Below are 67,939 nucleotides of genomic sequence, written 5' to 3'. Positions count from 1 at the left end.
AACAAAGCCATTTCACAGGCCTTCAGAGCTGGCCACCAGTACATGGTTTGGCAGGTGACCTTCTTTGCCTGCTTGCTAATTTAATCCGGGATTGCTGGTGGAAGTACATCTGCCATGGCAAGGTCTGTGCATTTGTCCTTTGTTTCTTTGGTTAACCTCAGAGACTTTTGTAATACAGTTTTTGGGTCATATCATTTGCACATAAACTCTGGAGTCAAAATGAGGAAAAACTCAACCTCTTGAAATTTAAAAACAATACCAACATAAATTGGTTGAACGTAGCTTTCTACATGAGAAACCCACCCCAAAATATGGTTAAAAAGTTGAGCAAGTGATAGGGAGCAGGGAAGCGTCCCAGTTGGCAATAGGACTTATGATTAGAATGTTACACTTTGGTCAGGATGCTTTAGGTTTTAAATAATAGAATGCATAAGTAGAAGTGGCCTGAACAATAAGGGCATAGCTGATCTCACATGACTGGAAGTCCAGCATGAGATGTCTGGATGATTTGGCAGCTCAACAACATCAGGGCTCTATTTCATCCTCTCTGTGATTCTCTTGGCTTTGCCCTCATGATCACAAGGTGGCTGCTGTAGCACCAAGTGTTACGTACCATTGTGACAATAAACAAAGATGACAAAAAGGGGGAATCTGCTCTAAATGTCCCCCAGCCAATGTCCTTATCCCCTTATGTCTCTGACTAGAGAAGGTCATATACCTATCCTAAGCCAATCACTGTCAAAGAGACCTGGGTCCCTAGCATGGGTCAGGCCAGTCGTATTTGGCTCCCAAGGGCTGGCTCCACCTTCCCTGAAAATATTGCCACTCTGAACAAAATGGTAAGGAACAAAGGAGAAATTGAGTAGACAACAAGCAAAGTCTACCTTAGTAACTAAAGAAGGTCATCCTCTGATCAGCTGCGTTACGAGCTCCCTGAGAAGTGTGTCTGCACTGAGTCTAGCAAAGTTAAGCCAAAAAGCAAGATTCAAGAAATGCCATCTTTATGTGCAGGGAGAGGTAGATTCCAAAGAGACAGCAAGAAAAGAAGCAAACTCTGAGCTTTCCTTTGCCACATCAGGTACAAACCCTAATTGTGAAGTTTCAAAATAAGACATGTGGCTTTGCTTTCACAGAATTTTGCCCAAGTAAAAAGAGCAGCTCCTTTTTGGTGAGAACCAAAAGCTATCTTTGTAACAACGACACAGACACAATGACTCTGCCATCTGCCAAGAGCCATACAGCCAGGTGCCTGGCGCTGTAGGGCAAATGTGGGGCCATGGTTCTGGGGCCCCCTCCTGGGCCCCCTCACTAATTTCATGAGGAACTGGCAAGTACGTTTTGTTTTTGTTTGTTTTTGAAGATGAAAATAATATTTATTTATTTATTTATTTATTTATTTATTTATTTAATATAATTTATTGTCAAATTGGTTTCCATACAACACCCAGTGCTCATCCCAACAGGTGCCTCCTCAATGCTCATGACCCACTTTCCCCTCTCCCTCACCCCCCATCAACCCTCAGTGTGTTCTCAGTATTTAAGAGTCTCTTATGGTTTGCCTCCTTCCCCCTCTGTAATTTTTTTCCCCCTTCGCCTCCCCCCTGGTCTTCTGTTAAGTTTCTCAAGATCCACATATGAGTGAAAACATATGGTATCTGTCTTTCTCTGCCTGACTTATTTCACTTAGCATAACACTCTCCAGTTCCATCCATGTTGCTACAAATGGCCAGATTTCATTCTTTCTCATTGCCAAGTAGTATTCCATTGTATATATAAACCACATCTTCTCTATCCATTCGTCAGTTGGTGGACATTTAGGCTCTTTCCATAATTTGGCTATTGTTGAGAGTGCTGCTATAAACATTGGGGTACAAGTGCCCCTATGCATCAGCACTCCTGTATCCCTTGGGTAAATTCCTAGCAGTGCTATTCCTGGGCCATAGGGTAGATCTATTTTAATTTTTTGAGGAACCTCCACACTGTTTTCCAGAGTGGCTGCACCAGTTTGCATTCCCACCAACAGTGCAAAAGGGTTCCCGTTTCTCCACATCCTCGCCAGCATTTATACTCTCCTGATTTGTTCATTTTAGCCACTCTGACCGGTGTGAGGTGGTATCTCAGTGTGGTTTTGATTTGTATTTCCCTGATGAGGAGTGACATTGAGCTTCTTTTAAGTGCCTGTTGGCCATCTGGATGTCTTCTTTAGAAAAGTGTCTATTCGTGTCTTCTGCCCATTTCTTCACTGGATTATTTGTTTTTTGGGTGTGGAGTTTGGTGAGTTCTTTATAGATTTTGGATACTAGCCCTTTATCCAATATGTCATTTGCAAATATCTTTTCCCATTCCGTTGGTTGCCTTTTAGTTTTGTTGATTGTTTCCTTTGCAGTGCAGAAGCTTTTTATCTTGATGAGGTTCCAATAGTTCATTTTTGCTTTTAATTCCCAGCAAGTACATTTTGTTTGAAAGGAGCCAGCTACCAGTTTTGCCTTGCATAAAGGAAGGTCCAATTTTGTTCAATCTTGTTTTTTCAAGAACTTAAAATTTTAAATTTTTGTGTGAAATTGTCTCATTTTATAAAACTAGCAAAAAGAATCTTTTTTAGTATTTTAAATCTGATGGACCAAAGACAACATCTGTGGGTCATATTTTGAATTGCAGGTAAGTGGGTATAAAGGACATTATTAGGGCAATGGAAACGTTTTAAAATGTATTGAAGATAATGTTTATGCAATTTAACTTGGTAAATTTACTAAAGATCATTCAATTGTACAGTTGAAATAGATGAATTATGTGAAATATGCCTCAATAAAGAATACAAAAAATTTTTGACCTGTAGGCTGTAGGCCTGCTGTGTATGGACTAGAATATTATTCCTAAGGTCTTTCCAGCCCTGCTTTTGGTGTTTAAAGTCACCAACCCTGCTGATAGCTGAGAATTGACAATATCAGTTTGTGAGAGAGGGAGTAAATCCTAGTAGTTACTATGTGGGCCATGGAGTCATTTGAGTTCAATTCTACCTTCCCCAATTACTAGCCACATGACCTGAGGCAAGTTAACTCTCTAAGCTAGTTACCTTCTTGAGACTCAGTTTTTTCATTTCTACAATGGAATGGTAATAATAATACCTATATTCTGGTTTCTGTTCAGATCATATAACTCGCCTTAATAATAATACCTAGAAGATTAAATGAATATCATGTAAAAACATCTGGTACAATAGAAGCCTTCAAGTAAGAATACATTTATTATTAGGTATTCTTGTCACAAAGCATATCTACCCATCTTGAGCCTGGACTGTGGGCCTCTCCTTTTCCTTCCTGGGAGATGGGCTATATACTGCTGTTGAGTGCGGTGCACTGAAAATACCATTGCTAATGCTCCATAATGCCTGGGGAAGGAGGGCTGTCTCTACATGTTGGAGGTTCACAGTGCTCACAAATTTTTAACCCACATTTTCAGCATGAAGAGTTTAGATTCAGGACTTCCCAGGGCTTCCAGGAGCTGTGTGTGAGAGAGAGCAGGAGAGCAGGGATACTAAAGTAGTACCCATGGAGAAACTCAGGTTTAGGTTCCTTTTCCTCAGGAACTCAAGGAAGGTTGATTCTCATCTTTCTTTTCCTGTAGTTAAAGCCAGATTCATGCTGAATCAATTCTTATGAACTGCTAGTATCCTTTGGAAGTCACACACCAGAGACATAGAGGTTGAATGATGGGGTGCCTGGGTGGCTCAGTCGGTTAAGTGTCTGACTTCTTCTCAGGTCATCATCTCATGGTTCATGGGTTTGAGCCCCGTGTTGGGCTCTGTGCTGACAGCTCAGAGCCTGGAGCCGGCTTCAGATTCTGTGTCTCCCTCTTTCTCTGCCCCTACACTGCTTGCCCTCTTTCTCTCAAACAAATAAACAAACAAAAAGAAGTTGAATGAGGATGCCGTGACCCTCCACCCTCCGCATGCAGTTAGTTTCTCTGTCAGTGTCCAGCCGTGTGGACTGTGTGTCAAACCCGGCACCGACTTGGGGCACGCTGGAACTCTGGGATTCCAGGAGCTGTAAGGAAGCTTGCACTGGCCATCTCCATTTGTTTGATTTTACCCTGCCTATCTCCACTCTACCCCAACAAATGTTGCTTCTGAAAGGGGCACTTTCTCAATGAAAGTGAATTCTAATCTACTTGCTTCAGACAGTTTTTAGAGATATTCCCAACTTATCATCTGAAAGGAAGGCATTTTGGCCATTACTAGGCCCTGGTCACTGCCCTGTGGACTCCTGTGCATAGAGGAGCAAGGGTCCACCAAGCAGAGCTCCTCCCACACCAAGAAACCCAGGAGGGGGCCATTCCCCATGCTACACACAGGTGAACTGGGGGTGAAAACAGAGGGGACTTTTGGAAGGACAGCGTGGGGTTCAGGATAAGCGAGGAGACCCCGCTTGCACTCCCAGGCCAATCTGGACCCCTGGGACCAGAAACGAGAGGGGAGAGAAACACAAGTCAAGCTAGGCAGTTCTAGCCCTCAGTTCCTTGTGTTCTCTGTCCTCTCTGCCTGGCTCTGATTGCTTGTCTTTGTCTAATTCTACAGGCTCCTCCTACTGCCCACATCCTGTCAACTGATGCCCTGTTTGGTCAATAAGTAGCCATGGGCTTCCTAAACAAATAAGGGCATAATTACCAGCAACTCAGAGGACTGAGGGACTTGGGGTGCAGTGGGAATGGGGCACAGGTGTGAGCTTATTCAGCCTGTCCTAATGAAACTCACTGTCAGGTCTGTGTGCATAGGTGGGGTGGGGACCCCCTTTCTCATATGCTTTCACAGGGGCAAAGCCACCCAGAGAAAGCTTTCAGCTCATATTTGGTGTTAGGTGGAGGGGGGTGGGGGAGACAATGGTGAGCAGAGCAAGACCCATGCTTGGCTTGTGATTTTAGAAACTTGAAACTGCAGATCTTGAGTCATCCATGTGATCAAGGCTTTCTAACTGGCTTTTACTGGGTTGTTTTTTGTTTTTTGTTTTTTTTTTTTTGAGGGAGGGGAGGGGAAGAGAAGGAGAGAAAGAATCCCAAGCAGTCTCCCCCACAGTCAGCTTGGAGCCTGACACAGGGCTTGATCTCATGACTACAAGACCATGACCTGAGCAAAACCAAGAGTCGATGCTTAACTTGACAGAGCCACCCAGGGACCCCAAGGCTCTTACTGTTCTGAGCAGCAAAATCTGTAGCATGAACAATGGCTCAGACTAATGAATGCTTCAGTCTGAGTAATTGAGCTGTTCTCGCTCCGCTGCCCCATCGATCCTCCTTGTTCTGAAGCACTGCGTGATTGAGAACTCATATATTGCCGGGTGGTGTTCCTGTTGTATCATAGGAGTTCCTCCGGCCGCCCCAGCAAGAATTACAAGCTTTTTCAAGACTGGGATCCAGCATGTGTGATACTACTTTAACCTCCACCACTCAATAAATCCTCCTTGATTATATCAGACAATACCTGCATTGCAGTGGGGGCCTTGGCTTTCAGCTTTTGTGGCTTTACCTTCACAATTCTTGGCACAGAGAGGCACTCAATTAATAGTTCCTAGATGCAGAGTGATTTTTTTTTTTCATTAACAAGGGACAAGAACGACCTTTCTGATATTTTGCAGGGGGTGCTTACATCAAAACTTGTTCTGCTGATTCTAACACAGCCCTGCCTTCTCTTCATGGTTCCTTCAATTAGTAAGCTGGATTGATATTAGGGACACCTGGGTGGCTCAATCGGTTGAGCATCCCACCTTTCCTCAGGTCATGATCTCACAGTTTATGAATTCCAGCCCCACATTGGGCTCGCTGCTGTCAGCCTGTCAGAGCAGAGCCCGCTTCGGATCCTCTGTCCTCCTCTCTCTGCTTGGGCTCTCCCAAAAATAAATAAATATTTTTTTAAAAAAAAAAAGGAAGAAAAAAGATGGGTTGATGTTATTTATTTCTTAGTAGTGTTCTGGGATGAACTGTGTCCCTCCAAAATTCATACGTTGATGAAAACAGGGTCCTTTAAAGAAGTTAAAATGAGGCTATAAGAGTGGGCCCTAATCCAGTCTGACTGGTGTCCTTCTAAGAAGAGGAAATTTGGCCACACAGAGGGACACCAGGTGTGCACACACACAGAGGAAAGGCCATGTGAGGACACAGTGAGAAGGTGGCCACCTGCAAGCCAAGGAGAGAGGCCTCAGAAGGAACCCAATTGGCTGACACTTTGATCTTGGACTTGTAGCCCCCAGAATTGTGAGTAAATAAATTTCTGTTGTTTAAGGCACACAGTCTGTGGTATTTTGTTATTTTGTCATGGCAATTATAACAAAGCAATACAGATAGAGATGTTGAGACCAACCCCCCCACCCCAGAAGGGAAGTATCTTCTGTCACAGATGAAGGACTCAAGCTTTCTGGAAACCCCCCAAGTTACGTATCACACTTGGGGGAGTTCCCGCAGGGATACTACAGTCCAGCTGTGTGTCTCAGTGCAGCTGTGTCTAGGCTTATTCTTTCTGATGCTCCCTACAAACCAAACAAATAGGGTCCCTGTCTCCATCACCAATTCTTTTCCTGATCCTGGCCTGTCCAAGCTCTTCCCCCACTCTCACATTCTGCCCCACATCATGCAAGCACCCCTGTGACATGGGTCACCTTACATTGTAAGGAAGTAAGGGGCTCAAGCTGCCCGCAGTTGAGGTGACTCCTAAAAACATTCTTCCAGGGCTTGGTTCTCTTTGCACAGGTGACTGCACTAGGCAGTCCATCCACGGCTGTGCAGTTTAAGCTGTTGCCACCAGCAGTGTAGGGGGAGGGACAGAGACAGGCTGAGCTAGGCACCAGAAGAAGCTGCATGTAGGGCTGGGCATATGGAAATGTGAGTCTGAACAATTGGGAAAGACAGGCTAGACATAAATGGGCAGAAGACCAAAAGGCAACTAATGAGTGGAGTCCCAGTCAGGCCATTTGGACAATTGCCTGTTTGTTGAAGACATCCAACAAGAGATCCATCCGTGGGCCTCAGCGGTGGTGGGTAGGCAGACTCTCCTTGCATGTTAGCCCCCAGAGTTCTTTCTTGTGTGCCTGTCAGACTACTCCGTCCCTTTCTCCTGCAGGCACCTAGAAAAGGCACTTTCTCACCTGAGTTCCTACCTCCCAGGTCTGCTGTGGAGCATCATTTGCCAACTTTTGCCCAACCACACAGGACGGGAGCTAAGTGCACAAACTCCTTTCAGATTGTAAAAAAACATTTTGTAGTTAATAATTGCAAGCACTTCTTGGTTTACTTAGGCATGCCTTATTTATATTCTGGAATAGTGTTTTCTGGTATGTTTTTAACTGATATAAAACAGCACTTTTGAGAATATTACAGACTACATGGTGCCCACGGTTGCCCACCCACAGTGTGTTGTCGGGGCAGCCCCTGCTGGTATTGAGTCAGAGTTGACCCTCTGTGAAAGGGCGTCCTGCCACTTCCTGTTTGTCCCTGCCAAGTTTTCCTAACCTGTTTGTGCTTATCTAACACAGCAAACTTTCTGTTGTTAAGCCCTTGAGAATTAGTGGACACTTGGAGATGTGTTATGATGAATCTGGGAACCTCCCCACCTTCTGAAATGCCTCTAATCTCTCTCTCTATGAACTCTGCCACTCATCCCAGTCATTTACAGGAAGATGGCATTGTACAGGCTAGGACACATGATGGTTCTCAGACTTGAGCGAACATCAGAATCACCTGGAGCACTTGTTAAAGCACAGAAACCTGGGCACCACCCCCAGGGGTTCTGGTCAGTAGATCCAGGAAAACTCTGAGGTTTTGCATTTCCAGCTAGTTTATAAGTGATGATGATGATTGTAGCCCAGGACCCAAACTTCAAAAACCCTAGGCTAGAATAATGGACTATGATATCTCTTTGTTTGTAACTAAGTATTTGATTTTTCCATGCTTTCTGGAACACTCTCTTGAGACTGTAAGGAAAGTCTGGATTAGAGTCCTGAACAGGAATTGACAAAATAGAACCAATGGTGAATCTTTGGACCTAGTTTGCCCTAAAATGTAGATGGGACTGAGCCTTTCATAAGGCTCTTTTTTTTTTTTTTTTTTTTTTTGGTAAAAATACCTGTAAAGATACATTTATTTATTTATTTATTTTGAGAGAGAGAGCATAAGTGGGAGAGGGGCAGAGAGAGGGAGAGACAGAATCCCAAGCAGGCTCCAAGCTGTCATTACTGAGCCCAATGTGGGGCTTGATCTCTCGAACCATGAGATCATGACCTGAACCAAAATCAAGAGTCAGACTCTTAACCAACTGAGCCACCCAGGCACCCTTCTCAAGCCTCTTCTTGACTCATGCTCTAAATTTCATTCAAGGAGGAAAAATTACAAAGAAGGAAGAGATTTTCTGAGCACCAATGAAAAAACATTATTTAAAAAAAATATTGAATAGACAATTTTTTATTGTTGTTGCTAATGCAACAAATTACCACAAACATAGCAACCTAAGAGAGCACACATTATTTTCTCACAATTTCTGTGGGTCAGAAGTCCAGGTGGGCTCAGCAGAGTCCTCTGTTTATTTTTTTTTTTTTAATTTTTTTTTTCAACGTTTATTTATTTTTGGGACAGAGAGAGACAGAGCATGAATGGGGGAAGGGCAGAGAGAGAGGGAGACACAGAAATCGGAAACAGGCTCCGGGCTCTGAGCCATCAGCCCAGAGCCTGACGCGGGCCTCGAACTCACGGACCGCGAGATCATGACCTGGCTGAAGTCGGACGCTTAACCGACTGCGCCACCCAGGCGTCCCCAGAGTCCTCTGTTTAAAGTCTCCCAAGCCCCCAATCAAGGTGCTGGTGGGGCTGTGTTCCTCACTGGAGACTCAGGGGAATAGTTGGCTTCTAAACTTGTCCACACTAGGGCACCTGGCTGGGTCAGTGAAGCGAAGAGCTTACTTTAAAAAATAAATAACATTTTAAAAATTTAAAAATAAATTAATAGGGGTGCCTGCCTGGGTGGCTCAGTCGGTTAAGCGTCAACTCTTGATCTTGGCTTGGGCCATGATCTTTGGCTCATGAGTTCCAGGCTCACTTTGGGCTCTGCTCTGTGTGGAGCCTGCTTGGGATTCTGCCTCTTCCTTTCTCTGCCCCTCCCCTGTGCATACGTGTGCTCTCTCTCTGAAAATAAATAAATAAACTTAAAAAATAAATTAAAAATAAATACATAAATAAACAAACTCATTCACATTGTAATTTGGAGTCAGTTCCTTGAGGTTGCAGGACTGAAGTCCCTGTTTGCTTGCTGGCTATCAGCCAGAGGACAGTTTCTGAGGGGTGACTGCTTTCTTTCCCAGGCTTTCCATGTAGCCCCCTGAGTCTTTCCCAAACTTCCAATCTCTCTGCCTCCTGCTGCTGAATCTCTCTGACTTCAACCAGAGAAAGCTCTCCACTTGTGAGGGCTTAAGTGATCAGATTGGGCCCACCCAGATAATCTCCCCATTTTAACATCCGTGACCTAAATGACCTAAAATGTAGCATATTCACGTGGCCTGAGGATTAGGCATCTTTAGGAAGTTGTTCTGCCTACCACAAATAAGTGACATGGTTGAAAAAATCAGAATAACATAAACTGTTTACAGAAAAAAAATCTCACTCCCACATCCTGTTCTACTCCCTGATTCGTCACCCAAACTACCAGCTGGCCACACTGATCAGTTTCTTGTGTATTCTTCCAGAGTTGCTTTTTGCAAACACAGTAATGATTATATATTATTCTTTCTTCTCCTTGCTTATATTGAAGGTGGCACATTGTACACGCTTCACACTTTGGCACTGTGCTTTTTTTTTTTTTTAACTTAAATGTAGTTTGGAGATATTTTTCTTGTAGTGCATAGTGAAAAAAGTTCTTCATCTTTTATTTATTTACTTACTTATTTATTTATTTATTTATTTATTTATTTATTTATTTATTGAGAGAGAGAGAGTGTGCTCAAGCAGAGGAGGGGCAGAGGGAAAGGGAGGAGAATCTTTTTTTTTTTTAAAGTTTCTTTATTTGTTTTGAGAGAGAGAGATTATAAGTGGGGGAGGGGCAAACAGAGAGGGAGAGAGAGACTCCCAAGGAGGCTCCACACTGTCAGCACAAAGTGCTACTTGGGGCTTAATCTCATGAACTGTCACATCATGACCTGAGCTGAAATCAAGAGTCAGATGCTTAACTGACTAAGTCACCCAGGTGACCCTTCATCTATCATTATAAAATATAATTCTCCATAAGTGGATACTATAATTTACTTAACCCGTCTCTTACTGATGGACTGTTGGTCTGTTTCCAAAATTCTGTTACAGTCAATAGCTGTCAGTGACTCCATATACATAAATGTCATTCTTGCATGGGACCACTGATTTCTTTTTATTTTATTTTTAAAGTTTATTATTATTATTTTTTAAGATTTTATTTTTAAGTACTTGCTACACCCCACATGGGGCTTGAGCCACAATCCTGAGATCAGGAGTCATGTGCTCTAACTACCAAGCCAGCCAGGTGCCCCTCTCTCCCTCTTTTTTTTTTTAGTGTTCAAACATTTCTAAGGCTAGTGACAAGTTGGTTTGGTCACAGTCTCATAGGTACCCAGCTTGTCCGCAGGCAGTAGCCCAGGAAATGGAAGCTTTTGCTTAAATTTGTGAATCTGAATCCTTGCTGGACCTGGAGACAGTCTCAGCTCCTCCAAAAGCATTTCCAGCATTTCTGTAGGGCCTCTGACCATACTGTCCCTCCACGGGCCTGCCATGCTGCACACTGCCAAGGGGCGCCTTTAATCTCAAATTGACATTGATCTGAATGACATCCCCTGAGGTTGTGCCTCCAGAAAGTATACGGTGCCACCCTATCCCCAACTCACTCTGCAAACCTGTCTAGAAGGAAATTCTGGAGCACCTGGCTGGCTCAGTCAGTGGAGCATGTGACTCTTGATCTCGGGGTCGTGAGTTCGAGCCCCACATTGGATGTAAAGATTACTTAAAAATAAAGTCATTGAAAAAAAGAAAAAAGAAGGAAATTCCATTTCAGGTTCTCAGTTATTACTCCCTTCTGACCTGGATGGTGTTCAAGCTCTGACTCAAAACAGTCACTTCTTTTGAGCCTTTGGGAGTTCTCTGGCTTCCCTGGCAACTTCTGCTTCTTTCATGAGTTTTGTCTAGTTGTTTGGATTCATCTTCACCTGAAACAGTAAACCCAGTTCACAGCAGGGCTTGGGCACTCAAGGCACATACTATCTCTCTCCTACCTGCTCAATCCCCCATCGCCCTGAGCACAAGTCTGCTTCCTCCCATTAGGTCTTGTGGGGGCCTCAACTTCCAGCTTCAGTAAGAGATGGAAGTGACTGAAGTATCCGGAAGAGCTCCTCAGGGGGCCTGCTCTGCTCACCCCTTCACACTCACTCTGGTGACTCACCAGGCCAGGATGAATCCCCCACAACACTCTGCAAGTCACTGTCACCGCTATTACACTGCCAATCAATCCCAGGGGGAGGTTACTGCCCGTTCAGTATCTGACAGTCATCCATGCAGGAAAGGAGGGCTGCTCCCTAAGCCATGTTCAGGTACTGTGGAAAAGCAGACCAAGAAACAAACGCAGGACCTGGACCCTGGGAAGACCAGAAAAGGATAAGCAGTGAGATGGATGCAAATCTGTTTTGAATCCATTGGAATGGATTTCCTTGTAATGGCTCAGTGCACCAGAAGGGGCAGGGCTTCTAGATGGAGGTGAATATACACTGTTTCCTCTCTGCATCACACCATTTTCTTTACTTACTTTCCTTTGCTGCCACTCAGCCTCCATCCTTCTTTCAGTCCCTTAAACTTTCTACCTCAGGACCTTTGCTCTTCTCTAGGCCTGGAACACTTCTTCCTCTGGCTAACTTCTATCCATCCTTCAGATTTATCTGAGATGTCCTTTCCTGTGAGGAACTGTTTTGTACCCCCTGCTCTGGGTTGGGTCTCCCTTCTATGCAATTCTTATCCTTTCATACCCTAAATGTAATTATTATCACGTGTAGAATTAGCTGATCATTTCTTCATGTTCTGTCTCTCTCAATTGCAATCTATTGCCTCCCATATGGCTGACCTCAGCAAATATTTGGTGAATGGATGAGAAGGAAAACAGAAGCAAATAATTAATCATTCCTTCATCAGTGATCACTTAATGAATGCCAGGCACTGGGAATATCAAAATAAAATTCAACATAGTCCCACATTCAAGTAATCCACAGCTGAGCACGCTCCTGGAAAGAAGAGTTAGAGTTGAGCAGGAGGGGAGGGGGGAGAGGGGGGTGCTGCAGGAGAGGAAGTGTGGGCCACTAAGGCAGGGCGCTCTCCATTTGCTCTGAGTTCCTGCCTCTGGTTTCTGAGATAGCACCTTCCTGGCCTATTTTTTGCCCCAGATGACTACTCAGATTTCTGGTGGAAGTGAAAGTCTTGTCACCCTTAGTTACTGACCCCAGGAATCTGGTCCTCTTTCTACATGCTGGCTTGCCCCCAGAATTTCTTATCTAGTCTCCCAGGTTATTGCATCCCCTTTTTCTTCTCCGCCCTGGTGGGGGTTTTTATTATGCACTGGAGCCCACCCAGGTGGCCCCTTCCCTCCAGCCTGAGTCAGCTCATCACCCTGACAAAAACTGCATTTAAACATACATTATTGCATTTGCATATAAAAGGTAATCCTTTTGGCCTCTGGGCAGTTTGTTTCTTATATTACACCTTTAAAAATATTTAAGGCCCTTGTATTTGCATTTTAACACAGACTCCCCAGGTTCCAGGTTTGGAGGTGGAGTCACCCCAAATCTCTCCATTTGCGTTGGGGGTAAAGAAATGTTGCCTAGGTGGTTGCTCTGACACACTTCTAGAATAATTCATGATGCAAATTGATATTCTTGGTTAGTTGGGGGTGGTGAGGGGAGGCACACAGGCACACACACCCTCCCACACCCTGATCTTGAGCCCACAGGGACTGACCCTATCCTAGACATCAGCACGTCTGAAAAGTAGGTCATACTTGTGGAGGTATTCTTAGCCCTATTTGGGGAATGTTCTGAAGACAGAGGTGTGGCCCTGTTGTCCATGCTGACCCACCTCCTCCACCTGAACTGGTATCTGGGGTAATTTACCCTTAGCTTGGAACTTCTGGTGTATCACTGTCCACAGATTATTTCCTCCAGTGATGGGAGCACCTGAGTGGCTCAGCTGGTTAAGTGTCTGACTTCAGCTCAGGTCATGATCTCACAGTTTGTGAGTTCGAGCCCCATGTTGGGCTCTGTGCTGATGGCTCAGAGCCTGGAGCCTGCTTCAGATTCTGTCTCTCTCTCTCTCTCTCTCTCTCTCTCTCTCTCTCTCTGCCCCTCCCCCGCTCATGTTCTGTCTCTCTCTCTCTCTCTCTCAAAAATAAATAAATATATATATTTAATATTATTTCCTTCTAGTGGACCTCAGTTTCTCTCCATAAAACAGAGCTGCAAGCACATTTTCATCAGCATCTGGAGAGGGGAGTAAAGAGAGGGTGTGGCCTCAGGAGACAGATGCCCACACCTCATAGCTGGTTCCCTGGGCTCAGCCTGTGCCTGTGTGTCTCCTTAGGGGAAGCTGCAGACATGGAGACAGCTGGCGACACTGCTTTTAGCTCTGGGAGCAAAGGAACGAGGCATTGCCTTCTGAGCTGCAGTGCCTCATTGGAAGCACTGTTTTGAAAGAGTCTCCATGGTTGGTGATAAGAGCACAGGAGTTCATCTCAGTGAGGAGTGGAGAGGACCTGATTCTGTTTGAGGGAGGAGGATGGAGTGATGGGGGCAGAGGAGAGCAAGTATTTTTCTCCTGTTCTCTCTACTTTTCCTTTCTCTTCTCTCCAGTTCATCAACTATCAGGCACCGTTTAAATGCGCCTCAAAATAAACCTTCATACTTGGAACTCTTTTCAGCTTGCCTTTGCTGACCCCCATCCTGGGTAAAATGTCACTGAGGAGTGGAAGAGTCTGGATGGGCCCTGTGTAGCAGGAGGAGGAAAGCACAAGTTCCTGTCATTTCCTCCTCTGGTGTCTCCCTCCTCCTTCCTCTGGATGTTGCTCAAGGTCATGTCAAATCTCACCTCCTTTATGAGGCTGTCACCAACTCCCCTCCCTGACCCCCAAAGAATTTGGGTCTTTTGTGTGTGTAGATAATGCCATATATTGCAATTTAACTTTTCCATATGGACCCGTCTCCTAAAATGCAGTGGTTTTTAGATCTGGCTGCACATGAGAATCACTAGGGAAGCTTTTAAAAAAATTCCAGTACCCAAGACCCAAGCCCAGGAACTATGATTTAATTGGTCTGGGGTGGGGCTTAGATGTGTGTGGCTTACAAAAGTTTCCCAGGTAATTCTAAAGTGTAGTCAAGGTTGAGAATGGAGAGCTGGGACCAACATTCTTATGTCTGCATGAATGGAAGAATTGACCATAGGATCCTATGGAAAGCAAGTGGCCTGAGAGCCAATACTGGCTCCTGGGTAGTCATGGGAAGGAAGGGCAAATAGAAGTGTCCAGTAAGAAGGTGGTGAGGGCTTGTGCAGTGGGCACTGTCAACTCATTCTCCAGAGGTGTGATGTACACATGGCCTCCTGGCCCCTCTTGGTGAAGGAGACTGAGGTACATATGGAGTCCTTGCTCCAGAACCCCTCTTCCCTCTAGTGATCTTGTATGCTTTATTTTTCACATACTTTCTGTTTTCCTCCCCTAGAGGGCCTTAAGCACAGGGCAGGTGCAGTGGTCCTGGCTCAGTCCCTTACTATGTGACCTGGATGGAGTTTATTGACTTCCCTGGACTTCAGGTTCCTCACCTGCCCACTGGGGATAAACGGCTTATCTCCTGAGGTTACCATGAGCATTACATGGAACAATCCCTGTCCTGGGCTGAGCCCATGGTACAGGCTCAGTGGAGAGCTATTTTTACCTGGTCCCACCTCTTGGTAGCTGCAGAACTGACGAGACACGCTGGCTGTTGAAGCCTTGGGGCCCCAGTGGCCACACCTTGTACAATAGAAACAACAGTATGTCCTTCAGATTTGGGAGGTAAAGGGCAGAGCAAAAAAGAGGCTGTCAGGAAGCATGGATTCCTCTGCTCCCTATTCCTCTTTACTTCAGTTTCTTTCTCTCTGCGCCTCTGTCTCTATCTCCTTGCACAGACAGGTGCCTCCTGGGATCCCCCTGAATAGTCATATTGGGAGGCTCTGGATGGAGCCTTGGGGACTAAAGAAGAGGTGGAGAAATGTAGAACAGGGATAAGGAAGTGTACTTTGGGGGAAAAAGACCTGCTTAAATCAGAGTAACAGAGGCTGTCAGTGAACAGCTGAAAGACCCTGTTCCTGATGTTCCCTCAGTGACAAGAACTGAAGCCTGAAAGAGGTAAGGGAAACTAGGTGGCTTCTTTCATTTACTTATCCACTGAACAAACATCTATGGAGTAGTTGTAAGATGCCGAGCACAGTGCTTGATGAGTGAGTCTCTGCCATCAGAGAAGGTGCATCTTCAAGGTAGAAACACACAGGTACCTGGAACATTTCAATGTGGTGTTAGTGTTGAGGGCTGAGCATGCAAGGAACACCTGACCAGCATCTGACTTGATTTTTGTCCTGGGAGAAGGAGCCAAGACTTCTGAGAGTAAAAACAGTACAGCTAAGATTGGAAAATAGGAGTTGGCCAAGCAAAGGGGAATGAAAAATCTTCCCATGTGACTATGTGCTGGGGCCTGAAGGCAACAGGAGCCTGGCTTGTTCGAGGGAATGGCGAGGAATTCGGTATGACTAGCAGGAGATTGTGGGGTGAGCAATGAAGCTAGTGAAGTATTCTGGGAAACCTTTGGAGCATTTTTAGAAGAACGACATGCTGATTTGCTTTACTAATGTCTCTCCTTCAGAGAGGAGAAAATCGTTTGTGCTTTGCAGGCTAGATAAGCAGAACGGAATTCTTGGAGGAGGCAATACTCAGCAAGTGAGGAGCGCCTGGCTGGCTCAGTCGTGCGCCTCTCGATCTTGGGTCACGAGTTCAAGCCCATGTTGGGTGTAGAGCTTACTTAAAAAAAAAATACTCAGTTGGGTAGATATCTGGATTTCTGAGGTAGCTGGCCCTTTCCTACCATGCTCAAGAATCACACAGCAACCACCAGGCCAGGAGGTGCAGGTGGTCCTGCTGTTACCCTGTCCACAGATGGTGTTACCCCAAGAAAGTTAAGGTCCTCACATGTATAGCAGAGAAAATGCTGGCCAAAATGTGCACAGTCACACTAGAGGCCAATTCTTGTCTTTGGATTCAGAACCCACTTTCAAGGTGGCAAGACACATTTATAGGTGTGATTGAATCTCTGAACTTGCCAGAGCAAAGGACCAGAATACAGGCTCATCAGGTATGACAGGTGTAATAAAGAAAAAACTGCCACTCCGCTCTCCCCCCAAAATAGGAAAAGAAAAATAAGAATGGAACAATGAAAATTGTGGAGAGGGCAAAGGTAAATGTTGGTGCTTGCAAAGAGTGTGTTTTGGAGACTAGCAACAAAACAATGGAAGATAAGTTTACTCCAAGACAAGGTCTGGTTCCTAGAGATACTTCAGTGTTTCACCAAAGATGGATAAAATGAAAAACAAACAAACAAGAACATCCAGCCCTTATCGATATGCCATTGGCATTTATCATCACCTCCCAGGCTGTCAGGTGTGATTGTGCAAGATGAGAACTGCACAATTCTAGGGGGCACCATTTACATCACTGACATAGACTTATCTGTTTATTATAATTTTCTGCAGATGGCACAGACACAGGCCATGTAGGTGAATGTCTGTGCTGACTCACCATCCTTTGCAAGACACTGATCTTATTTACCTCTTCTCCATTACACCAGGTTGAGAAAACTCAAATGTCTACTACCTGCAGCAAACACTCAGAATTTTCTTTTCCTCTATACTTTCTTTCACTCATTCATTTGTACATTCCTACCTGCCATTTGCTTGCCTGCAGCAGATGTTTGTGGGTATCTACTCTGGGCTGGACACTGTGTACTCCTTAAGGACACCACAGTAAACAACCGTTCAGAAAGCCCTCAAGCAATTTCCAATATGAAGAAGTATATTAAATAAACAATCATGGAAATACATAAATGCAAAATTATAAATTAGACACATACTGCAGAAGAAGAAGATAAGGGTATTATGAAGAGTGTAACAGAGGAACTGTATTTAGATTGCAGGGTGTTCACTGAAGATTTCCCTGAGGAAAAGCATTTACACTGAGGCCTGAACAATGAACAGGAGTTGGCCTGATAGAGCAGGGGAGAGGTCATTCCAGGCAAAGGGAATCACACTTGAAAACTCTTAGAAGTACAAGCGTTCACTACACGTGAAACGCTACAAGAAGGTTGGCCAGTGGACAAAATGGAGCAAGTGGGGAGAGACAGTGGAGAGATAGTCCCAGGACCAGATAAAACATGGCCAAGTAGGTTGAGAAAAGGAGTTTGGATTTTACTCTTAGTGTAGTGGATTTTTAGCAGGAAGGGCCATGGGGGACATGCTGAGATTTTGTGCTTTTAGATCGGGACAATAAATAGAAAGGGACAAAAGTGGAAGCTATTAATGTAGAGCAGATGAGAGATGTTGGGGCCTCATGTTGGGTTTGCAATGGCAGAGGAATATGTGGATGACAAGACCTATGCAGGGGGCCAGGCAGCGTCTGGTGAAGGTTGGTGTGGGAGACACGGATTGCATCAGCCATTCCTGGTCTTCTACAGGGGGAGTCAGGTTTCTGACAGAGGCAATTGAGTGGATGAAGGTGCCACTTAATGAAGAAGGGAAAATTGGAAGAGGATCAGGTGCTGTGAGGAAAGGAGGTAAAAAAGTCAGTATGAGCAAAGTTGAGTTTTAGACATTAGAGTTTCCTCAGTTACTGTGTGACAATATTAAGAGAGACATGAGCTGAAGGGCTTCTCTCTATAGGTTCCCTTTCTCTGTTTGCATCCCAACAAAAGGGACAATAAAAACAAATATTTAGGGGCGCCTGGGTGGCTCAGTCTGTTAAGCATCCAGCTCTTGATTTTAGCTCAGGTCATCATCTCAGTTTGTGAGATTGAGCTCAGCGTCAGGCTCTGTACAGGCAGGCTTGGAGTTCTCTCTCTCTCTTCCTCTCTCTGCTGCTTCCTTGCTCACGCTGTCTCTGTCACTTTCAAAATAAAGAAATAAAATTAAAAAATTAAAAAAACCCAGAAATCTTTATTGAGAATCTACTGTGTGCCAGCACTCTGCAAGTCATTGGGAATTTGGCAAGGAACAAGGGAACATGGAAGGAAGATGAGTAAGTCCTGGGGATCTAATGCACAGCATGATGACTATAGTTAACAACACTGTAGCATATACTTGAAAGTTGCTAAGAGGTAAATCTTGGGTGTTGTCACCACACACACACACACAATGGTAATTATGTGAAGTGATGGATGTGTTTACTAAACTTATTATAGTGATTATTTCACAATACATATATATATCAAATCATCATGTTGTACAACTTAAACAAATATCATATGTCAGTTATAGCTCAACAGAGCTGGAAAAAAGAAGTACATTTAGAAAAAGATAACACAGAAGGCAGTAGAACAGAATGGTGTTTTATGCCCTTGCCTGACATAAAAAACTGATTCTGGGCTGTACTTCTGAATGTGTAAAATGGGCAGATTCTCCACCTCACAGAGTTGTCCCGAGGACCACATGAGACAATGCTGGTAATGCATTTGAGCATAGTGTATGGGACACAGTAAGCACTAAATAAATATTAACGATTTTTGAACATGTATTTACTAAGTGTTGCAATCTGATGAAGCAGGTAGACCCTGAGCAAATGATTTCAAGGGTGATGAATTGTTGGATCCCTCAGTCTTACTTTTCAGAGTTTGCTTTTTAGAAACATGAAATGGCTCATCTGTAGGAATTCTCCAGTCTTTGGTTAGTGACCATCTGTTGAGCTCTGCTGGGGTGTAACGTTTGTGGTTTGTGTATGATACCACTCATCTCTCTACTCTGCAAGGTCACTTCACTGGCAGACCCGGCAGCCTGAAAAACAGGAAGAAGGCAGTCTGACTGGGGCCATGCCGTGCACTCAGGCCCATTGTTTAAGAGTCAGAGGGTTCCACAGGACTGACCCCTACCCTACAGCCCCCTCACCCGCCATGCTGTTCTCCCGGAGGCTCTCCAAGCCTTTCAGCTGAAACGTGTAGCACCTCCCTCCATATCCCTAATAACTTTTTATACTGCTATTCTCGATTTATTTTGTTTTAGGCATTAGCTGCAGGCTTCCTGCTGTTGAAGATGTAGGTATCTCTCAGCTCTTCCCCCTACTTCTACCACCACACCCACGTTTTCCTATCTCTCCATCATCCCTATGTATTTATATGATTTTGTTAATTCTATATTCGGTGCTGTATTAATAATCATGTGTGGACACTGCTAAGCTATGTAGTTCATCATGATAACTTTTCCTTTTCAGCACAATCTGTATTTCATGGAATTCATAATTGTCTTTTGCTTGCTTATTTAGTTTCTATATCTTTCCCCCTTATTCATCCTCAAATTCTCTTTTCGGAAACCCTTAATGCAACCAAACATATTAGATATCCTACCAATTTCATCCTGACAAAATGCTTCCCCAGAGGCTCTTTTCCCAGCTCCAGCTGCTGGAGGACTGACTGGCTGCCCCCAGGGATACAGCACTGCTCTGGGCTCCGGGCTCTGTCCCTTTCTTGTGTTAGCTGCTCTGTTTCCTGGATCCCCTGAATTCCTTTCTTCTGGTTCACCCTCTTGTTATAGATGGTTTGGAGTTTTTCACTTTGTCCCCAAAGTCCCCACAACTTCACTGTGATGGCCTTGGTGGGGCTCATTTTCATCTGTTTGGTGGGCTTCCCAAGGACCCTTTCTGTCTAGACTCACAGGTCTTTCTGTTCTAAGATGTTTTCTTGAATGGTTTCTTTGGTTTTTCTCCACTCTGCTTTCTCTTTCTGCAATGTGCAGTTTTCATACATTTGATTTTTTTCTTAAAAAAAAAATCTTTTCCCTTCAATCTTCCTTTTGTTTTACCTTCTGGAAGATGTTAACTTTATCATTCAACTTTTCTCTAGTTTTTCACTTTTACTCTCCTTCATTTTTGCCAAGTTATTTTTTAAAATTTATTTGGAGAGAGAGAGGGGGAGAGAGCACCAGAGAGGGAGGGGCAGAGAGAGAGGGCAACAGAGGATCCCAAACAGGCTCTATGCTGACAGCAAGAGAGCCTGATGTGGGGCTCAAACTACAAACTGTGAGATCATGACCTAAGCCAAAGTCAGACACTTAACTGACTGAGCCACCTGGGCACCCCTGCTAAGTTATTTTTCACCCTTTGACTATCCCTTCTTTATAGCATCCTGTTCTTGTTTCATGGGTACAATACCTTCTTTTACCTTTCTGACACTAATAATGTTAGATGGAGTTTTCTTTGCTTTCCCCGTTCTCTTTCTTCCATGATACTTTTTGCTCTGTCATAAAATAGATTCCTCAAATGTAGTGGCTCCTGGATGTCTGCTTCTATTTAAGAATGGGGTAATGCTACAAGCCCTGTGTACATGGGGAGGGGTGATCTGGTAAATCCCTGTCAGTATCTTTAGGGCTATTCTTGGGGGCTGGTGAAAGCCCCAGGGAAGGCTTTTCCCTTTTCTTGGTTGAAGGCTTTTCCCTTTTCTTGGTATGAAGTTGGTTGCTGATGTCTGAGAGACTAGTAGGGAAGAAAATCTTGTTTAGTGTGCAATATTTCAATATTATCTTCATTTTTAGCATGATACACCATCCTTTTTTTCCTTTTTTTTTAATGTTTATTTATTTTTGAGAGAGAGAGAGAGAGAGAGACAGTGCACGAGTGGGGGATGGGTAGAGAGAGAGGGAGATACAGAATCCAAAGCATGCTACAGGCTCTGAGCTGTCAGCACAGAGCCCAATGCGGGGCTCAAACTCACAGACGGTGAGATCATAACCTGAGCTAAAGTCAGCCGCTTAAACAACTGAGCCACCCAGGAGCCCTGTACATCATGCTTAACTAGGCCAGAAACTGTTTTACTCTTCCCCAAAACAAATCTGCAGTGCTCTGCTGAAGAGTACAGGAAGAATGTCTCTGGCTCTAGGGGTCTGGTTTTGTCCTTGTGTTTAAGTGTTCTAGTTTGGGGGCCTGGCTGGCTCAGTCAGTGGAACGCATAACTCTTGATCTTGGGGTCATGTGTTTGAACCCCATGTTGGGTGTACACATTGCTTAAAAAAAAAAAAAAAAGCTCTAGTTTGCAAGGCTTTTTTCCTAGGCATTCCTTTAAAAGGTTTCTAGGGGCCCCTGGGTGTCTCAGTTTGTTGGGCATCCAACTTTGGCTCAGTTCATGGTCTCACGGCTCATGAGTTCAAGCCCCATGTCAGGCTCTATGCTGACAGACAACTCAGAGCCTGGAACCTGCTTCAGATTCTGTGTCTTCCTCTCTCTCGGCCCCTTCCCTGCTCACACTCTGCACTCTGTCTCTCTCTCTCTCTCAAAAATTAATAAACATTAAAAAATAAAGGTTTCCAGTCAGTCCTCTGTTCCTCCTGTTCCCAATCTGCCTTCACCCTACTTCCAGAAGTACCCAAGGTTGTTTCTTAGATGTACTCACTTCTGGTTTAAGATTCTACCTTTTTCTATTTAAAAAAAATTTTTTTTTTAATGTTTATTTATTTTTGAGAGAGACAGGACATGAGCAGGGGAGGGGCAGAGAGAGAGAGGGAGACACAGAATCTGAAGCAGGCTCCAGACTCTGAGCTGTCAGCACAGAGCCCCACAAGAGGCTTGAACCCATGAACTGTGACATTATGACCTGAGCTGAAGTTGGTGCTTAACCAACTGAGTCACCCAGGCACCCATAAGATTCTACTTTTTTACATCTTCTAAGTTATTTGCACTTGTTTATCTACCTCCCAGCTTCCAAAAGTATTTTGTTATTTTCTCCATTCCTGTTTTTTTCATATTTATGGGAATATGCTTTTTAAAAAAAAATCTCTTTGGGGCACCTGTGTGGCTCAGTCAGTTAAGCAACCAACTCTTGATTTGGGTCATGATCTTAAGGTTTGTGAGATGGAACCCCATGTTGGGCTCTGCACTGACAGTGTGGAGCCTGCTTGGGATTCTCTCTCTCCCTCTCTCTCTGTGCCCCTTCGCCACACTCTCTCTCAAAATAAATAGGTAATATTTTAAATAAATATACAAACAAATAAATAATAAATCTCTTCACTGTCATTTTAGTGAGGCTTTAGAGGGGAATTAAGGTTAATTTACATGTTTGATCTCCCATCTGTAACTGAAAATCAGTCCATGCATTTATGAATATACTCTGACTCATAAGAAAGTTGGAGAAGGTCTCACTTAGGACCCACGTTCCTTGCAAGTTTAGTTATCTGGGTCTCAGTCCACAGTCAACAAGGAGTAACACATTACAGGGAAGATCGCTAGATAAGAGACCCACCAGAAGTAAATATTAACTGCATGGGGAGGAACAGAAAAATCATATAAAAAGTATATACTAGCCCTGCCATTTAGGACAGGATCAAACAGTGTCACAGTATTACTAAATATAGTGATAGTATGCAATACAAAGTATAATAATAAATGTTCATAATGATGATCTTGACTTATCAATGAAAGGTCAAATTATGTTCATCATGCTCTAAGAAGCCAGAAAAAAAAACAGTTTAAAAAGATTTGTATAGGGAACATTACTTATATTGTATCGTTGCATAGTTACTTTGTAGTTTTAGAAATATTTTCATGTGCATTAATTTAACACACACCCTCACTTACTTGGTAAAAAAAACTTAGCAGGAGGAATATTGTTATTCTCCCCTTATTGCAGATAAAGGCATTAAGCTCATAGATGATAGATGTTAAGAATTTTTTTCAAAATCAATCAGCAATTCCTTGAAAGAGCTAATTTTTTTGCTTTGGCCATTAAAAGCACAAGCTCCAGGGCGCTTGGGTGGCTCAGCTGGTTGCTTGGGTGTCCAATTCTTGGTTTTGGCTCGGGTCATGGTCTCATGGTTCATGGATTTGAGCCCAAATCGGGGTAGACTCTGATAGTACAGAGCCTACTTGGGATTCTCTGTCTCCTTCTCTCTCTCAAAAATAAATGAATAAACATCATAAATAAATAAATAAATAAATAAATAAATAAATAAATAAAAGCGCAAGCTCCCAGTATCTGGAAAAATCATCTTATGCCCGATAATACCTGTTCCTGTGTCCCACGTTTGCTAATTGGGCTCTCCTACCCGGATCTGCCCTTCTGTCTCAAGGGCCACTTTCCCACAGCAGTGGCTCCCTGCCACCTTGAAGACCTGTTTCCTTGCCAGCAGGTAAGGCAGTAGGTGGAAACTGCCTGAGTGCAAGTCCACACTCCACTCATTACCAGCTGTGTGACTTTGGGCAAGTGACCTACCTCTCTCCAAATACTTCAGTGTACTGTCTTGTCGAGGGGGCTAGCAATAGTCCCTACCTTATAAGACAACTAAAGGATTAAAATAGGCAATATATATAATTGTCAAGAAGTTTTAGCTGATATTATTTCCTTTTTTTTTTTTTTTTTTAACTCTGGGGGTCAGAAAACCTTATTTATCTTGTATAAAAGTGGCATATCCAGGGGTGTCTGGGTGGCTCAGTTGGTAAGCTTCTGACTTTGGCTCAGGTCATGTCTCAAGGTTTGTGAGTTGGAGCCCTGCATTGGCCTCTGTGCTGACAGTGCTTGCAGAGCCCACTTTGGATCCTCTGCCCCCCATCTCTTTCTGCCCCTCCCCTGCTCAAGGTCTCTTTCTCTCTTTCTCTCTCTCTCTCTCAAACATAAATTTAAAAAAAAAAGTGGTGGATCCAGCACTTCACACCTTCAACCATAAGTAAATCTCCTATGCTTTGCCATATGTTACACGTCTCAATGGCATGTGATTCATGGTATTGACGGGAGAGGGAAATGTTTTAATGAAAATAGTTCTCAAATATTTATGTAGTCAAACACCATCTTCAATTCTGAAATCCTCTCCTGTCTCCAGTTTAGGGTCATAACCCACCTGTCCTTTCAGACTTCATTTCATTTAGGTTAAGCTTTGTAGTCACTAAAAGATGCTTTGGTTCCCTTTTTCTGCCCTGAAGATTTTCAGATTCTGAACACAAAGCCAGTTCTGTTTCTGATGGTTGTCTTCAATAAAACGTAAAAAGCAGAGCCCTGTTCCATATTTTATGGTCTCCTCATGTGGCAGAATATTCTTCCAGCATGTTCTCACCATTGTACACTGGGGCTTGCTGTCATCAGATGCCACACCTGCTCTGCTAAACAGTGCTTACAGCCACACCCCCAGGGCCCCAGAAGGCAGAGAGGTGTGGAGATCCTGCTGGTCAGTCTCCCGGGTCTGACCCTGCTTGGGTTTGTTGTTTCTGATCCTGTGTCCGGGTATGCACTCGCCCCTCTCCTCCCTGTTTCTGTCTCAAGATCTGGTTCCCCACTCCCCTGGCCCAACCAGCTTCAGCCTGATGCAATAACTCCAGCCTCAAGACTCACAGCCCTCCCTCCCCTGGCTTACTGCACTTCCTGGCCCAGTTGTGAGCTGGAGTCTCCAGAGCCTTTGGGATGTGAACATTAGCTCTTACTCTTAACCAAAGTTTTTGGAAAGAAAAGTTTTATCTTTTTAATTTTTTTTTTTTTTTTTTGAGAGAGAGAGAGATAGCACAAGTGGGGGAAGGACAGAAAGTGGGGGGGGGGGGACAGAGAATCTGAAGCAGGCTCTGTGCTGACACCTGAGAGCCCAACACAGGGCTCGAACCCATGAACTACAAGATCATGACTTGAGCTGAAGTTGGATGCTTAACGGATTGAGTTGCCCAGATGCACCAAGAAAAGCTTTGTCTTTAATTCTGATCTGGTATCCTAAAAAATATTCCAGTGATTTATGTTCACAATTTGGCAATTTGCCCTCTTACCCTTGTACTTTAGTCAATTTTGTCTGTCTTTACTACCTGTTTGTTTCTTTTGATTTCACTGACTTTTGAACAAGTTAATGTTGAACTTGTGATGAGGGAATTCTTAGTTCCTCTGTGTTTTCACTTGCGAATTTCTTGCTGTTTATGAAACAGATGACCTTTTTACTGTTTGGAGAAGATGATGTCAGGGGCCCCTGAAGTTCCAGTTGTTCAGGAGATGCAGAAGTGGAAGTGCTGGAGGATTTGTGGGTATCTTTGGAGGCAGACGGCCCGAGACAGGGCTGGGAAGGAGAGGGGCACATGGCAGGCAAGTGCTGTAGAAGTCACTGGTACAGTCTCACATGTCTTATTTACCTTGACCTGGATGATCTATCACGATAGTTATTTCCCATAATAGTAATGGCTACTGTTTCTTGAGAACTTACTATGCTCCAGGCACTTTGCACACATTCTTCATTTAATTCTCACAGTGCACCCACGTAGTCATTGCTTTTATGACTTCCACTTTCAGATCAGGAAACTGAAGCATAGAGAGTCTTTTTTTTTTTTTTTTTTTTTTTTTTTTTGAGAGAGACAAAGAGACAGAGAGCGTACCAGCAGGAAGGGCAGACGGAGAATGACGGAGACAGAGGATCTGAAGAAGGTTCTGTGTTGAGTGCAGAGAGCCCTACGTGGGGCTCAAACTCACAAACCCAAGATCATGACCTGAGCCCAAGTTGGTTGCTCAGTGAGCCACCCAGGCACCCCTGAAGTACAGAGAGCTTAAATAACAAGGCCAAGGCCATACAGCTACGAATGGCCAGGCTCAGTTCTCTCAGCTCTCCCTCAGGAGCCATTATCCCTCTTGCCTCTGGCCTCTCCTCCTTACGCCCTAGCTCCTGCCTCACCCCTCCTTATTTCCTCAACTGCTGTGCTTCCAGATCCCTGATTTTCCCCCTAAAACGTACCTTCTATTACATCTACTTTTTTACCTGCTGTTTAGTGGGTTGCCCCACAATTGACAGTCACATTTTAAGGAGGGGTATACTGCCCAAAGTTTATGAGCAGATTTTGGAGTACCTCTTTGTGGCGCTTGTTGTCTAAGCTATGTTCTGGACCCTACAATGACATCTCATGCACAAACACCCATATATCTTCCCCCAAAACATACATAAGCCCACACGTGCATATAAACTCACATAAACACATAGACACATACAAAGATGCATACAACTGCCCCCCCAAACATATACATAATCCCCACATGCATAAACCCACATGCACACACATGCACACACACAAAGATGTACACAAAAACCTGCCACAAAATGCACCTGAACACATATAAACACACACATAAATCACCCCACAAGTGCATAAATGCTCACACACGCACACAAACGTAAACCCATACATGCAGGCCTACTTGTTGCCTCAGCTCTGCCAGACTATCTTCCTTGCCTCTCTTTGGAGACCCGAGCAACATGAGGCTGAGAGGAAGTGAAACCTGCCCCAACAGGAAGTGAAAAGAGGATGGTGAGCTTTTCTGGTGCTTCTGACACAGCTGTCGGGGGACTCAGCAAACAGTCTGCAGTTTCTGGAGCTGCTCTGAGGTAACTGGGATCCTCTGGGGTGGGGGTCTAGCTCATGAGGTTCCAGTAGGTAGCTGGGAAGCTGGGCACTCGGGCTTTGTTTCCCTGGCAGCAGCCTCCCTGCCCCCTACATTAGGTGAGTTTGTGACTTTCGGTGCGGAGGAAGTGCATAGCCTTTCTCTACAACAGGCTTTTGAAAATGGTTGTGGGCCCAAGGACATTCACTCAGAGTCACAGATGCACATGGTCCGTTTCCTCGTTCTTAATCTGGGAACAAACTATTTTTATAGAGTTTTCATGCACCTTCTTTTAAAAGTAAAAGAAACTTTTCATGAGGAGAGAGATGAAGTAAGCATAGCAGTAATTATCACAGGGATTATTTCTCCTTATGCTTGAGCAGGCTGGTCCTGGACCAGTGTTAGATAAACTTTTATCTGTCAGGCCAGGAGAAGTTGCTAGATGTTGGGGCACACAGCTACTTCTGGTGTCTTTGGAGAGGACAGAGTTGGAGATTTAGGAACTTAGTGGCCTCTGTTATGTGTTAGTAAGGAGAGAGGGAAAGGGGCTGGGGCTGTCGATTGGAAGACACAGCATGAGATGGGTGGGATGGTGACACAAATGTCACTCTCCTCTTGTCCTAGAGGATTCAGCTGTTGGCAAACACTGTAGCCTCAAGACAGAGTCAAAGACTTCATGAAATTGAGGGGGTTCCTCAAAAGTCCAACTCTCTGATTCGGGTAGCTACCCTACCATAGCTGTGGTACTAGAGTAAATAGTGTCCAGTTCCTTCTTAAAATCCCCTGTTGGTGTCTGATGTACCATTGAATAATTGAATGTTAGCCCTGGAAAGGACCTTGGAGATAATGTATTTCAATGATTAGCAAGCTTTCCATTTTCATCATATCCCCGCATTTCTATTTATTTCATATCTTTCTTTAAATTAACTTGTTTTTAAATTTTTTTATTCAACCTAAACAGTGATATCATGTTCACTAATGATACATGTATCACATTTTGAGGACCACTGATCTAGTATAATTTGCCCTTTTCACAGATGAGAAAACTGAGACCCATAGACACTAAACAGTTTGTCCAAGGTCTCATGGTTAAAGACATCCTAATTTGGGACTGATCCTGAGGTCTTCCAATTTATAGTCTTGATTCTTTCCAGGATACCATATCCTACTATGAAGTATGAAGAAACAATTCCTTTTTTTAAAAAAAAATATCTATTTATTTCAGTAATCTTTATACCCAACATGGGGCTCAAACTCATGACCCTGAGATCAGGAGTTTCATGCTCCTCTACCTGAGCCAGCCAGGTGCCCCACATTTCATAAATGTAATTCAAATAGATAAGCAGGTAAAGTGCTAACAGTGTCTAGAAGGAGGAGACCACTAAAGGTGAGTTTCTTTCCTTCCGCTGTTCAATCCTTGCTCACTGCCAACCTGGACTAGCAGCTTTTAGGAAGCTTTTAGAATCTTTGAATGCTAATGTTCTGAAATATCAAGATGATATCTCATGGTGTGACTATTGAGTAATTGTCGTGCTGTGATAGGATCCCAGAGAGTCTCATCAATCCAGAGATGCAGGTCTTACATTCTGGTCTAATTTCTTGTATTACTTATTTACTTTTTTCTCCAATCTATTTTTTTCTTTTTCTTTTTTTTTTCTTCTGATATGTCTGTTATTTGGGTGTTGGATTTCCTGAGCCAATAATCATCTCATTTGTTTCTCTCTTATTTCATCTTAATTTCTAAAAGATGGTCTTCAATTCCATCTTATAATATTGCTAGTAAATTTTAAGATTTCAGCTCTTGTATTTTTAATTTCTAAAAGCTCTTCTCATTCTGTTTATTTAATTTATTTTATTTGAGAGAGGGAGAGAGTCAGGAAAAGGGGGAGAGGGGCAGAGGGAGAGAGAGAGAAGAGACAGAATCTTAATGACACGGGGCTCCATTCAACAACCCTGGGATCATGACCTGAGCTGAAATCAACCAACTGAGCCACCCAGGTGCCCCTATTTTGAAATTTATTCTTATTTTTTTTTAAGTTTATTTATTTATTTTGAGAGAGAGGGGGATCAAGTGGGGGGAGGGGCAGAGAGAAAAAGAGAGAGAGAGAGGGAGGGAGGGAGGGAGGGAGGGAGGGAGGGAGGTTCCCAAGCAGGCTCTGCACTGTCAGCACAAAGCCTGACTTGGGGCTCAAGTTCATGAACCGTCAGATCATGACCTGAACCAAAACCAAGAACTGGTCACTTAACCAACTGAGCCACCCAGGTGTCCCTTTTTTTTTTTTTTTTTTTTTAAGGAATCTACACCTAGCATGGGGCTCAAACTCATGACTCTGAGACCAAGAGTTGCATGCTCCATCAACTGAGCCAGCCAGGTACCCCTCATGCTGCTTATTTTTTATAATTCCCTGTGGCTGGGGCACCTGGGTGTTTCTGTCTGTTGGGTCCAACTTCGGCTCAGGTCATGATCTCACAGTTCCTGAGTTCAGGCTCTGTATTGGGTTCTCTGCTGTGAGCACAGAGCCCGCCTTCTGATCCTTTGTCTCCCTCTCTCTCTGTCCCTCTCCCTCTCTCTCTGTCCCTCCCCCTTTCAAACACTCTCTCTCAAAATAAATAAATAAACATTAAAATAATAATAATAATTCTCGGTAACTGTTTTATGGGCACAATATCTTTTCATATCCTTCTTAGGATATTAAGTATGGTTCTTTTGAATTTTTCTTTTATTTCCTTCTCTTGTCTTCCTTCTCTGTACATGTGTGGTTTTGTTTGTTTATTTGTTTGTTTGTTTTGTTTGTTTTTAATTTCCTTTATCACGTTAGAGGCTTTTTTATATGTCTTGTGATCTCTTACTCTCTGGTGATATTTAAAAGTGAAACACTCAGGGTGCCTGAGTGGCTCAGTTGGTGGAAGCAACGACTCTTGATTTCAGCTCAGGTCATGATCTCACGGTTCATTGTTTGGCTCTCAAAATAAATAAATAAACATTTAAAAAAAAAGTGAAACACTAAAAATCTGATTGCAATGTCTTCCTCTATGTGTGAGCAGGGCTTGCTGACTGAAAAGGTCCACTTTTTTAAAGAAGGCCTTATGGTGACTTATTATTTGGGAAACCCCTCCATGTCTGTACTTGGAAGTCTTTCCTCTGGGGTCTCAGAGAAGAACCCTTCTGTATGCTGCCTCCTGGTAATCTGAAAACAGAGTGGTAGAAGGAAAATCAGAGTTTGACGTTTAAATCTGCACATTTTTGCTGACCTACTCCCTTCTTTAGTCCTGCCAGGTTTCCATCTGAGCAATTTCCTCTTCCAGGCATCCCAATGCCTGTGGATGGCCCATCTGGGTGGCCAGCCCTGCTCTCCCTGCTTCTGGCCGTGGCGATGCCTTTTTTCTGCTCAGCCATATCCATAGATGAAGCATGGAACCAGCTGTTGATGAGAGAGAAGATGATGCAGCTGGGGGGGCAGCTGGTGCTGACCGAACAGGAGGAGCTAGCCAATGAGAGGCTCATGGCCCTCAAAAAGGCTGAGGTGACACAGGCGATGAGGACCCAGAAGTTCCCTCCCAGCATGCACTTTTTCCGGGCCAAGACTCTCATTGAGAAAAGTGAGGTGTTTAATATCCTGAAGAAGATGCCAAAAGGTAGAGGTTTGGAGATGGTGGTTTGGGGGTGCTGGGAAGGTAGGGAGAACTAAACTTGGAGCTAGTGTTGTTATTGGAGCTGTTATTGTTCTAAATGGAGCAGTGAGGGGTGCCTGGTTGGCTCAGTTGGTAGAGCATGTGACTCTTGTTCTGAGGGTCAGGAGTTCAAGCCCCACATTGGGTGTGGAGCCTACTTAAAAAAATAATAGTAGGGGTGCCTAGGTGGCTCAGTTGATTAAGCGTCTGACTTTGGCTAAGGTCATGATCTCACAGCTCATGAGTTCAAGCCCCACATTGGGCTCTGTGCTGACAGAGCCTGGAGGCTGCTTTGGATTCTGTGTCTCCCTTTCTCTCCACCCCTCCCCTCTCTCTGTCTTCCTCCCCTCCCCTCCCCCCCCTGCCTCCTGCCCCCTCTTGTGCTCTCTCTCTCAAAAATAAATAAACATTAAAAAAATTTTAATATAAATAAATAAATAAATAAATAAATAAATAAATAAATGGAGCAGCAAGAACCCCACTTGGCTACTCTGTACCTTTGTTCTTGCTTCACAGACTAGGAAGGGGGCGGTCTGAGGGGGCTGCCACTTCACCCTGGAAACCCAGAGCCCTGCTTCCAAGGGGACTCTGCCTCAGACAGACAGCAGGGAGTGGCTGCTGGGCACCACTGTCTTTCCTGACAAAGCTGATGTGTCCACCCATAAGCAGGTATCTAGGCCCATAAGAACTACTGCTTTCTTCACAGCTTTTCCCACATCTGCTTCTTCTGCCCCGTTTCAGGCTGAGGTACCAGAGTATGATGTGAAAGTTTCTCTTGAATAAACACATTTCTAGTAGTGTATGTCTATAGTATATATACATTTTTATGAGAAGTAAAATAATTACCATCCTGCACACGTAAATAGCAGTTTGCAGTTTACAAGGACTTTTCTATACCTCTTATTTTATAACATTTTGGGTTTTTAAAAATGTTTATTTTTGAGAGAGAGAGAAAGAGAGAGGCAGAGGACAAGCAGGGGAAGGCAGAGAGAGCGGAAGACACACCTGTCAGCACAGAGCCCGACGCGGGGCTCAAACTCAGGAGCCTTGAGATCATGACCTGAGCCGAAGTCTGACGCTGAACCGACTGAGCCACCCAGGAGCCCCTATACCTCTTTTATTTTAATGTTAAATATGGAGACTAAAAAAACAAAGAAACAACTGTGCAGTTGGTAAAGTCACATCCCCACCTGATGGAGGACATAAGGTTTAGAGAGGTGACATGCCAAAGCTCACACAGCTGTGACACCTAAGTGGCCCGTGTCAAGGCCAGGTGCTAAGACAGAGCAGGAAGAGCAGAGGGACAGTGTATACTGTGACTTGAGGAGTGCTGTAGTCTAGATTGGTGTCAGGTCTGAAAGAAGCATAGGGCATCAATGGCAAGCCTGCAGGCCAGAAGCTGCCTAGATACTGGCTGGAAGCAGGGAATGCAAAGCCAATGCGTGGGCACTGGGAGCAGGCTGAGAGGACTGAGGACAGTTGTGCAAACAGGACCAGGGTGGGAGCAAGGGCTGAAGCTCATCCCTCCCCTCCCCCTTTTTAAAGTTTATTTATTTACTTTGAGAGAGAGACACACACACAGCTCAAGCTCATGTGTGGGGGAGAGGCAGAAAGAGAGAGAGACAGAGTCCCAAGCAGACTCTGCACTGACAGAATTGCTGATGCAGGGCTCAATCTCACAAACTGAGATCATGACCTGAGCCAAAATCAGACACTTAACCAACTGAGCCACACAGGTGCCCCTGGGCTGCTTCTCTCTCTCCCTCTCTCTCTCTCTCTCTCTCTCTCTTTTTAATGTTTATTTATTTTTGAGAGAGAGAGAGAGCCAGGGTGTGAGTGGGGTAGGGGCAGAGAGAGAGAGAAAGGGAGACACAGAATCCGAAGCAGACTCCAGGCTCTGAACTGTAGCACAGAACCCAACGTGGGGCTCGAACCCACAAACTGTGAGATCATGACTTGAGCCCAAGTCTGACGCTTAACCCACTGAGCCACCCAGGCTCCCCTGGGCTCCCTCTCTTGAATGAGGTCATCATGGCTTCTGACTAGTGAGGGATGCTCCCTTCTTAAACCAGAGCAAAGCAGGCAGTGGCCATCCTGGGGAGACAATGGCAGACATAGGCCTGGGAAGTCTTTGCGCTGGAGTGGGAAAGGTACATGATGTGCAGTTGTGGGGAACTCTGCCAGATAGGCAACCTTGTGATTGTCACTTCTTGTCCATCTGCACTGTCCTCACAGCCCCTGAGCCTTGGAATCTGGATTTCACCTCTTTTGCTTCACTTCTACCCCTGCCTTCCTTCCCTTTCCAGGGGCTGCCTTACACGTCCATGACTTCAGCATCCTGAGTATGAACTGGCTGGTGAAAAATGTCACGTACAGGCCCCACTGCCATTTCTGTGTCACCCCAAGCGGGTACTTGAAGTTCAAATTTGCTTATCCAGCGCCCCCCACTCCTAAACCAGCAGAATGTTCGGAGTGGGTTTTGCTGGAGAAATATCGAAAGGAGCTACAGAATGTCACTGAGTTTGACAACAGGTGAGTGTGGTTCAGAAAGAATGTGTCACATGCTCATCATAGGTAGTGGGTGGTGTACAGGTATGTCTTAGTACAACCCCATTTATGAAAATCTGTCCTTAAAATCAGGGCACCTGGATGGCTCAGTCAGTTAAGCGTCTAGTTCAACTCTTGATCTCAGCTCAGGTGTTGATCTCAAGGTTATGGGTTCAAGCCTTGCATTGAGCTCTGTGTTGGGCAAGAAGCCTACTTAAAAAAAAAAAAAAAAAAAAAAATATATATATATATATATATATATATATATATATATATATATATATCAGGAGGCTTTTTCTTTTAAATTTACAGGATACTTTGCTTCACAAAAGCATTCAAATAGTAATTTTCTGGTTCATTTAAAATTCAATATGATCTGCAAAAGGTATTAAAAGTGACACTATTGTTGCATCAAATGAGATTTGTCTAGATGCTTAATTTCCAGCAAGAGGAAAAGTTCCCAGCTCCTGGAATAAGATGGTCCATTGGTGGGTGAAACAGCTTGAAAACATGGTGAAGCAACTTCCTAACAAATTTGTAAAGTAATATTATAAGTAATAACTGTTTTTTAATCATAGAACCATCTACAGAGTGCTTTTTTGAGATTATTGCCCTTTATGAGTAAGAAATGTGAAGTTCAGTATGGTTAAGGAAGTTGCCCAAGACCACACAGCTAGTAAATGGCTACTCAGGGATGTAAACCTGAGTCAGAGTTATTTCCATCAACAGAATACTACACAGTAGGTAGCTTAAACGATGGGAATTTATTTTCTCACTGGTCTGGAAGCTAGAAGTATAAGATCAAGATATTGGCAAGTTTGGTCTCTCCTGAGGCCTTTGTCCTTGGCTTCCAGACAGCCGCCTTCTCAGTGTGTCCTCACATGGCCTTTCCTCTGTGTGCACACTCCTGGCATCTCTCGTACCAGCCCTATTCTATTTGGGCCCCACTGTAATGACCTCACTTAACCTTAATTACCACCATAAAGGACCTATCTCCACATACAGTCACATTGAGGGTGAGGATTTCAACATATGGGTTTTAGGGGGACACAATTCAGTGCATAACACCCCCCGAAGAGGCTTAGTCTAGGGTGCAATGGGGTCAGACTGGCCAAACATGCACAGGGGAGCAAGACAGCCTGGTTGGTGGGAACATCCTACCTGAGCTGTGCCCTGAGGAGCATAAAGCAGGTCTCAGGGATGGGGGCCTCCATCAGAAAGCCTGGGGTGCTTTCCTTGGCCTCTCATCACTGCTCACTGTGATGCATCTGGGTTTGCTTCTGGGTGGGAGAAGTGAGGTGGGCAAGACTCCTGCAGATGCCTGAAGGTGGTGGCTTGAAACACACTTCTTCAATTTACCCTCTTTGTGTCTTATGCAGACTTCTTCAGACTTTCACCCTGATGACCGAGAACCCTGAGGTGGCTTATGCAAACCAAGATGCTGTCTGGTCCAAGTTTAATAGTATCTTCTTCACAATCTCTGGCCTTGTCCACTATGCACCAGTGTTCAGAGACTATGTCTTCCAGGCACTGGAGGAGTTCTACCAGGACAATGTACTCTACCTGGAGCTCAGAGCCATGCTGTTCCCGGTGAGCCCACCTCTCCTCTCCTCTGCTCTGGCTTGACTTTCAGATGTTACCTTGTAGGTCTTCACAGGCTCCTAATTCCAGTATTGGGATAGGGACTGGATGCTGCCTTCATCTCAAAGGGGACATGTGTCCTTCCAGGGATGACCATGAGCAAGGAAACCTGAACTGTACTTGGCTGGCTCCCACAAAATTATGACCTTCACCCTCACTGCCCTTTTACCCCATCTTCTCTCATGATCTCTCCCCTTTTCCCCTTCTCCCGGATACACAGTGCCTCCCAGTTGCTCAACGTTTCCTGCCCTTGGGCTCTGAGCAGTGCCTCATGCCTGGACCTTTCTTGCCCTGTCTCCTTTCATATCAAAATTTAGCTTCCCAGAGTCCCTCAGGATCATGCTCTTGGTACTGGGACAGCTATTGGGTCTGGCAATTGGATCACCCTGGTAGCCTGGGGAGAACGAATTGCTGTGCGAGGGTCACCCAGTGAAAGAGGTGGGGATGGAGGCTGGGAGAGTAGGGAGACCACAGGTATGAGATGACAAGGCCACAGGCACAGTAGCAACGATGAGGAAGAGCTCGTGTGCTGGAGGAGGAATCTAGAGGTTTTACTGACTAACTCTGGTGGTGAGGACTCTACTGCAACTGGCTGGTATTCAACTTGGGTTGTCTGGTGGTGACATTGATGGTGACATTGGGGATATAAGAGGAGGGGCTGGATGGGAAGGGAGAAATGGTTTTAAACCTGTAGAATGGAGGTGCTATGAGACATCCCTATGAAGATGTCCAGGAAGTTGCTGAATATATGACTTTGGAACCCAGAGGAGAGAGAGTTCTAGCCTGGAAATACATGTTTGACATTTGTCTGCAGAAAGGTAATCTTTAAAACTGTGAAAGGGATGAGGTTCCCACAGAAGCTGCGAGATGAGAGGAGGAGTGGGCCTGGAAGGGGGCCCTGCACACAGACATCCGATGGAAAGTTCATGAAGTGGACTCAGAAGGAGCTGTTCTAAAAGTAGGAGACAACTAGGATGGCTTCCACAATAGGGGAGGCCTCACTCAGGAGAGCAGCCCCAGGCGATCAGATGCTCCCAGACCATTCCTCTGGGATATCTGTTAGAGAGAACTTCCCTGAGGACTCTTTGTGGGAAGGATTTGGGTATTGTGGGAATGGGAAGGATTTCTGAATCCTCACAAACATTGGAGATGGTTAAAGATTCTAAGACGCTTGGGGAAAGTAACCTTTGTATAGAGCTCTCCCCTATATTGTATCCTAACTAGTCTGCTCATTCACTGAAATATTTATTGAGTGCGTCAACACCTTGGTGACTGACCTTCAAGTTTGTGGCAAGGCCCTCAGGATGGCATTATTTTGGCTTTGTTACCATATTCCATGGTCTTTATAGGTTCAGAAATTGTATTGTTTGTACAGTCAGAAGTGATAGAGCTCCAGAGGACTGACACACATTGACCAAGTTCATAAGAGACAGATGTATAAACAAGAAAGGCAGAATGCTGTTTTTTGGAGAAAAATCAATCAGACCAGACACTTAGAGCTTCTTGATTGGTAAGTTCTCTCCTTGAAGGCAAATTGTAGCCTTTCCTAAAGCCAAATTATAGCCAGAAATGTGTTGTTGAACCAGAGCCCTCATAAGCCTGGTCACTGAGCTCTGAGAATTTACGGGAGTCCATGACAGTGTTCTTAACCTTGAGAAAAATCCAATGAATTCCTGGGTGGGGGGGGGGGGGGGTGGAAAGTGCTCGAATAAGTTGACTTTATTGAAGACAGTGTTTTCTTTTTCTTTTTTAATGTTTTGTTTTTTTGTTTTTTTGTTTTTTTTTTTTGAGAGAGAGAGAGAAAGATAGAGAACACACATGAGCAGGGGAGGTGCAGAGAGAGAGGGAGACACAGAATCCAAAGCAGGCTCTAGGCTCTGAGCTGTTAGCACAGAGCCCAACACGGGGCTCGAACCCATGAACTGTGAGACAGTTCTCACAGTCTGACTGAGAGACTGACTGAACCGCCTGGGCATCCTGAAGACAGTGTTTTCACATGTATGCCTATGTATCTATGAAACTTTCTAGGAAACAACATAATGTACAGATTGTGATATTTTTGCATTCTAAAATTTTTTAAAAATTCTCTGTGGGATTCCTAAACTGACTTTACTACCCCTAGTTTGATTTAAAGTGTTCAAGGACTTTCTAATGAAGGATTTACGTGTCCCAAGAACCAGTAATTCCAGTTTGTGGGTCAGGGCTCCCTTTCCCTTCTTCTGAGACAAATTTTCCTCAAGGCTCAACTCTCCCAACTGACCCACCTTTTCCCTTAGTTATGTTAATACCCTCCTTGAGGTTAGCTCAAGGCCAGGCCCTGGAGGGTCCTGGAGGGTGAGCTGGCTCTCAAGTAAGGGTGCCTATCTCCCCCAGGATCTGACGTTTGTTTGATAGTTAAAGCTTTAAGCACAGTTCTTGGGAAGTGGGAATGGGGCTGACCTTTGTCCCTCAGTAGAGCTTCCATTGGTTTTGGGAGCAGAGTACACAAATGATCCTTTTCCAGGAAGAGAGAGTGTCCAACAACCTCTTAAGAGAAGAATTTCTGTAAGAGATGAGCTGGCCCTGGGCCTGGCCTAGGTAAGGTGAAAGAAACTGCGCTTCCTGGAACAATTTATTCCCATGTTTTTTGACTAGGAAATCGTTCTGTCTCCAAGCATGCACTCCCCACCTGCCCCCCATCTAAGCCCCTCCTCCTGTCTGGATCCCACTTAGGCTGGTTTGTAGGTTGGCCAATCCCTCCTTCACTCCCTTCCCAGGACTGTGTCAGTCCATATGTCCCCTCTTTGTCTCCTGGTCATGTGGGTATTCAGCACTGAGCAGTTGTTGCCTCGTTATTTATGTCAGATCATGAGATATTTCAGACTGGCACCACATCTTATATTGCCAAGAGGCACCAAGAGTGATAATCATGCTTGTTGGTTGTGGTCCTCAAACTTGGCTGTTCATATGAATAATTCAGAGGTGCTCTTTAAAATTCGTGTTTGGACCCTGACCTCCCAGGGTTCTAATTCTGTGCTCTTGGGTAGGACCAGGAAGCTACAAAATCAACTAGCCTCTTCCTCTCCTCCCGGTGATTCTAATGCAGATGGTCTGACCCAGACCACACTTTGAGAAAAGGCCTTCTTTGCCTTGACCTTTACAAAGCACTTGAGGTGCATAGCAAGGTTGCATTTTACAGATGTGGAAACTGAGGCTTGGAAAAACCAGAGTTTGACCAAGATCACGTTGGTGACTTGATTGGGTGACTGGATAGATGCCAGGGTGCTGGACTTGAGCACTAAGGCAGCCAGGCTTCATCTCAAAAGGAGCCCCAGAGAAGGCATTCCGCTGTAAGTCTCATCCTTCGGTAGGGAAAAGAGAGTCCCTAGGATTGGCTGAGCTGATGATTCACCTAGAGTGCTGCTGGCCCCTGCTGGGGGCCAGGGGCGGGGGTTGCTTCCTGTTGGGCCATTCCAACAGCTTTCTCAGCGTGGGGCATGGGGGAGGTAGCCCGTCAAATCCTGGCGGAGCCCTGGGCTCCTTAGGGGGTGGAGGGAAAAGGAGGGAGGGGGGAAACTGTGGAGGGTTTGGGTCTTGGTCGGTTTGAGGGCTGTGACTTTCATCTTGAGCCCGATGGAGAAGCATTTAGGGGAAGATGCTGAGCAATTGGAGGGAGCAGTTTCCTGCTCCATTGCTCCCCCTTTTCTGAGGGGGTATTTTCTCCTTACCATGCTGAGTGAGCTCCAGGACATTTAACTTGGGGACCCTGCCTCGCTCCTAACCTCTCTTCCCACTCTGCCCACCCCCCACCATCCTAGAAGGTGGAAGGCTGCTTGGATTTGGGATTCTGGAGAGGCTGAGGGGGATGGGATGTGACCATTTGTTCTGCTCTGACCCTGGAACAAAGGCCTCTTGCAATAGAGAGTCTATGCCTTAATGCCCCCCATTAGCCAGAGTAGGGGGAGCCATCAACACATTAACAACTAAAAACCGTCTGCACTGGAATTCTTTTGCTGAGCCGCACAACCTCCCCCTTCTTGGTAGTGGGGCTAATTCAGGGCCTGGGATGATGTTGATGGACTATCCTGGCTGCTCAGCCTCCTATTGTGTTACTAATGCTTGATAACAAAGGCTACTTGCCTTTAGCAACAGTTGCTAGGCGGGTCTTATCTCCTGGGCTCCAGTCCCTTCCCCCACGGCCAGAATCTGAGGCCCAGACTGGGTCCTGGCCAGTCCTCAGAGTGGAGCTCTTATAAGACCCCAGAGGATTATGAACAGGAGATTGCCCTGCTGGTACTTATTGACAGGGGGTCTTGGGAGAGAGACAGGCAGTGGCAGAGAACCCACGATGGTTGTTCCCAGATGTTTTCTTGGATGCTGTCACTTGTATAACAAACATTACTGGCACTTCTACCCATCCCACCCGCCCCCGCCCCCCAAGGCTTTTCCTGGATTTTTGGCAGAGCCTCCACTGAAAATTCCACCTGGCTTGCTGCTGAAGTGACCCCTGTTTCGTGTTACTGGTATAACTGCAAGAATACTGACGATCGAGACTGGAGGGACCCTCTTAACTGCTCTCCTTTATAATAGCATTTATCCTACTATGCTGTATTCATGCTGTTTACTTCAAATCCACAAAATGGTAGATCTTAACCCCAGCTGTACATTATACATTAGAATCACCTGAGGAGGTTAAAAACAAACAAACAAACAAACAAACAAACAAACAAACCACCCCAGAGGTTCTACCCCAGAGATTCTGATTTAATTAGTCTGGGGTGAGACCCAAGCATTTCCCTCTCCCTAGGTGGTTCTAAAGTGCAGCCAGAGCTGAGACATTGAGCCCCCCTAACTGTCACTATCACAGAAAGGGAAAGATGGGCTGCTGTGATGACTGGAGACACTCAGGGTCAGCAAGATTCTGAAACTCAGCAGACCTCCAGCCCTCACTCCCACTGTGGAGTATGACTCAGTTTCTTAAGCTTTCTGAGCCTCAAAATCCTCATCTGTAAAATGAGAACTACCTAGGGGCACCTGGGTGGCTCAGTCGGTTAGGCGGCCGACTTCGGCTCAGGTCATGATCTCGCGGTCCGTGAGTTCGAGCCCCGCGTCGGGCTCTGTGCTGACAGCTCAGAGCCTGGAGCCTGTTTCAGATTCTGTGTCTCCCTCTCTCTGACCCTCCCCTGTTCATGCTCTGTCTCTCTCTGTCTCAAAAATAAATAAACGTTAAAAAAAAATTAAAAAAAAAAATGAGAACTATCTAATGTTGTAGTTTTGAGGATTAAATGAGATGATGACATGAAAGTGTGGGCATATGCTTGGCACATAGTAGCTGAGTAAATGGCTGGTAAATGAATGGTGCTCTAGTAACTCATCTTTCTGGGATAACTGAAGATTTTGGGTTGTTTTTCTACATCTGGTGATGATAATAAGATTGATGCTAATAATATTATTAATAGTTATCATTTCCTTTTTTTTTTTTAAGTTTTTATGTAGTCTCTACACCCAATGAGGGGCTCAAACTCATGATCCCAATATCAAGAGCATGCTCTTCTAACTGAGACAGACAGGCACCCAATAGTTATAAATTCTTTTCTTTCTTTCTTTCTTTCTTTCTTTCTTTCTTTCTTTCTTTCTTTCTTTCTTCGAGAGAGAGAGACAGCATCCCAACCAGGATCTGTGCTGTCAGTGTGGAGCCCATTGTGCCCAGTGTTCGTGGGGCTCCAACCCACGAACCATGAGATCATTGCCTGAGCCCAAATCAAGAGTTGGACGCTTAGCCAAGTGAGCCACCCAGGTGCGCTCCTCCTTTTTTATTCTTTTTATTTTTTCTGAGTTGTTATCATTTCTAAGTGCTTTACAAATATTAACTCATCTGATCCTTGCAACGATCCTATGAGGTATGATTGGCTGGGGCAGATTGTATCTCCACTGTGAGCCTAAACCCAGAAGGCTGCCCAGAATCCCCTAACCAGCTGTGAACTTTCCTCCAGTACCATGTTTCATAGCAATGTTCTAATCAGTCTAGCTGTGAGGCCGGGAGGAGTTGCAGGTCTCCCCCTGAAAAGGGTCTCTTGCTCCTTGAAATAGGGGTGCTCTTGAACATTCAGATCCTGTCCTAGGTGCTTCCACAAAGCCTGCAGATTCTTGGCTGGAGGCCAGAAGCCCAAGAACACAAGGCACAGGCGGCCCTGGTGGTGATTTACTGAGGCACCAAGAGACCAGGGGCTTCTGTATCTGCCGCCCCAGGAGCCAGATTCCATCTTTGTGGCTTTCCATGCTATGGGAACTAGCAGTGGGATTGGAACCCTGCAAGGCAGGGGTCCCAGATTCTCCAGCAATAAGTACTGCAATGATAGAATTGATGGCTTGGAACTGCTGCCATAGGCAAACCCCCACCAAGCCTCTGGTTGTATCATTTGCATATCTGTACATCCTTGTTTAGTATGCCAAGGATCTTCTTGTAGACAGAATTGTCATTTGTTGATTTTTCTAAAAGGTTCTTTTGTCTCCCTTCTGTTCTGCTGGCACTACCACCCCTCCAACATCCATCTATTTATCCATTCTCCAAAGCATGCTGCCTGGGGCTGAGTAGTTTTGAAACTCCAAGTGGACAGTGCTCTTCCTCAGTTAATGCTTATTTATGGAGCTCCTTCTCTGGTGCTAAAGGAGGGGAGGTGGGAAGACCCAGATGACCTGGATCCTGCCCTCAGTGGCCTGCAATCCAGATGGGCTGTGTGGGCACATGACTCAGTAATGACACAGCAGTCAAGGCACAGTGAAGAATTATGTTCTTCCCTTCTGCAAATCAGCTGGGTAAGGCCAAGACAGCTTCAGGTATCAGTTCTGGGATGGATTAATGCAATTAATTGTTCTCAAACTTTTACACTCAAAAATTTTGGAGGATCCCAAAAAGTTTTTGTTTATGTGGATATTATCTACTATATCTTGTATAATATAGCCTTCATTAGAAATTAAAACTGAGAACTTTCCAAAACACAAGCCTACATAAGCACACAATCCATTATTTGTCAGACTAATATTGTCACACATGATGCAACCTCTGGAAAATTCTGCATATTCAGGAGAGAATGAGAATGTAAAAGACAAATCTTAAATTTAAATCTTAAAATTTTTATGAGGAGAGTTTTTGATTTTGCAGATTGCCTGTAAAAGTCTAGGAGACACACAGGGGCTCCCTGACCACACTTTGGGAACTGCTGGGGTACAGCATATAAGCTCTTTCAGCATCAAAGATTTGAAGATTCTAACAGAGTGCCTGGAAGTCTGTTGAAGCCTTGATCAGTGACAGGAAGAATTCTCTTTTTACAAATCTCTGGTGAAGGGGCGCCTGGGTTGCTCCATTGGTTGAGCCTTTGAGCGTCTGACTTTGGCTCAGGTAATGATCTTGCAGTTCGTGAGTTTGAGCCCCACATCAGGTTCTGTGCTGACAGCTCAGAGCCTGGAGCCTGCTTTGGATTCTGTGTCTCCCTCTTTCTCTGCCTCTTCCCCACTTTTGCACTCTCTCTCTCTCAAAAAATGAATAAACATTAAAAAAAATTTTAATAAAAAATATCTGATGAAGTAGGAAAGAACAAAAATAACTTTTTCTTTACTCTCTTAAGGTTCTGTTTTTGGGGCCTGCAAGTTAAACTGGCAAAAGCCATATTAACAGGAGAAAAGGCATACACATTTTATTTGATGTTAATATTTAATTTTTATGTGCATGGAGACCTTTGTAGAAAAAAGTGAAGACCCAAAGAAGTGGGTAGAACAGGTGCTTATACACTGTTTTAACAAGTGGCGATAATTTGTGGAGAAATGACAAGGCAATAGGTTTGGGTTTCTGGGGCAGTAAATTGTGGGATAGTAAATATATAGGGGAGACTAATAGAAGATAAGAGTTATGTTATTAAGGTTTGTTTGTGCAGACCCATCTCAGAACAGCCCTTCTGTCTCCAATGATAAGGGTCGTTTTCCTGGTGTGGAAGATGAAAGGGGGAACTTGCACCAACAGAAGTTTATGTCCTTTTAGGCAGATAGGAGGAGAGCAAAGATCTCTGTTTGCTGCTTAATTGCCTTCCACTCAAAATAATTCTTATGCTGGGGCGCCTGTGTGTCCGTTAAACATCCAAGTTCTTCTCAGGTCATGATCTCACAGTTCTTGAATTCAAGCCCCACATCAGGCTCTGTGCTGACAGCTCAGAGCCTGGAGACTGCTTTGGATTCTGTGTTTCCCTCTCTCTCTGCCCCTCCCCTGCTCACACTCTGTCTCTCTCTCTCAAAAATAAATAAACATTAAAAAAATTTTTAATTATTATGCAAAAGTGGCATATTTTAGGGTGGCATGGTCTGATCCCCTTCAGTAAATAATAATAATAATAATAATAATAGGTTATACTAGATACTGAGCTAGCAGTACCTAAAATTCTCTCCTCTGGAAAGTTCTGGCAGCCTTAACATTCAGTAAGCACTGTTGTCCATTCCTAGACCATGCAATCAGGGAAGATACACCTTCCAATAGTTGAGCCCAGAGATTGTGTGAGAGGCCAGGCTTCCCTGGGGCATCAGCAGAGGAAACCAAAGAGCCAAGGCCAAAGGGGCCAAGAGAAAGGGCTGGAAACAGCTGCCTGTTCACCCCACTTCCCCCAACCCAGGCAGCAGAACAGACACCCCCCCCACCCCCACCCCCACCCCCAATCCAGAGATGAAAGAACAAAAAAGCTGCTTTGTGTGTCTGGGGAGAAGAGGAGGCTGTCCTGCAACAGAAGGTGGCACCTGCGGGGTGCAGCTAAGAGGGAAAGTGGAGGTGCCCCAGGCTGGCGAGGGTGCTGTGAGGCAAGGGACCTGTGGGAAAGGAGAAAAGGGTCCTGGAGAGCACCCAGCTCCTAGGATGCCAGGATACAAGAATTGACCCCAGTGAGGAGAAAGGATTCCTCTCCATTAGGTGGTGAGATAGTCTGAGGCTCCCACTCTGCCTCTCAGCCTCTGCTCCCTGCACCCTGGTGGGCTCTCGCTCTGTGTGGAACCATTGCTTCCTACACCAGGACACTAGCAATCCTTTCACCAGCGGGGCCGCTGCTTGGCTTGCTTGCAGAGCAGCTTCTCAGTTTCTTGCATATCAAATCCCCCTTGCCTTTCCAAGCCCGACCTCACCGCCATGTCCCCTGGAAAGCTTCTCTGATCCTATCCAGTTAAAAGGAGACCTTTTTCCTCTGAGATCCCATAAACCTCTATTTAGCACTTAATTCTTCCTCTTTGTATTAAAAAAAGGAATAGAGGGGCGCCTGGGTGGCTCAGTCGGTTAAGCGGCCGACTTCAGCTCAGGTCACGATCTCGCAGTCCGTGAGTTCGAGCCCCGCGTCGGGCTCTGGGCTGATGGCTCAGAGCCTGGAGCCTGCTTCAGATTCTGTGTCTCCCTCTCTCTCTGCCCCTCCCCCGTTCATGCTCTGTCTCTCTCTGTCTCAAAAATAAATAAAACGTTAACAAAAAAATAAATAAATAAATAAATAAAGGAATAAAGTCTGTCTGCACTAAATTAGAAACTCCTTAAGGGCCGGCATCTTGTCTCACTCACATTTGTTTACCCCTTCCAATGCCTAGCCTGGTTCCTTGTACACTGCGCGTTTTTAATTGATGTTCGTGGAAATACCTTCTGCATATTATTTCTTCCCATCCTCCTTTGCCCCACAACCTCTTTGGAAACCCCTGCATCCTGTCCTGAATCCTGACCTGCCAATTTGTGCAGGGGTGAGAGCTGACCCAGTAACAGGAGAGGGCAGAGGGAGCGGCAGGGGCCATGTCATTGCTCCAACCCCCTCCATCCTGTCACCATGGGCTTGGTGTGGCCCAACCTGCCAAGTGGGCACTTTGGACTTCTTTATACCCCTGTCCTCTCCACTGTGTCTTTCTACTTTGTCTTACCCATGGTCCAATCCTGGCTCTTCTCACTCTGCCCCTAACCATGTCCACCTGAGGGGACATCCCACCTAAGAGTGGGAGAATGGGAAGATAAAGTAGGTCCTTGTTCTCCTCTTTTTGGCTGTCCTCTCCCCAGCTGACCTGTTCTTCATTCTTTACACAAATACCTTTTGAGCACCTACCATGTGCCAGGCACTGTTACAGATGCAAGGACCCAGCAATGAATGAGACAGGCAGACACCCCAGCTTTGTGGTATTCAAGAGCATTATCCCAGACATGACTAGGACTTCTGATAAGTGTCAGAAGCTGTTGAAGGCACTGGACAAGGAAATTGTAGAGATTTAGAGATTATTGGCAATGGGAATGAAGTTTTGCTCACCTCTGATGTCTGACCAGGACCATGCTTCCCTCTCAGGTGTATGAACTGAACGGGACTGTCCATAGCCAAGAGTGGTCAGTGAAGACTTACAGAGAAGTGGCTTGTATGTTTGCAGAAAAGCATCCTGGGTTTATTGGAATGAAAATCATTTATTCGGATCACAGGTGAGAGAGAACACGGCTGAAGCTGCACGATTTGGGAGAACAGGATGCAGGCAGAGCTACTAGACTTGGAAGGGAAGGGGAGGAGAAAGGGAGAAAGAGGGAGGCTGGGAGGCCGGCTTCAGAGACCCACCCTCCATGCCAAAGAGCCATGGCTTTGGCATGCATGTTCCTGCATGAGAGCAAAAACCTATCTCTGAAGTCACTTCTAGTTCGAATCTTCACAACCAGACTGAAATGAAGAAGTGTGGCAATTTTCCAAATAATTCTAGGCCTTGACCTCATGTCGGCCTGGGTGATTCAGTTATGGGTATGTTTTTGCCAGTATGTTCAGATAACTGGCCTATTTCTTTGTTTCAGTTGGCTGGTGGGGTTCTGCTTCATGTCAACCATGTGCTGTCCTTGGCTGTGTAGTTGGCCTTGATTGGTGACCCAGCCCTGAGTGACAGCTATCTCAGAGTCTGTGTGTGGATGTGTGACCTGGCAGTGAGAACAAGGACCCACTCTTTCCCCAAGCAAGCACAGAAAGCTTTAGAGCTTAGTTTCCCTTCTTAGTTTTATCCAAGGAAGGCTCTCTGTCAAAGGCAGGCCTGTGTAAGGACTGTGACCCACCTGCGGGGCTGGAGATGCAGGGGTGGCAAACAGATGGGGATCACACTGAGTCAGTGCTTGGGGAGGGGCAGCTCAGCCCTAGAGGTTGGGCTCTGGATGGCAGTCAAACCCCTCCCCACCCCATTTCCCCTGAATCCCCTTCACCATTTGTGAGAACAGAGGCCTGCACCTGTGTGCTAGTCGGCCAGGGTGGAGCTTGCGGGCTGGGGCCCCACTGGTTCCCCTCAGAGGCTCTCTGGGGGCCAGTGGCAGGAGGGTGTGAGGGCTGGGTTGCAGGTGGTAAATCCTCCTGTGATCCCTTAGAGGATCTGCAGGAGGGGGAGGCTCTGCAGGAGAGGGAATGGGCAGGCATAGGGAGGGGGCAGGAGAAATGTAGGCCCATAGAACTGAGGAACAAGTGAGCCAGCTGCTGTGCAGAGACCTTTGTCCTGTCACAGAGTTGTGCCAGACTTTTCTTTTGGTGCTTCTGTTGTGCTGCTTGCCTCACCCCTATCCTGGGCTTGAACAGAGAGGGTACAGACAGAAGTAAGACAGTTTGCTTACATGGTTTCTGGAGTGCCCAGGGCCTTGCTGATTCAGCTGGAGGGAGAGGACATACAGTTGCCAGGTCCAGCTGACTCGACAGGGAATTGGGCATTCATACAATTGGGAATTGTAGCATTTCACAGGTGTCCAGTGAACAGAGAGATGGCCTCTGTACTTCACCCGTTCCAGGAGCCTTCGTCTCGGGGATGCAGGGCAAGTTTCGGACAAGACCTCTTTGCTTCATACAAATGTGGACAAATGAAACCTATCCCATGGGTCTCCTTTCCTCACTTGTTGTTCAGACACCAAAGTTTCCTCTAGAACCAGCTGGACTCCTCAAAAGGGTGGATTTGGGTGAAATATCTCTCAGATGTATCCCCTGGAAGGGATCACAACAGCATGGGCAGGATAGACTCATGTGCTGAGGGTCTGAGAAGTGGTTACTGAGTAATCTGGACTAGACCAGCCCCAGGCACTGGGGGAGCTGCTCCGGGGTACGGGGTCCCCCCGGGGTACATAGGTCTGCCAACACCAAGTCACACTGTCTCCTATGCTTTTTTCTGTCTCTCCCACAGAGTCAAAAATGTGTCCTTCATCATGAAATCCATCCAAACAGCCATGACGCTCCGAACCATGTTCCCCAGGATGGTGGCAGGGTTTGACCTGGTAACAGACCCTACACAACAAAGCTGTCTGAGAGCAGGGCCCAGCAGGCAGCTCTTTGTGAAGGCCCTGGCAGCATGCACTGAAACCTTCTGCAGAGGCTCAGGCTGTCAACCACAGGCCTGGCCAGGGTTTAGCACTGACCTTGTGTAGGGGCCTGCAGGAGGATGATAGTCACAAGAGAAAGGAGAGCAGACAGGGCCAAAAGCCTGCAAAGGGGAGTTCCAGAATAAGGAAGGAATTCAATGAGGTTGGGTAGTAATGGTGGGCTCATTTCCATTTCCCTGCCCTCCATCCTCTTTCTAGCACATGTGGCCTACCTACACCTGCCTCTTAAAACTATAGCACATAGAGGGTGGTCTGGAAGCAGAGATGGGTCTAGCCCTGGGCAAAACTGTCAAGGATGGGAAAGGTGTCCTCTGTCCCTTTATCCATTTGCTTCCTCAGCTATTTTTAAAGCTGCACGTCCATAGTGGTGTCACTGCCTTGACCACCACCAACCCCCCGCCCCCTCCCAAATCAAAGCCATAGCTGAGTTCTGATAGCCAGGGCACACTTCCTAGGTGGCAACTCATCAGTTTCATTAAGGAAGCTAAATTAGTTTGAATAAACTGGCTAAAAGGCACTCCTGACTCCCTCTTATAGGGAGGGAGTATATCTGTACATTTTACCTGAAACTGGGCTTAAGCTTTTGCTTTCAGAACATCCAGAGCTCAAAGGAGTGGATTTCAAGGAATCATTTTGTTTGTACTGGGATGCCTTCCTGGGATCTCTGGGGGGTGCTCAAGGATCTAGCCTCTCCAGAAAGGAGCAGAAGTTCCTCCCATCTCACCTTTCCCCTCTGTGTGCAGCCCTGACAAAGGGGGCTGAGAAGAAGAGCCTCTAGTATAGAACTTCCAGAACAGTTCATTCAAGGACTGTAATGGACAAGTTCTAGAGGGAAATTGGGGTAGGAAGGGGGGTAGATAGTTGTTCAAAGGAGTCTACTTGCAAGTTCCAACTCTCTTTCAAGCCTGCACTCCATTCCACTACATTGAATACCTGTATTTGGCTTATTATAAAAATGTTCCATTGCCCCCCAACAAATTAAAATAGGCATTCTGAAGGAAGTACCCATTTTATCCTAAGGCACCTTTACTCTTGGCATGCAGCTACAAGCCCTGGGGATATGTGTGGTTTAGTTTGAAAAGCGTAGTTTTGTTGTAGTTACAGCTGAGGCACTGAGTCACAGAGGGACCCTGCCAGGAAACTGACATGTCCAAGGACCCACAGGTAATGGGTGACAGCTGAGTCTGGAGCCTTCCTGATTCCTGGTCCAGGGCTCTTGTTCTCTCGCACTCTCCATTTTCTGTGGGTCTGTCAGTATCTCAATGTCTTGTTTTCTCTGTGTCTCTCTGTTGCTCTTGCTTTCTCCCTCACTCTCTGCCCACAGCAAGGAGCTCAGGGCTGAGCACAGGGACTTGGAAAGTGGTGTCAGAACACAAGGTGGAAAGGGGTGGGAGGATACGAGATACAACCTCTGACTGACTAAGCGGGGGGAATTATTTAGGGGTAATAATACACTTTCTTTTCTTTTCCAATTTTGCTGCTGGTCATTTTTAAAAGGCTATGTGACAATGGCCTCAAGTAGTAACGTCAGGTTATAAGGAAGAGTATTCACAGGCTATTGAGGGTACCATCAGCAAATTGAGGCATGGACCAAGCAGACAGCTCCATGTCCCCTCCTCTCTGTCCTGCAGGTGGGGCATGAGGATACTGGCCACTCCTTGTATGACTACAAGGAGGCTTTGATGATTCCCACCTTGCATGGCGTTAAACTGCCTTACTTTTTCCATGCTGGAGAGACAGGTGAGCCATGTGGAGACAAGCAGGACAGAGGTGGGATGGATAGGAAAGCTCCTTATCATCACTCAAGAGAACTGATGGGATCCTGGGGCAGTATTGGTATTGTTGATAGTCATTTTATGGCACTTGTCCATTTTATATGGAGAAATATGTATTCCCCCTGGAGAAGGAATAACAATGATAATATAACAGTATCTGGCATTTTACATATATTATTTCTAATTCTCACCCCAGTCCTGCCAGGAAGGTGTTTTTATCCCAATATTATTTATTTTTTATATTTTAAACTGTACTTTATTTATTTTATTTTTTATTTTTTAAATGTTTTATTTATTTATTTTGAGAGAGAGAAAGAGAGCGTGGGTGAGCAGGGAAGGGACAGAGAGAGGGATAGAGAGAGAATCCCACACAGGCTCCACACTGTCAGCACAGAGCCCAATGCAGGGCTCAAACCCACGAACTGTGAGATCATGACCTGAACTGAAACCAAGAGTTGGACACTTAACCAACTAACCAATCTCTATCCCCATTTTATAGATGAAGAGCCCAAGGCTCCAAACATAGAGTACTTGGCCCAAGGGTAAAGAGCTAGTCATTGGTGGAATTTGATTTTGAATTCTTTCTGATGATCTCCATTTTATAATCAAGTTGTGCTTAAGAGGTTAATTCACCTGTCCAAAGTCACACAAGGGTAAGTGGCAGAAAAGGGACTACAACCAGGCAACTAGGAGGCTCTGTCCACACTCATCAGTGCTGAAGAGGAGACCCCACCCAGCCCAGACAGCTTGACTACTATTGTTTATGAAATGCCATTAGCCCAGCCATGCCTTTGCTCCCTAAAGTTCACTCCACAGGTTCATAGGTCGTCTCTCAGAGCTTCCCATATTCCAGTCCTTAAAATATGTAAGTCCTAAGCAAAAGGAGTCCCAGATCATGGCTGCAATTTCAGGTTAAAATGAAGATTTGGGGGGCTTAGATCAGGAGGAAATCTTGCTGCTACACCCCACCTGGTGTCCCTGAGTACTGTAGGCACCTGTCACCCTTAGAAGACCAAGGAGATAAGTGGAGAGCAGTGTGGGGGCTTGGATTTCACAACCAGGCTTAAACCTTGGTTTATCACACCATCTCTCAGAGGAAGGGTATGTGTGCCTTACTCTCTTATTTCCTGACATTTCAATCAATTTAAACCCAATTTAGATCAAAACTGTTCTAGGAAATTTGAAGAATTGTTTGTGGGGGATGGGGCAAGGGAGTAGGGGGATGTTAACCTTGAAGAGCTTGTGGTCTAGTTGGGAAAATCATACTTACCTGTATGAAATCATTTCAACAGTATGAAACACTGTAATAGGATCTAACCAAATTCCAAGACGAATGGCCCTAGGAGAGGATTTTGCCAGGAGCTGGGTATTTGATACCTGAGAGTAATGTTCTTATTTTTATTTATTTTATTTTTTTAAGTTTATTTATTTATTTTGAGAGAGAGAGACAGAATGTACATGTGAGGAGGGAAGGGGCAGAGAGAGAGAGAGAGAGAGAGAGAAGGAGAGGGAGAATCCCAAGCAGGCTCTGTGCTGTCAGCACAGAACCTACCAACCATGAGATCATGACCTGAGCCAAAATCAAGAATTGGATGCTTAACTGACTGAGCCACCCAGGTGTCCCTAATGTTCTTATTTTTTTTTTTTTTAATTTTTTTTTTCAACGTTTATTTTTGGGACAGAGAGAGACAGAGCATGAATGGGGGAGGGGCAGAGAGAGAGGGAGACACAGAATCGGAAACAGGCTCCAGGCTCTGAGCCATCAGCCCAGAGCCCGACGCGGGGCTCGAACTCACGGACCGCAAGATCGTGACCTGGCTGAAGTCGGACGCTTAACCGACTGCGCCACCCAGGCGCCCCCTAATGTTCTTATTTTTTAAAAGGAAGAAATCTTTGAAAAAAAAGTTCTGGATAGGAAACCAGTGAAAATCCACCTAAAACACATGCCCTAAAAAGTAATGGGAATTCTTGGATTTTATTCCTAACAGAACAGTGGAGTTTTCATATTTTATATGTGGGTCAGTTAGGATGCTTTTGGCTGCCAGGAATGGAATACACACATTCAATAGGTTTCACAACAAGGTCATCTGTTATTTCACATAATAAGCAACCTCTGCTGTTTTCATCAAGTTCAGGGTTTACCTTACTTGGTTGTCCATGAAGTCACATTCAGGTGAGACAAGATGTTTTCTCTAGGGTATCTTCTTTTATCAGGGAGGAAGCCCAAGATCTCCCCACCAATAACCTTCCAGGTCAGCATTAGGACTATTCCTAGTTGCAAGGGAAGCTGGGGGAGTCAGGACCTGTCATTTTCACCCTCCAAAGAAAGCCCTGCTAGAAAGGAATGTACAATGGGGATGGCTGGTAAGTAGGCAGCCAACGCTATCTGCCACCACTTTGTCAGTACTGGTCATTGTGATCTGGCAATTGTCTTGCAATTGATATTGTTAAAGATATAAATTAAATAAGTACATACAAGTAACTATAGGAGCACCTGGGTGACTCAGTGGGTTAAGCGTCCAACTCTTGGTTTTGGCTCAGGTCATGATCTCATGGAGCCTGCTTGGGATTCTCTCTTTCCCCTTCTCTCTGCCCCTCCCCCACTCTCTCTCTCTCTCTCTCTCTCTCTCTCTCTCTCTCTCTCTCTCAAAATAAATAAATAAACTTAAAATTTGTTTTTAATTATATTGAAAGAGTTTGCAACACATTGTTGTAAAAAATCATGAACAAAATTCCCAGAAAATAGCTCTGGAAACAAATAAAAAATGGAAAGAAAGAATATAGGCTGTGGATTCAGATAGACCAAGGTTTAAAACTGAGTCTTGCTACTTGAGTATGCTCCTTCAATTTACAAAGCCTATGTAAGTTTCAACTTCCTCATCTGTTACATACATACATAAAATAAAGGTTTGCCATACCTCCTCTCTTTTACCTCTCTTTAGCATTGTTATACGAAACTGTGTGTGTGTGTGTGTGTGTGTGTGTGTGTGTGTGTGTGAATGTTCTTTTACTTGCTTGGGGATCTGAAGCCTTTATCTGAGGATAGTCTATGGGCCAGATCCATCTGACTGGAGACTTCCCCTTTATCCACAGACTGGCAGGGTACTTCCATAGATAGAAACCTTCTGGTTGCTCTAATACTGAACTCTACCAGGATTGGCCATGGATTTGCTTTGACAAAACACCCAGCAGTCTGGGCTGACTCCTGGAAGAAGGACATCCCCATAGAAGTCTGTCCCATCTCCAACCAGGTATGCATGATCCATGGCACCAACCCAATACAATCTTTCTTTCCTCTGGTCAGGAACCTCTGACCAGAACCTCTGTTCTGATTCCCAAACTTTCCTGTATGATTTCTAGCTCCTGAGCTCACTTGTTTTCTATATTCCTCTGCTGTCTCTCTCCCCTTAGTAAGTTATTTAGGAATGGCCCTTTGCCTAATCCATTCATAATGGCAGCAGTTGAGGCAACTGAGGCAGCAGTTGAGGGTCCCCAGTGGGGTGGAATTTGGGGCAAGGCTAAAAACAAAACTAAAGGGACATTGAGGAAGGCCAGTGAAGTAGGAGGGGCCATAGAATACTTTTGCTTTCACAGCTGCTTGGGGTTCTTTGTGCACCTGCCTCTCCTGCTGTGTTCCAGAGAGCTGCTCTGAGCCAGACCAAGAGAGAGACCAAATGTTTGTGAAGGTGAAGAATCTTGGAGAAAATTGGGAAGAGTATGAGGACTGGCTCTATTCCTTGTATTGTACCCAGAATTCATCCCAATGTTTTTGGGTCAGAGTTTGTCTTTCTTCTTTGCTTCCTGTTGGGCAGGTTCTGAAACTGGTGTCTGACTTGAGAAACCATCCTGCTGCTGTTCTGATGGCCACTGGGTACCCCATGGTGATCAGTTCTGATGACCCGGCAGTCTTTGGTGCCAAAGGCTTGTCCTATGATTTCTATGAGGCCTTCATGGGTATTGGGGGAATGGCAGCTGATCTGAGGACACTCAAACAACTGGCCATGAACTCTATCAGGTGAGGGTCCTGTGTACTTCCCAGATCCCCAACTCCCTCTTCCACCTCACAACTTGTGTTTATCTCTAGTAGAGGTTTATGGCAGAAGCTTAGAAGGTTTCTTTGGGTTTTCTCCACAACACCTCTGTTTTGTTATTGCTCTCGGACTGGGGAGAAATGTGTTCTGCAAGCATCTGAGATCCCCTCATCTGTTTCTCAACCCTTTCTCCTGGGGCTGACCTAAGTGCCTTTTCTCCGCAGATTCAGCACCTTGATGGATATTGATAAAAAAGCTGCCATGAAAACCTGGGAGGAGAGATGGAATAAGTTTGTAGCTGACCTGGCCGGGAGGCCAAAGTGAGAAGACAGTCACTTATTACCCTATTCCTCTGCTTCCCTCTGTAAGCTGTTTTCACCTCTGTCAATCATTCTTGAACCCACACCAGTATAGTTTCTACCTCCATTCCTTTATCAAAATTGACATCATGAAGGTCATCAATGGCCTCGACACTGATTATCCTCTCAGGAACACTTAAACATTCTACCAGACTCATCGTTTTGAAATATTCTTTTCTCTCAACCCCAGTGACATCAACGCTCTTGGTTTCCTCCTTTCTCTCTGGCCATTGCTTCTAGGGTCCCTTTGCCAGTTGCTCTTCTCTATCAGATTTCTGTGTCGGATTTCCTCAGGACTTAGTTTTGCCTCTCTTCTATTCATGTCTCTGCTTCTTCTCCTCTTCGTTTTCTCTTACTCTATAGTGTTTTCCTGGTAGTCTCATTCACTCCTTTGCTTTTAAATACTATTTATTTGCCGATGATCCCCAAATTTATTTATTTACTTGGATCCTTCACAAGAATCTCAGAAACCTACTATGTGCAATTCTCAATCTCTCCCTTTTAACCTTTTCCTGGTCTTTCCCATCTTGGCAAATGTCACCTCCATCCATTCTACCCAGGTGTTGAGAGCAGAAATTTTCAGTGAAATTGTTGATACTGCTCTCTCCCCTGTTCCCTGCATCAAAATGTACCTTGAATCCTCCATGCCTCTCTACCTGTGTTGCTATTGGCTGAGTTCAAACCACTATCACTTCTTGTCTGAGTTATAACGGTCTCTTAATTGAGCTCTCTTTCTTCTCTTTGACTTCATTTCATTTTTCACAGAGCAATGGCTTTTTAAAAATTAAATTAAATCAGGTTACACTGCTTACAACTCAGTGCTCTTAGAAAAATCCAAATGTTTCAACAGGGCATGTGGCATCCTGTTTAACCTGGATTCCTTTCAACATCATCCTACCCCAGTCTCCCCCAGTGTACCAGACGTTGGCCTCACTGGTCCTTTGTTCCTCAAATATCCCAAACCCTATGCTGCATCAGAGTCTTTTCTCATTCTTTCTGACTGGGATATTCTTTCTTTCCACTTTTGTCTGATTCCTGTTCACCCTTAAGGTTTCACATTTCATGTCATTGTCTCAGAAATGTTTCCTAGACCCCTAACCTATTAATATCTCTCATGGCACCTTGCTTTTTTCCTTCATGACTCTTAGCATAATTTGTAATTATATATTTATTTCTGTGTTGATAGTCTCCCTCCCACCAGACTGTAAGCTCCATGTGAGCAGGAGCTAATGATTGTTTCATGTACATTGTGAACACAGAGCCTAGCTCCATGCCCCAAACCTAGTTAGTATTCAATAAAAGATGTGTTGAATGAATGGATATAACTGTATGCATTGAGCCAGTTGCTGAAGCAGGAGGGAACAGAGCAGAGTCTCCCCCAAAAAAAGACCTCATGTGATCAAATTCTGGCTCATAGCCTAGTCTTCAGGAGAAAGAAGGCATGAAGCCATCCCTGTCTTCACTTGACTAAAGGATGTGAAGAAGGATCAAAAAATTCCTTAAAAGTCACAGATGGATTCAAATATCTTCTTATCCATCAGCCATCACCTGATCTGAGTTCATAGGCAGCAGCCAACCATCCCTCCATTAGTAGTTTATCACTCTTTGGTTCATGACACTGGGAAAAGTCTTGTTGATTAGGGGTCCTCAACCACAGACTGGTACCCAGATGGAACAAGATGACCTTTAAGATCCTGTCTAATTCTGACAGTCTTTGATTTATTGCCTTAACCAATCCCAGTAGATAGCACATAGGTCCCAGCTCAACTGAATCACATTTAATAAATGGTGAAAATGGGAACTTAGCTGAATGGGCTTTTGTAGCAAGTTGCCATGACTACAGGGGTCTCCCAGGAGCATAAGGTCTCTGGCCTAGACTTGGTGTGATCACTGATCTGGCAAATTAAACCAGCTACAAGTCTTGTCTTCATGCTTGGTTCAATAGGCTGAGTCCTAGCAAAGAACTAGAAACATCAACAGAACCAGACCCTGAGTTATGAAAATGTGGGAAATAGGTTGTAGCCCCCTTGGAACGGAGTAATATTTCTTCTAGGGGTAGTTAAATCTGATTTCACGTATTCCTCCTGTAGGACTTCCCAGAAGGTACCCTGACATATGTTTTTTGGAAAAACTTGCATATTAATTGAATTTTTGTAAACGAAATCATGCTGTACCTGGGGCTTACTATTCATTTAAAGGAAATCTGAAGTAAAGCCTTCTGTTAATGAAATGTATTTTTGTAATTTGAATTCATGTAGTCTATATTTATTTCTTAGAATGAGGTTAAATCCTTTTTTCTTCTTTGCCAGGTGAATTGTCTGGGCTGGAAAAACCTAATGTCCAGGGCACCAAGAGTCCCTGACTTGCCAGGCTTATTGTACAAGTCCCCATCATCTGGCTTATGATGAATGCCTTGGTCCAGCCCCCTCCTCCTGGGTCCTGGAGCTTTTCGTCAGTTGGCACAGCTCCCAGGAAGGACAGGGAGACTTCTGGAAATTCAAACTGAGGGAATGTTGTTGGAGATGTGAATCATCTTATTTCCCAACAGGTGAGAATTTGGGATCCAGACTCAGAGAAAACCCTGGAGCATTTTTCTTATTATCTTGAAATAATGTGAAACCTTCAGAAAAGTTGTAAGAATAGTACAAAGAACTCTAACATACTCTGTCTAGGTTTCCCAATTATTGACATTTTATAACATTTGCTGTATCATTCTATGTATCTGTATCTCTTTCAATGTCTGCATGATAGATCCTATTTTTTCTAACCAATTGAGACTTAAGATGCAGACAGTATGGCCCATTACTTATAAACACTCCAGTCTACATTTGCTGAAGACAGTGTCATTCTCCTATGTAACCACAGTTTAACCATCCAAAGCAGGATATTAACATTGATAAGATACTACCATCTCTCCCTGGCCCTTCCAGGCATGTTTCTTCTCTCTGCCCAGAACCTGACCCAGGATCACATGTTACATTTAGTTATCTCTTGTCTCTTTCAGTCTGGAACAGTTCTTCAGTATTTCCTTGTCTTTTGTGATGTTGACATTTTTAAAAAAGTTTTTATTTATTTATTTTGAAAGAGAAAGAGAGAAAGAGAGAGAGAGAGAGAGAGCTTGTGCATGCGTGCAGGAGCAGAGGAGGGGCAGAGAGAGTGAGAATTCCAAGCAGTCTCCTTGCTGTCAACAGAGAGCCCACCTCAGAGCTTAATCCCACAAACCAGGAGATCATGACTGGAGCTGAAATTAAGAGCCAGATGCTCAACTGACTGAGCCACACACTCAGGCGCCTTGTGACCTTGATTTTTGAAGAGTACAGACCGGTTACTTTGTAGTGTCTCTCATTTCAGGCCTATGTAATGTTTCCTTGTGAAGAGATTCCAGTTACACATTCTTAGGAGAAATACCTCAGAAGTATCTTTGTCCTTCTCAGTGCATCATATCAGGGGACACATAGATTGTGTCCCCTGGAGGTGGTCTGCACCAGCAAGCAACAGCCAATTGTTAAAATTTCAGCCTGTTGTGAAACCAATGGTGGTCTGAAATTGGTCATCATGGGAGTTTTTGTAATATGTATAAATATATTTTAAGTAAGTTCTAGGCCCAACGTGGAGCTCAAACTCATGATACTGAGGTTAAGAGTCAGCCAGGCAGCTGGGTCATTGGAGGAATTTTTACATTACAGAAATCAGCAAATACAAATCAGTGTGCATCCAGCCCCCCCAGCCAGTAGTTAAACATTTATCTGTATACTGAGGCATACAATGTCAATCTGTCCCATTATGATGATGTTCACTTTAATCACTTTGTTAAGGAAATGTCTGCCAGGATTTGACACTGTAAAACTTTCTACTTTGTGATTAATAAATATTTAATGGGGAAACACTTTAACTCTATGTAAACATCTTATTCCTCATCAAATCTTTAACCCATTAGTTTTTGCAGTCACTGAAGATTATCATCTGAATCTTCTACTACTCTAATCATCACTGTTCCACTTAATTATTGCTGTGTAACAAATTATCTCGAAACTTAATGGCTTAAGAAATAATATAAATTTGTTAGCTCCTACAGGTTTTGTGGGTCAGGGATTTGGAAAGGGACCAGCTAGGCAGTTCTAGTTTCGGGGTCTCTCATGAGGTTGCAGTCAAAATGGTAGTGGAGGGGCGCCTGGGTGGTGCAGTCGGTTAAGCGTCCAACTTTAGCCAGGTCACGATCTCGCGGTCCGTGAGTTCGAGCCCCGCGTCGGGCTCTGGGCTGATGGCTCAGAGCCTGGAGCCTGTTTCCGATTCTGTGTCTCCCTCTCTCTCTGCCCCTCCCCCGTTCATGCTCTGTCTCTCTCTGTCTCAAAATAAATAAATGTTAAAAAAAAGAAAAAAAAATTAAAAAAAAAATGGTAGCGGAGCTGGAGCAACTGGGGGCTGGCCAGACATCTTGTTTCTATACAATCTCAGGGCTCAGCCATGGAGTGTCCACATCAGCCAGTGTGGGTGGCTCATGTGTGTGAGGAGGCCAAAGGCTTCAAGAGTAAGTGTTCATGTAGTAAAAGAGAAATGTTATTGTCTTTTCTTTTTTCTCTTTTAAAAATTTTTTTTAATGTTTATTCATTTTTTGAGAGAGAGAGAGAGAGAGAGAGAGAGACAGAGCACGAGTGGGGGAGGGGTAGAGGGAGAGGGAGACAGAATCTGAAGCAGGCTCCAGGCTCTGAGCTGTCAGCATACAGCCTGATGCAGGGCTTGAACCCACGAATTGTGAGATCATGACCTGAACCGAAGTCGGACACTTATCCGACTGAGCCACCCAGGCACCCCTGTTATTGTCTTTTCTTTCTTTCTTTTTTAAAAAAAAATTTTTTTTAAGGTTTATTCATTTCTCAGAGACAGAGTGTGAGTGGGGGAGGGGCAGAGAGAGAGGGGGAGACACATAATCTGAAACAGGCTTCAGTCTCTGAGCTGTCATCACAGAGCCCAATGCGAGGCTTGAACTCATGGACAGTGAGATCTTGACCTGAGCCGAAGTCGGACGCTTAACCAACTGAGCCACCCAGGCACCCCTCTATTGTCTTTTCTAATATGACCTTGGAAGTTACATGGTATCACTTCTGCCATCCTTGATTGGTGATATCTCTCCAGTCTAAGCCTTCCCAGTTTCAAGAGGAGGGGACAGAGACCCCACTCTTTGACAGAAGACTATCAAAGTCACAATGTAAAAAGAACATGTAGGATTAGAGATACTGTTAGAAAATATTTTAGAAAATATAATCACCAAATATTGATTTCTTCCATATTTATTAGTTGCCATTCTACTATAAGGAAGAACTTCCTCTACCTATCTATCTCTATCTATCTATCTATCTATCTATCTATCACTAGGGTTCATGGATCCTTATTCTATTCAGTGGACCATAATCTAACACTATCATCATTTCTTTTAAGATGCTTACACTGTTCCAGGGTTGACCTTGGGAAGGAACTCTGTTAAGCTGGCTCCTGTGACTCTAATAAATTCTTATGATTTTTTTTTTAGAATTTCCTTACTTTTTGACACAATTAAGTATCTTAGGTTCATTTTGCACTTTCCTTGTCTCGTGCTGGATATGAGCTCTTCTCCAAAGAACTATGATTCCTTTTAGTAGAGAATACTTAGAAGCCTCGATTTGAGCATTAGATGTGCTCATTGTTACTGGTGCATGTGTGTATGCACACATAAATATGATTCATATATATGCATACATAACTATAATTTATATTATGACAAAGAAAATCACACTCCCAAAATGGTGTCACTTAGGCCAAGTCTCCATATTGGGGCTTAATACCTAACTTCACTGCAGTTTCAACTTGTGCCAGAAATAGAAGTCTTAACTGGTCAGTCAGGAATTTTCTGATCAGCACCAATGAGATAATCTGCCACATGGGCCCTCTCCATCCCTCAAAGATGAGGTAATCTACCTAATAACAGCCCCTGCCCTTCACCCTAAGGGAAGGTGACCTTGCCTGGAACAGTCTTCACTTTTGTTAATAACTTCTTGCCCCACTGTCTTACTTATAAAAACCTTCCATTTTGTACAGCTCCTCAGAGGTCCCCTCTACTGCTAGATGGGAGGCTGCCTGATCCTGTGAATTGCCTAATAAAGCCAATTAGATCTTCACATTTACTCAGTTGAATTTTTTTTCATTAACTGTATATATTAAAACTCACATGCATAGAGGCACATGGGTGGATCAGTAGGTAGCATCTGACTCTTGATTTCAGATTAGGTCATGATCCCAGGGTCATGGGATTGGGCCCCCCATCAGGTTCCATGCTCAGCACAGAGCCTGTTTAAGATTCTCTCTCTCTCTTTCTCTCTCTCCCTCTGCCCCTCTCCCCCACTCATGCTCTCTTCCTCTCAAATAAAACACACACACACATATTTATACATATACATTTATATCTATTTCCAAATTTATCTGTGTGCATTTAAACACCCTGAATTTGCAGGGTGCCTCGGTGGCTCAGTTGGTGGAAGCATGTGACTCAATCTCGGGGTTGTGCATTCCAGCCCTATGTTGGGTCTAGAGTTTACTTTAAAAAAAAAACACAGACAAACCATGAACATGTACCTATACCTCCAATTCCATTCAATACCATGAGTTTATTCTGGCCTCAGCCCTTCCCATGTTTAACTCTGTTCCCCAACAGTGAGAAATCTGGTTCCCCCGTCCTCAATGTGTCTTTATAGTTACTGATTCCCTGTCTGTGTTGTCTATCTTTACCCCCCACTGCCACCTCATCTGCAGCTGGCTCTGCTGATACCTCTGGTCCCAGATGCCTCAAGGAAAGGGAGGGGAAGCTATACACAATAGGGAAGGGAAGGAAAGAGAAAAAGATTTGGAAGGAGACAAACACAGGGACATTTTAGAGCATGAAGAGATCATTAAGTGATCATTAAATGAACAGATTCACTATGGTGTTACTGAAGCTCTCCTTTCAGGGGCTTGCACTTCATGGATCTTTTCTAAGAGAAATTGTGTATTAGTGATTTAAAATTCTTTGTCTTGGGGGGCGTCTGGGTGGCTCAGTCAGTTAAGCATTTGATTTTGGCTCAGGTCATGATTTCATGGTTGGTGAGTTCGAGCCCCACATCAGACTCTGTGCTAACAGCTGGGACCTGGAGCCTGCTTCAGATTCTGTCTCTCTCTCTCTCTGCCCCTCCCCCACTTATGCTCTGTCTCTCTCTCTCTCAAAAATAAATAAACATTTAAAAAATAATAATAAGATTCTTTTTCTTTAAGAAGGTCCTTCAAATATGTATAAGCCCCAGGGTCCCACAAAATCTGGATCTGGGGTCTTTCTCTAGGTCAGCTCTTCATTTGGAATAAGGAAAACAAGGGAAGGTATGTTGAATTGAAAAGACTTGCAAAACTGAGAAAAACATTATAGGCTCTCAGCCTGGAAGGGATCCTGAAAGTTATCTAAACCATCACCCCTTGTGGAAGAGCTGCCCCAAATAATCAGGAATAATCAGGCCTGCTTAATTTTTAAAGCTCACCAGAATAGGATTCTGTAACCTGCCCCAGTCACCCAGTCTAGAATCCCAGAATGTCCCTTTTCCCAAGGTCAGGAGTTTGAGTGACTGATGTGATCCTTGCCTCTCACAAGAATTGATCACTAGAGGATTGGATATATATAACTGCATCTATAGACCAGCATTAAGTTAGCATGCTAGATTATAAATATTATTTTCACATACATAACATATGTTACTTTGCATAGCTGTTATTCAAAAAATAACTTAACCTTCTTGGTCTTTTCATCTCTGTCCAGGAAGGGTGTAAATAGAGGTGTGGGAGCTGCTGGCTGTCTGGGAGCAAGGTGGGGACCGGGAGAAATTTTGAACTGGCTTTGCCAGAGAAATATCCATAACACTTAATGCTTACAGGTATTACTGTCTCCAGGGCAGAGCTGCTGAGTCTCATTTTGTCCCAGCTTGTAGCCAAGAACCTTTTCCTCCTCTACCTTCAGGGTGTCCTGGATCTAATCTTCCAAAGGGAACTTGCCTGGGGACTGTCCTGAAACCACATGTTAGGGGGATGAGATCTGTCTTGGTCCAGCCAGACCTTCCTGGGGCTAAGCCCCTTCTGGGGTGGGAAAGGGTAGGAAGACTGGAATTTTTAGATTCATAGAATATCAGAGCTGGGAGAGGCCTAAAGATCATCTTATCTAACTCTTTGTGTTACAGAGGCCTCAATTAAGTCTCAAGGAGGGTAAACAGCTCCCTCAAGGTCACAGGGTAGGTGACAGCAGGTTTCCAGAGTCTTAGGTCTGGGCTCATACAACATAGGGCTGTTCTCTTCTTGTCTGAAGCACCTCTCAGTAACAGGTTTCCATAAACTCCTGGTGAGCCTAGGTCAGTTCTCTGGTTCAGACGGTGGAGTTTGGGCAGCCTCAGCCCCTTAACCCACCCTCAGACAACCCCTCCACCCGTACCCTTGCTTAATGAGGACAGAACCATTAGACCTACTGGGAGCAGCGATTTTCCTCGTGGGACAGGCTAACCCCTCCTGTGACCCCTGGCTCTCCTTTGGCGGAGTTCCAGTCCTGGAAACTGGCTTAGTTTCCTGTCCCCCACCAGCAGAAATGGATTGATTCTTGGAGCTCAGGGCCTCAGCCTAAGGGCCTTCTCTTTGTCTAGGGTCTCCAGGCAGAGCGCAGGTCCAGAGAATCTCCACCAGCCCCCACCTCCACCGCTCCTCCACAGCTTGCAGACAGCTGTGGCCCTCGGAGACCCTCGTGACTGCCATTTAGTGGGAAATGGCCCGAGACAGAAGCATGTGGAAAGCAAATGGCGATTAGTGTGAGACTGAGGATAGCAGGAAAGACCTTTCCCGGCGGGAGCCTCGTCCCGTCACCTGTGGCTGGCGGCGGGGGGACTGCGGCATGCTGCTGACCCCTGGTGGCCACTTGCGGTACCACAAATGCCTCCAAGATCTACGAGCACCGTTTGGTTCCCTTATCCTCTGCTGTCGCCTCCTGTCACTGCTGGGAGTAACACTTCATATAATAAGTTACAGTAATAATACTTTCTGATTGTAAAACATGCTTATGGTAGCAAATTTGTAAACTTTAAAAAGTATAGATGAAACAAAAATCACCCATACTTCCACTACTGTTACTATTTTGGTCCATTTCCTACCCACAGTAAATAGTCCTCAGGATCTCATTCCAGCACCATCTCCCCGCCCTACCCCCCTCCCTGCTTCTGCCTTATTACCTGCCACTACCTCACTCATATGCTTTGCTTTTGCTGCCTCAGCTCCCCTCCCAGGTAGAAAGGCCTGTTCTTGACTTTGGGACGTCCTACTCTGTTGCTCTGTACAAATTTAGAGTACATAGTACAAGATGAGGGAATAGTGCCATAATAATTTTTAAATTTTATTATATTTAAAATAAAAAAATTTGAATACGTATGCAATATCATTTCAAAAATTTTAAAAATGTGAAAAGGATAGATTGGAAAGTCTTAAGCCTGTCCCAACTTCACCCCATCCTCCTTCCCACCACACCCATTTTTCCCACCATACGTATTAGTTTCTCATGCTTCTTTATGCAAAATAAACAAATGCAAATATGAATATTCTGTTTCCTCTTTTCTGATACAAAAGGCAGCGTATTATGCACACTGTTCTCGGCTTTGCTCTTTGTGTTTAACAATATGCCCTGGGGATTTTTCCATTTTGGGTCAGGGAATACTTCCTTTTTCTAACTCAGTGTTTCATTGTGGGAACATGCCATAGTTCAATTAACAAAGCCCCTACAAGTTGCATCTGGATTGCTTTCAAATATCTCTTATTATAAATACTGCTGCAATAGAATAAGTACCTACTTTGTTCAGTGAATGAAGAAAAGGCCAAGTAACAAGAGCCTTGTGAGCATTTCCCTGGGTTCATAGACTTGTGTCCCTCCCCCCCCCCACTGCCATTCTTTCATGACAGCAGCTCAGGTGAGGCCTAGAGAAGGTGCTAAATCATCATCCCTGCACTGGTTGGTGGGAAGCAGGGTCTTGGTTTATAGGTCATAGGCCTGGGCCAGGCAGGTTAGAAGTAGAAATGGAACAAAGAAAAATATGCAAATGAGATTTTTAAGGAAAAATGAGGCATCAGTTTTCTTTTCTTTTTTTTAAGTTTATTTATTTATTTTGAGAGAGACAGAAAGAATGCAAGCGAGAGGCAGAGAGAGAAACCTAAGCAGGTTCTGTGCTGTCAGCACAGAGCCCGGCATGGGGCTAGAACCCTGAAACCATGAGATCATGACCTGAGCTGAAATCAAGAGTCAGATGCTCAACCGACTGAGCCACCAGGCACCCTTCAGTTTTCTTTTCTATCAGACACAATTTTCTGTAGTACATACGAGGCTCTTGCATCACTGTCTGCTCTGGAAAGGGGTGGAAGGCCAAGGGATCAATGCCTTAGTTGGTGAGCTCTGGTAAAGGCTTATTTATTTATTTATTTATTTAGAGAGAAAGCACAGGTCGGGGAGGGGCAAAGAGAAAGGAGACAATGAGAATCCCAGGCAGGTGCTACGCCTGACTCGGGTGCAAGATCATTATGTGAGCCGAAGTTGGATGCTTAACCGACTGAGCCATCCAGGTACCCGGAAAAGGCCTTTTCCCGAACCTCCTCCTTCACTTGCTTCAACCATGTCCTGATGCTTGGAGCTCATCTAAGTTCCCAGACGTCTTTCAGAAAAGCCCTGCTCTTCTTTAGCCCTGAATAACTCATCTAAGGCCAAGTGCAACAAAGGAGAATAGGGGTGCCTGGGTAGCTCAGTCGGTAGAGCGTCTGACTTCGGCTCAAGTCATGATCTCCCAGTTTGTGGGTTCGAGCCCCACATTGGGCTCTGTGCTGACAGCTCAGAGCCTGGAGCCTGTTTCAGATTCTGTGTCTCCCTCTGTCTGCCCCTTCCCCACTCATGCTCTGTCTCTCTCTGTGTCTCAAAAGTGAATAAACGTTTTTTAAAAAAAAAGCAGAATAGAGTGATGGAGAACAGAACCTCTTCCCAAAGAGGGAAGTGGACTGGGCTGTGCACTCTGCTCTGGATTGATTCCCATCTAGGTGACTGCGCAGACCTGCCTGGACATAGGAGTCATTTGAAAAGACCAATACAGGAGAGAGAACAGAGTGCTGGCCCTGGAGGTCTGAGCTCTAGCTCATGTGAGTGTGTGTGTGCATTGACCCTTGTCAAACCTGCTCACAGCCTCTGAAGTCAAAGAGCTCATTTTTGTCACTACAGGTGCTGGGCTGAGTGTTTTCTTTATTTTTTTTTTTTTTTTTATTTTTTTTTTTTTTTTAATTTTTTTTCAACGTTTATTTTTATTTTTGGGACAGAGAGAGACACAGCATGAACGGGGGAGGGGCAGAGAGAGAGGGAGACACAGAATCGGAAACAGGCTCCAGGCTCTGAGCCATCCGCCCAGAGCCCGACGCGGGGCTCGAACTCACGGAGCGCGAGATCGTGACCTGGCTGAAGCCGGACGCCTAACCGACTGCGCCACCCAGGCGCCCCGGGGACCTTATTTTTTTTTAAAAAAATTATTGTCAAGTTAGCTAACACACAGTGTAATCTTCGTTTCAGGAATATATTCTCATGATTCATCACTTACATACAACACCCAGTGGTTACCCCAACAAGTGCCCTCCTCTATCCCATCACCCATTTCCCCCACCCCCATCAACCCTCAGTTTGTTCTCTGTATTTAAGAGTCTCTTATGGCTTGCCTCCCTCTCTATACCTTATTTTCCCTTCCCTCTCCCCATTGTCTTTCTGTTAAGTTTCTCAAATTCCACATATGAGTGAAATCTTATGATATCTGTCTTTCTCTGACTGACTTATTTTGCTTAGGATAATACCCTTCAGTTCCATCCAGGTTGCTGCAAATGGCGAGATTTCATTCTTTTTCACCACTGACTAGTATTCCATTGTGTATATATACCATGTCTTCTTTATCCATTCATCATTCGATGGACATTTGGGCTATTTCCATTCTTTGGCTATTGTTGATAGCACTGCTATAAACACTGGGGTACATGTGCCCCTATGAATCAACACTCCTGTATTATTTGGATAAATTCCTAGTAGTGCTATTGCTGAGTTGTAGGGTAGCTTTATTTTTAGCCGTTTGAGGAATCTCCACACTGTTCTCCAGAGCAGTTGCACCAGTTTGCATTTCCACCAACAGTGCAAGAGGGTTCCCATTTCTCCACATCCTTGCCAGCATCTGTTGTTTCCTGAGTTGTTAATTTTAGCCACTCTGACCAGCGTGAGGTGGTATCTCATTGTGGTTTTGATTTGTATTTCCCTGATGATGAGTGATGTTGAGCATCTTTTCATGTGTCTGTTGGCCATCTGGATGTTTTCTTTGGATAAGTGTCTATTCATGTCTTCTGCCCATTTCTTCACTTGATTGTTTGTTTTTTGGGGTGTTGAGTTTAGTAAGTTCTTTATAGATTTTTGATACTAACCCTTTGTGTTATATGCCATTTGGAAATATTTTCTCCCATTCTGGAGCTGTGTGTTTCTTAGAGACCTTTCTGGCTTTGACATTCTGTTCTCCTATGCTCTTAAGGAAGAATTAACACTGTAGGAAGAAACCATGTTCTATAGGAAGGCCAATAGGAACAGTGCATGGGGGAAGGAGATATCATCCTTTTGGGGAAAAAAAATCAAACCCTGAGTTAATCTTGGAAGGAAACCTGGTGAGGATAAGTTGGGTAACCATACAGCCTGGTGATCTGAGATGAGGACCAACTCCTTCTCTTATGCTCTGCTTCAGGAGTAATATGGCAAAGACTGATGTTGTCTCATGGTATATGTTACCCCTGTATCCTTAGAAATAGAGACTTATGATTTTCAGTTGGACACATGGCTGCCTGAAATGAAGATTACCATTCCCAGCCTCCTTTGCAGCTGTATGTGGCCATATGACTATGTTCTGGTCAATGGTCTGTGAGTAGAAGTGTGTATATAACTTGTGGGAGGAGTCCTTAAAGGGACCAACTGTCTTCTATCTCTTCTACCTTCTCGCTAGCTGAAATGTTGATGTGATGATTAGAGCCCAGGCAGCCATATTAAGCCATGAGATTAAAGCTAGATGTTGAGGTGTATGCTGAAAAACCAATGGAAGAAGTCTGGATTCTAACACCTGTGTATCACTCTGCCAGCCTTGGATTGACTACTTCCAGCCTTTATTTACATGAGAGACAAAGAAATGTTTCTTATGTTGAAGCTATTGCCACTTCGGATTTTGTGTTTCTCATAGCTAAACTCAATCCTAATTATACCAAATATAGTACCTGGAAGTTGAGTGCAGCATGTAAAATAACCTAAAATATGGGGCTTTTGTTCTGTGGAAGCAGAGAAACAGTAGAGGCGTTATAAATCACTGGCTAGTAGAAAGCTAGTAGCATGACTCAATATAGATCTATTCAACCTGTTGTCTGTTTTCCCTGGAAGACAGATCATGCACCAGTCAAGGCTATACATAACATTATACAGAGAGGAAAGAAAAATTCACAATATTGGTATTTTCTGGCTGCTTCTTGCCACTTTCAGGAAGGTCAACTCTAGACAAGGGTGGACACTTGGTAAGCAGAGACAGATGGGAATGAGAATACAGCTTTGCTCAGGAAGGTGCTTTCTTCAGGAGACCAGTATCTAAGTTGGTGATGTCAGGTCGAACAGGCCAGCTGCTTCCATATCTCAAACTGCTTCCAGCCTCAGCAGGATAAGACGAGTGCCTCCTCATTCAAAAGTAGAGAGACTGCAGCAGACATGGACAGAGAGGACTGAGATTTTCAGTCCTCTGCCCAAGCCCTTTCTGCTCAAGGCCTACATTTCCTCCAGCCTCATGGAGGCTGCCATTAACTTGACATAGAAGGGACTGTCAAAGCTCAAAATCCAACTGGTAGAAGACCAGAGTCTTCAGGCTTAAAAAGTATAACTAGGCATGATCTTTGCCATGGTGTTACTCTCAGTGGAATGAACTGGATGCTTACTAATTTTTTGAGTTAATTGTATTTCCCCAAAACTATAAGCCACATATATTTGGAAATAAAAATAAATATACTATATATATGTATATACATACATACATACATATGTATGTATTTGTGTGTCCCCCAATTCTTATACAAAGTGTAGCCTAATATGTATACTTGACTTTTTTTTAACTTTATACTATATACTCAGGATTAATCCATAATCTGCATAGTGATGTCACTCATTTCTTGGTTTGACTACACAGTGCTCCATTGTGGAGATGTCCTGTGGTATATTCAACCAATCCCCCATGGTGGACACTTAAGTTGTTTCTTTTTTCTTTTTTCTTAATTGCAAGTAATGCCACAATGAAAAAGTCATGAATAAATTAATTTGTATTTCTACAAGTTTGGGAAAGAGTCTCAAAATGGGATTGATGGGTCAAGGAGAAAATGCATATGTAATTTTGTTAGATATTGAGAAATTTCCCTCCCTAGGGGTTGTAGAATCCAGCAGTAAATGAGAATGCCTGTTTCAACATGGTATTGCCAACAGAGTATGTTATCAAACTTCTTGATTTTTTACAATCTGATAATAAGAAATGGTATCTCAGTAAAATATTAGATTGAATTTCTCTTATGAATGAAATGAACTTTTCATATGTTTAAAGTCCATTTTCATTTCTTCTTCTGTAACTTGTTTGTCTATATTTTGCCCATGTTTCTGTAGGGCTTGGTTTTTGGTATTTTCCTTTTGCTTTTCAGGAGTATTATATAGTAGGGATATTCAATCTTGAGCTGTGATATCAAGTGAAATCATTTTTTCTCCACCTTTTCATTTGTCTTTTGACTTAACAGGTAGGGTTGTTTTGTTTTGTTTGCCATGCAAAAGATTTTTAATGGTATGTAACTGAATGTATCA

General features: G+C 44.5%; 1 protein-coding gene across 7 annotated transcripts; it reads left to right on the top strand.

Moving 5' to 3' along the window:
• Positions 1-26,559: 26,559 nt before the first annotated feature.
• ADA2 (adenosine deaminase 2) lies at positions 26,560-62,616 on the top strand. 7 transcript variants are annotated; one of them, XM_086714493.1, is made up of 12 exons: positions 26,560-26,628; positions 29,893-30,260; positions 32,603-32,828; positions 34,223-34,433; positions 44,801-44,928; positions 46,638-46,728; positions 48,465-48,573; positions 51,702-51,859; positions 52,421-52,623; positions 52,864-55,206; positions 55,308-55,546; positions 61,677-62,616. In XM_086714493.1, exons 2-10 carry the CDS (start codon positions 29,939-29,941, stop codon positions 52,961-52,963), a joined length of 1,548 nt encoding a protein of 515 aa, XP_086570619.1. In that variant the 5' UTR covers positions 26,560-26,628; positions 29,893-29,938; the 3' UTR covers positions 52,964-55,206; positions 55,308-55,546; positions 61,677-62,616. The 7 variants fall into 7 exon arrangements, with proteins under 7 accessions (XP_086570619.1, XP_086570620.1, XP_025786433.1 ...); XM_086714494.1 differs by lacking the exon at positions 61,677-62,616 and adding an exon at positions 56,350-56,890; XM_025930648.2 differs by lacking the exon at positions 61,677-62,616 and having other exon boundaries at positions 52,864-52,959; positions 55,308-56,890.
• The last annotated feature ends 5,323 nt before the right edge of the window (positions 62,617-67,939 follow it).

The sequence above is a fragment of the Puma concolor genome, chromosome B4, assembly GCF_028749965.1.
Source record: "Puma concolor isolate L17-30 chromosome B4, mPumCon1.1.hap2, whole genome shotgun sequence".
NCBI classification, from domain to species: Eukaryota; Metazoa; Chordata; class Mammalia; order Carnivora; family Felidae; genus Puma; species Puma concolor.
The sequence above is the reverse complement of the archived record's forward strand: the minus strand, read 5'-3'. Positions and strand labels throughout refer to the sequence as shown.

Bases quoted from the DNA above. Each gene is read 5' to 3' on its own strand.
- ADA2 (XM_086714490.1), top strand. From the start codon at position 29,939: ATGCCTGTGGATGGCCCATCTGGGTGGCCAGCCCTGCTCTCCCTGCTT. The intron at 30,261-32,602 runs GTAGAGGTTTGG...TTCCCTTTCCAG, and splicing joins CCTGAAGAAGATGCCAAAAG to GGGCTGCCTTACACGTCCAT. The intron at 32,829-34,222 runs GTGAGTGTGGTT...TGTCTTATGCAG, and splicing joins GTCACTGAGTTTGACAACAG to ACTTCTTCAGACTTTCACCC.